Here is a 72,089-nt window from a genome sequence, read left to right as displayed (position 1 = left end):
CTTCTATATAAGCTTTGTAAGACACAATGTCTGTAAGTACAATTGTTTATTAAGACAAGATAAATGTTTATCACATGTCATTTTCATGCTTCTGTTAAAAGATGAAGAATTGAGTTAACGGTTAGCTTCTTTGCATTAGCTTCAGTGCTATTTCTTTCCTGGGACGTCTAGCTGAGTAATATCAAGGATACAGTTGCATTCTAGTAACGTTATTTTATATTTGACTCTAGATTGAGTACTCTTATTCCTTATATTTAGTGCAGAGTTATTGTGGAATACATTCTGTGCTCTATACTACTGTAACTGAAAACATATTTTACTGTTTGTTGCAGTTTCACACTGTGATTCAAGTAAACTTCCAAAACGGCACCCTGCTTCTCACTGAGTTATTTGAATGAGTGTTTAGCTAACTGGATAGCTGGGTAAGGGCTATTTACCGAGTCCAGTATAGTTATCAAATCAAAATATATTGTCTTTTGGCATATGCAGGATGTTCAGCATATGGGGATATGGCGTATTGTACCGTGTACTATGAAGTAACAATTTGTTTCATGTTTTCCCAATGTCGACCTATAATGCACGGGATAGCTTGGACTTGTTGGATGGGGGAAACATAGTCAGCCGTAGATGTGAATATACTAACTCTTCAGCTACACTACATGCGTCGCCATCAGCAGTGTCCATGTGACGTTCTACCTGCTACACCAGAAACCAACCAATCAACATTTCAATTCAAGATAGAAATAAGGTTTGTGTCAGCCATTGAGAATTGACCCTCTGTAGCAGGGCAGTAAGGATGCATTGTGGTTATACCGGCTCTTATGACCTTCTAGTAAGAGATGAAAGGTGGGAACCAGGAACAGCACATAACAGTTTGTGGTCTGGAGGTGAGGGACCTGGCAACAGAGTTGTTATTCTAAGCTGCTGTGTGTGGAAAGTATTGGCCTCCCATGATCCGCTTCAGCAAATTTTAGGCTTTATTCCTGGGAGCTGGTAGCTAGCTGTATATGTCCTGCCATGTGTGTGTGTGTTTCGTTTAAGTTCTACAAGTGTTCAGTTATCATTGTAATTGTCCCATCTCTTATTTGCGGAAGTGTCAATGGCCTTTCCAAACCAAAAATGTCAGAATACAGACAATGTTAGCTAGCTAGCTAAGTATGTGTTAGCTAGCTTGAACACTGAACACACTACGGTTAGCAGCTAATGTAGCTAGCAGGCTAAAAATGCAACCAACACTTACAGTGCAATCGGAAAGTATTCAGACCCCTTGACTTTTCCCACATTTTGTTAAAAGCCTTTGTTACAAACAAGATTCTCTGGTCTGATGAAACCAAGATTGAACTCTTTGGCCTGCATGCCAAGTGTTACGTCTGGAGGAAACGGTGAACGGTACCCTACGGTGAAGCATGGTGGTGGCAGCGTCATACTGTGGGGATGTTTTTCAGTGGCAAGGACTGGGAGACTAGTCAGGATCGAGGGATGAACGGAGCAAAGTAGAGAGTGATCCTTGATGAAAACCTGCTCCAGAGCGCTCAGGACCTCAGACTGGGGCGAAGGTTCACCTTCAAACAGGACAACGACCCTAAGCACACAGCCAAGACAACACGGGAGTGGCTTCGGGACAAGTCTCTGAATGTTCTTGAGTGGCCCAGCCAGAGCCCGGACTTGAACCCGATCGAACATCTCTGGAGACCTGAAAATAGCGCTGCAGCAACCTGACAGAGCTTGAGAGGATCTGCAGGGAAGAATGGGAGAAATTGCCCAAATAAAGGTGTGCCAAGCTTATAGCGTCGTACCCAAGAAGACTCTCGAGGCTGTCATCGCTGCCAAAGGTGCTTCAACAAAGTACTGTGTAAAAGGTCTGAATACTTATGTAAATGTGATATTTCAGGGTTTTTTGCTTTGTCATTATGGGGTATTGTGTATAGATTGATGACAATTTAATACATTTTAGAATAAGGCTGTAATGTAACAAGTGTGGAAAAAGTCAAGGGGTCTGAATATTTGGTTGCCCACACCCTGCGGATTCCTGCTTTAAACATTTTAACTCTCAAATGTGACACAAACCCATTCAATTCTCTATTCCAAAAAAGCTGATTGTAGTTTTGATTAAAATGGCAGCCGTTGGTTAGTCCCAACCAATAATTTTTCTATACTCAGGCTACTAGACTAACTACGTTAGCATAGAAAAGTGATATTTTACAGTAGAAATTCAAACCACTGAGGCCTACATAATGGGATTACACTCACCAGTGATGAGAGTGCGATCAGATCCTTGGGGGACTCCATGCTCTCAGGGTGTAGGAGGAGAGAGTCGCAGGAGTCAGAGGTAGGTGTCAGGGGGCGTGGCTTGTGGTTTGCTGACCTTTGACGCCAGGAGCTCATGCTGACGAGCGCCTCGGCGGCCTCCAGGTCGTGGTACTCAAAGGTGCTGCAGCAGGACTGCTCACTGTCGTGCCTGTTCCTCTCCATCATCATCACCCTGATGTCCGTTAGATCAGCCTGATGGGAGGCCACAGGGAAAATGCACCGCCAATCACCATCTGTGTCCCAAAATGGAACCCTTTTCCCTATATAGTGCACTACCTTTGACCAGAGCCCTATGGGCCATTAGATCAGACGGAGTGTGGGAGAGAATGAGTTCACAACGAGGAGGCACCGTTAATCAGACCAGAAATCAGTTTAGGCAATACTAACATGCACTCTAGTCTATTTATTCCCCCACCCCCCAAATAAAGAAAATTCTTTGCAAAAACTTAAATTGAGACTGGCCCAGTGGGCTGAAGATGGACCAGCCCATCTGGCATTTGCCCAAACTGCCCATTAGCCAGTCCACTCCGTACTGCTGCTCTTTAATTATTTTTTGCCTATATTTTTTTAACTTAACTCTTATTTTTCTAAACTGCATTGTTGGTTAAGGGCTTGTAAGTAAGCATTTCACTGTTGTATTCGGTGCATGTGACAAATACAATTTGATTTGATCACAATTACAGCTCAATCGCTTCTGATGGCTGCAGACTCTTTTCAACACTGACATGATCTCACTAAATATCTCGAGTCCTACTACTGCAATGGTTCCCTCAGATGGTTTCAGCTCAAGTCCTGAACCATATAAGCCTCAAAATGGTGGAAAACACATAGACAGTAGTCAACGAACAAGGGTTGGTTATTCTTCTAGATGTGCATGTAGCCATGTAGTGCGGTTTGTTGTCATACGCTGAATGCTCAGCTGCACGTAGTGAGGCTGCTAGCTGCTTTAGAGGAATGGCGAGAGAGAGAGGGGCCCCACTGCAACGCTAGGTTAACGGCAGCCATTTGAGCGGGTGGCTGGCAGGTGGGTGCATCCAATCCTCCCAGTTCCCAGTAGCTCACATAACATTGGACATGACCAAAAATAGACATGTGAGTAATGTGCTACATCAACAACAAAACCCCAGAATAGTCGATTTGATTAACATGCAAGAACTGTGGAGGGGGTGTGGGCTGCATCAGGAAGTATTGGTTTGAATTGAGAACCCCCTCATCTTATTTAACTGCTTGAGGACACTCTCCAGCAATAACAACCAGCCACTTGTTTTATTGACACACATGGAAGCAGCTCATAATCCATTTCCAATCTTCATGCTTTTATCAATTAGCTAACCTATGAATCAATCGTCAATTTATGTCCAAAATGTTCAACCAAGCAGACTGATAAATGGCACATAGTAATACAGCAAACACAGTAGTCTAGTTGAGCCCCGCTAAAATGCAAAATGAGATGTACAGTTCCATTTGGCTTTTAGGGGCCACAATTACAATGTAACACGATATCAAATAACATTTTATTCGTCACATACACAGTTTACAGCAGGTATATAATGTGCAACGAAATGCTTATGCGCTAGTTCCCGCAACAATGCAGTACATTAATCAATAATAACAATAAAAGTAAAAAACAAAAAACGTAATGGAGTAGGTAGTATGCATATTAATAATGGCTGTATTTACAAATATAAGATGGGCAGGGACTTGGTCACGCAGTAGAATAAATAGTATATAACTGAACAGCAGCGTTGTGTGTGTGAGAGAGTTCTACGCGCGTGTGTGAGTTCTGAGCGCATGTGTGTGTTTGTTTGTGTAACAATGTGTGTGTGTGTGTGTGTACCAATTTCAAATAACAACGTATAATCATATTGACAAAAGTATTATTACAATGTAACAATGCAGTGCTATAAAGCGGATATAATGTAGCAATGTGTGATCACACATTTGATACAGTGGCCGTTGCGCAGGGATACACTAGTTTCATTCTGACTAGTTTCATTCTGAATAAACCAGACTGCCTGGGTTAAAAAACATCACGTCCAACTTGGGCTGCTTGCTTCAATGCATTCAATTGAAGTTATATAATAATGTAATGTGTGTGTATGGAACTTATCGATGGTCTTGAAATACCTGAAGATCACTGATTTAAATTTAAAGTAAAAATCAATCAACTTACCCGACAAGATTGCTATTGAATTCGGGGGTGATGTGAAAGTCACCATATGGAAAGTATGAGTAAAACAATAATAGTAGAGACAGTAGCAATTTAACCACTCAACGAGCCCTGAGCACACAAGTATTCCCGCTGCCAGTTGTTGAGACTGGCCTTAGCTGAGTGAATCAAAAGGGGAGACGAAAAAAACAGAAACAAAATTCAGAGCAGACTGGCGGGTGGTAACATGTTACCAATCAAAAACAAAGGTGTAGCGGACGTCGTCCAATCAGAGCGCAAGCAGCGCGTGATCAGTACGTGTCTGCGTCGCGATTGGAGCAAAGAGGGTGCGTGGCTGTTGGAAGGCGTGACGAAGGAGTCAGTGGTGTCAGAGTAAACCCGGTGAACTCAATGCTCGAGAACTAGGGGAAAGGTTGAAACGGCGAATCGTGAGATACTTGCACGCGTCTGGCTTGCTTTGGAACGAGAGCGCGCGCTAAGCGGGCATGCGCAAAATGGGCACAAAGAAATGAATAGGGAAACTGCAGAATGTAATACGTTGGCTTCGAAAATAAAGAATTAGCTGTTTTTTATTTTATAAATCCGATAATATCTTATAGCGTCTAAATTGTTTTATTATCGATTAGTGTAATTGCATTGTAAAAATCTGGTTTATAAATGCCTGTTACTCTAAGTGTAAATAAATGTTGTGAATCAATCGGGTCATAAAATTCATATTAGAGATTTTACATTTATTTTATATATACAGTAATAAGATTATACAATTAGGCTATTATGATAGTTTTCATTTTCTGATCTATGGGAATATATGTTGAAATATAAATAGAGCTTCATCGTTATGACATTCTGAACAATTACGTCAATACCCATAGTAAACAAAAACAATCCCACAATTTTTTAAAGTAAATAATCAAATTATGTAACATGATCAAATAGGATCACAGAGTAGTGTGTGGAAGAATAGAAAATATCAACAAAGGGCCCACTGAAACACTTCTAAAATGCACAAATTACAGAATGTATAACATACTGAAATGTAATTTATATTTATTTCAATGTATATTTAAATGTTAAATGTACACTCGGTGGTCAGTTTATAAGGTAAACCCATATAGTACCGTGTCGGACCCCTTTGCCTCCAGAACAGCCCGAATTCTTTGGGGCATGGAAACGTTGCTCAATTGGTATCAAGGGACCTAACGTGTGCCAGGAAAACATTCCCCACACAATTACACCACCACCACCAGCCTGTATCGTTGACACCAGACAGGAAAGGGCCATGCTGCTTATGCCAAATCTTGATTCTACCATGAGCATGACACAACAGGAACCGCGATTCGTCAAACCAGGCGTTGTTTTTCCACTCATCAATTGCCCAGTGTTGGTGATCGCGTGCCCGCTGGAGCCGCTTCTTTTTGTGTTTAGCAAATAGGAGTGGAACCCGGTGTGGTCGTCTGCTGTAATAGCCCATCCGTGACAAGGACTGACGAGTTGTGTGTTCCGAGATGCCGTTCTGCACACCACTGTTGTACTGCGATGTTATTTACCGGTTTATGGCCCGCTGTTAGCTTGCACGATTCTTGCCATTCTCCTTCGATCTCTCATCAACAAGCTGTTTTCACCCACAGGACTGCTACTGACTGGATGTTTTTTGTTTTTCTCACTATTCTCAGTAAACCCTAGACACTGTTGTGCGTGAAAAGCCCAGGAGGCTGGTTATGAGATACTACAACAGGCGTGCCTTGCACCGACAATCATACCATGTTCAAAGTCACTTAGATCACTCGCTTTGCCCATTCTAATGTTCAATCAAACAGTAACTGAGTGCCTCGATGCCTGTCTGCCTGCTTTATATAGCAAGCCACGGGCACATGACTCACTGTCTGTAGGAGCGAACCATTTTCGTAAAACGGGGTGAGTGTATATTTCAGTTTAGGTATATACAATCTATGCAGTGGAGGCTGCTGAGGGGTGGATGGCTCATAATAATGGCTGGAATGGAGTCAATGGAATGGTATAAACCAAATGGAAAACACTTATTTGATGTTCTTCATACCATTCCATTGACTCCATTCCAGCCATTATTATGAGCCGTCCTCCCCTCAGCAGCCTCCACTGTTTCTGTGTCTCTTATTGTCTTCCTGTGCGCTGTGCCGTTTTCCTCCTCTCCCGTCTCTTATGACTGAATCCCGAATCTGCACCCCACTCTCCTGCCCCCTTTCCCTCCCTTCCCTCCCTCCCGCCCCCTTTTCCCTCCTTTCCCCCCTCCAGCTGGTGAACCCAAGGACTCCTATGCATTGAGGTTGGTAACAGGCTTCCTATAAATAATTTCAGGGTGGGGCCTGGAAGGGAGCTCGCTTCACCCCTTTTGTTGTGGTTGTACATTACATTAACCCTTAAAAGGACCTTTTTATTTCACTTGGTGCTGCCCAGGCTTGAGCACATCCAGGTCCAATGGGCTTTTCTCCATTTGACAGTGAACTGAACCACAGAAAATGAGCACCACTTGTGTAAATAAGAAATGCAGCAGAAGTCTTCCATGTCGTGCGATCTTGGAGGGTTGAGAGAGAATACATCAGTCATTCAGTCTGAGATAGAGGCAGCAGACAAAGAGCTTTTTCTCATTCCCCACCGGGCTCCCTGGAGGTTGTATTAAGCTCACAGAAAGAACCCTCGTTTCAGTCTACAGTGGGATCCAAATTTATTGACACCCTTGATAAAGATGAGCAAAAATGTCTTTATAGAATAAATACAAATACTGAGCTATATTGTATGCACCAAAACATTTGGAAATTATACTATTTTATACTAATACAATTGCTCAGAGCAAGAGATTTTGTTTAACATGTAATATATATCTTTTTTCAAAAAGGTAGTGGTCAAAAATATTGACTCCTCTGTTTTCAATACCTTTCAATACCTCACCTGGTGAGGATAACATCAGCAAAACCAAGGAGTTGATCGTGGACGACAGGAAACGGGGAGGAGCACAGCCCTATTGTCATCGACAGGGCTGCAGCGGAGAGGGTATAATAAAATGTTCCTCGGTGTGCACATCACAGAGAACCTCACATAGTCCAACCACACCACCACGTGGTAAAAAAAAGTTGCAGCCGCACCACTTCAACCTCAGGCGCCTGAAGAAATTTGGCATGGGCCCTCAAATCCTAAAGAAGCTCTACAGCCGCACCATCGAGAGCATCTTGACCGGCTGCATCACCGCCTGTACGGCAACTGCACCGCCCTCAACCAGGAGGCCCTACAGAGGGTGGTGCCGACGGCCCAACACATCACTGGGTAAGCTACCTGCCCTCCAGGACATCTACAGCAGGCGGTGCCTGAGGAAGGTCCGAAAGATCGTCAAGGAGCCATGGACTGTCGTCTCTGTTACCATCTGGCAAGAGGTATTGGAGTATCGGGTCTTGAACCAACAGTCACCAAGACAGCTTCTACCACCAGACAATCAGACTTCTGAAAAGCTAAACCCAGCTGTTTCTCTTCACAGACCTGCACCAGAGAGACTATTTGCACCAGAGAGACTATATACACCGTATATACACTACCCACACATGCAATCCTTCCACACAAACTTCCACAAACTGTAAATATACAGTCCATTATTACTATGCATACTACTCCTTCTATTACTTCTACTACTTGTTATTTTGACACATTTCATTGTTGTTATTCATGAATGTACTGCATTGTTGAGAGAGCTACCACATAAGCGTTTCACTGCACCTTTTATACCTGTTGTAAACTGTATGTGACGAATGCATTTTGATTTGAGCCTTTTTCTAAAATGTTTTCTGAGTTGGAGAGCACATTGGGAAGGATCTTAGACCATTCCTCCATACAGAATCCTTGATATCCTTTGTGTGCACTTAAGGACTGCTCTGTTCAATTAAAACCACAGGTTTGTCATTGTTCCCCTCGAATCAGGGACTGATTTAGACCTGGAACACAAGGTGGGTGCAATTAATGATCAGGTAGAACAGAATACCAGCATGCTCCGGACATTGTAGGGTCAGAGTTGAGTACCCCTGATCTACACGTTTAAGACAAAGAAAAGCTGTCAAACACCTGAGTGCATGTCCAACAAATGCCAATTTCATTCTCTTTGGTTGCCACAATTATTGACACCCTTGACAAAAATGACTCACCGTGCTATCTTCGATTGCGCAAGGGGAGACATGAAAAGTTACATTGTCTGGCGCACAGGAGACCTGGGTTCGAACCCCGTCAGTCAAACTAACACGTCTTCAGGTCTCAAGCGATAAGGTTGTTCATCACAATGCATGGATCAGAAAACCACTCTTGCACTCTCATTGGGGAGCACAGATCCTTCTGCTTCTGTTTTCCACAGAAGGTGTTGTTGTTGTGCAGTAGGCCAGTCAGTTATATTGGTGCTGTGATCTCTGAGTATGAGGTCAAAGGGGGTTGAGATGTAACCGAGGTCCACGCTCTTTTGCTGAGTAACCTTGCTGGAGACTTGAAGATTTGTGTAAGCTTCCTGAACTCATCCCTTTGGGCTTTAGCTAAGTGGGCTAACACACTCTTGTGACATGCAGGAGACCCGTTTCGAACCCAGCAGCAATATTAAATAGAGAGTGGAAAAGCTACGCTTAGAAGGGCTATTCAAATGTCAGTAAGCAAGTCAGTTAAGAACAAATTCTATGTTCACAATGACAATCTACTGGGGAACAGTGGGTTAACTGCTTTGTTCAGAACAGATTTTTACCTTGTCAGCTCAGAGATTTGATCCAGCAACCTTTTGGTTACTGGCCCAACGCTCTGACCACTAGGCTACCTGCCACCCCAGGTTTATATAGTGTATGTGGAAAAATTACAGGCACAAGGAAGCCAAGCGTATGAAAGAGTCACAGGACTCAAATGAAAGCCATCAATCCAGCAATATTTAAGTGACAAGTGGATCTTGCACCCTTCTAACACAGGAAATAGACGGCTGAAAAAGACAGATTCTCACGTGGGCGGGGCATGCGAGGATGTATCTGCGGGGGTTAGACTTTAGTGGTGCTAAAACAAACACACACACATATCTTTCTCTCATTGTGCAACTTTCTTCTCACTAATTTGCAGAAGAGGCCAGATCAATCCAGTCCCACCTTGTTCACACAGTGAGTTTGTTATCCTTGTTCTATAGATTGTGTTGTTTTAAGGCAACGCGTAGCACCTGTTGAGGCTGTGGGTGTAGAAGGCATTGTAATGTTGTGTGTAGGGCAGGGAGCAGGGAAGCTGTCTGGCTGGGAGTTGCAGGGTGACGCCACACTGCAAGCCAAGGGGCCGCTATGCAGGCAGCTGATAGCCAAGAGACCTAGAGAGAAAGAGAGAGAGAGAGAGAGAGGGTTGGTGGGAGGGGATGTAAACTGAATGAACTTTGATACTATTTCACGCACACACGCTCATGCACACACCCTCATGCACATACACACACAATGCCTCCAGACTCCAGTAGAGGGGCGGTAGTGTAGTGTGGTGCACATATATCACCTCTTTAGCTGACAGCCGCTCCATGCTAAAATACACTGAGGGATAACAGATCTGGCTCGTCCACTAACCTGCTGACCCAGCATATATACACTTCTGGTATTTTCTAACCGCAGAATGTTTAAAGCATTGCCTTGCTTTTAAACAAATTCATTTGGACCTCAATAGGATCACATATGAAATGTAGTGTTTTCCAAGACATCCTTTGGGGGCCAGGAGACGAAAGTCATGCAATTTCTTACGAACAAAGAAGTCATTGTTCAACACAGCCAAATGTCAACCCCAGTTTCTGAGTGTGAGCAACCTACATTTCAATTGTTTTACCTTGTATAGTCATGCTTTTACTATATAGGAGCATGTCATGTTAAGCTAAGTGGATGGTCTTTTCTGTGAATCAAATGAGAATTCTAGAACATGGAGAGATATATGAACCAAAATCCCACTATGACATCAACACATGACATCACCCCAAGCTACAGGAAATTGTAATTGGGTTGCTGTCGTCTTGGAAACGCTGGATTATGGAGTAAACCAACACTTTGCTCGACTCTGCCTAGACTTAATGGGGAGACTTGATTGGTGTTTTGGCATGTGATGGGATAGTAACTTATTATGGCGAGAAAAAAACAGAAAGGAAGGGATGGGATCATAAGCTGCTGTCCACATCAAGGTTTGTTTATTATCTATAATAGATCATTTGCATTAGTTATTGAGCTGACCTGTTGGGTTGTGTGCAAATTAGGACTTTAGTGAGTGGAATGCTCGAGGGGTGCCTAAGGTCACGTCCTGTTGTCCTAGCAGTTGTGCACATTACCCAGAGGTCAGAGGTCGCGCTTTCAAGCCTACTCCCAACCCCACATTTGTACCCTTTAGAACTTCTAAAACCCAGGAACACAGACAGTCAATATCCTTCAACTTTGGTACAGTAATGCTACAGAATATGCACTATATTTTCACAGGTGTGGATCCTCATCCTACTCATCACAAAGGCTTGCATCCCAAATGGCACCTTATTCCCTATATAGTGTGCTAATTTTCACCAGAGCCCTGCTGATCCCCAAATGATTAAGAGACTTCAGAAAATACACTTTTAAGGTTGTCAATCATTTGGTCAGCAGTGAGCCCAGAGGCAATGCAGAGTGGGTGGGTGTGAGAAGAGAGAGGCTGCTGAGAGCTCTGGGCAACAGATGTGATGTCCCCCAGGGACACTGAAGAGTGGTGGGCTCACCAACCAAGGAGGAACTCACACACACACACACACAAACATGCACACAGGAAAATGAACATCACTTCAGCGAGCCTAGCTAACAGAGGTGGTGTTGTGGTGGGTGGGGTTCTGGAATGTTGGTCACCCCACTCCCCCCCAAAAACGGGAGGGCTTGACTCAAGCACGGCGATGTAACATGCTTGCTGTATTGCATACTGTCCACGCTCCCTCTCACCCCAAACTCCCTTAGTGGAAGTGTATGTGGGAGAAGAGAATGCTTCTCTGTTGACCCATGAGGCGAAATATCTCTTTGGTTCATATTTTAACCACACCAAGCAATTACACAGCACTCCAAACATCCCACTGGGCACAGACGTCATTTCAACATCAAGTTTTGATTTGCATTTGGTCGAGTTGTCAACGAATGCAAATTCAACGGGTAATCCACAAAAAAATGCACCATGTCAGTGGATTTAGGTTAAAAGTTGTGTGAAAAATATAGTACATCTACTTAGGCTGATTACTTTTTTCAAATCCAATCAGTTTCCACATTGATTCAGCGTCATCACATTGATTTTTGACATTTTTATGGCCAGGTAACAATGTTGATTCAACCAGTTTTAGCCCAGTGGGATGTCTCTCACACCCTCACATGCGCTTTTGGTTAGCTGAGGCATGCAGGCAGGCAGCACTGTGACTGCCAGTTAGACCATGCAGCTAACAATTCACACAGTCAGGAGAGTTGGGCCCCAGCAGAGACCTACAAGGCCTTGCTAAAACACACTGGGATGAATGTAGCCCACGGCCCTGGGGTGGGGTGAAGAGAGGCCAGAGACTAGCTCAGATTACACAAGGAGAAGGGATGTGTCCCAATTGGCACATTATTCCCTGTGGGCCCTGGTCAAAAGTATTGAACTAAACTAAATAGGAACCATTTGAGACTGCACACAGACAAGGCTACCTTGCTCACCTGTAGTTTGCCACTCTCAGCACATAGGCTAGGCCTACAGTCAGTAGGCCTACAGTCAGCATCCCTAGGCCTACAGTCAGCATCCCGTAGTTGCCTCTTCACTGTTGACGTTGAGACTGGTGTTTTGCGGGTACTATTTAATGACGCTGACAGTTGAGGACTTGTGAGGCGTCTGTTTCTCAAACTAGACATTCTAATGTACTTGTCCTCTTGCTCAGTTGTGCACCGGGGCCTCCCACTCCTCTTTCTATTCTGGTTAGAGACAGTTTGCGCTGCCTAACAACAGACCTACAAGCCCTCAGTCCAGCCTCTCTCAACCTATTGCGGACAGACTGAGCACTGATGGAGGGATTGTGCGTTCCTGGTGTAACTCGGGCAGTTGCTGTTGCCATCCTGTACCTGTCCTGCAAGTGTGATGTTCGGATGTACCGATCCTGTGCAGGTGTTGTTACACGTGGTCTGCCACTGCGAGGACGATCAGCTGTCCGCCCTGTCTCCCTGTAGTGCTGTCTTAGGCGTCTCACAGTACGGACATTGCAATTTATTGCCCTGGCCACATCGGCAGTCCTCATGCCTCCTTGCAGCATGCCTAAGGCACGTTCACGCAGATGAGCAGGGACCCTGGGCATCTTTCTTTTGGTGTTTTTCAGAGTCAGTAGAATGGCCTCTTTAGTGTCTTAAGTTTTCATAACTGTGACCTTAATTGCATACCGTCTGTATGCTGTTAGTGTCTTCACGAGCGTTCCACATGTGTATGTTCATTAATTGTTTATGGTTCATTGAACAGGCATGGGAAACAGTGTTTAAACCCTTTACAATGAAGATCTGTGAAGTTATTTGGATTTTGACGAATTATCTTTGAAAGACAGGGTCCTGAAAAAGGGACGTTTCTTTTTTGCTGAGTTTATATACAGTACCAGTCAGTAGTTTGGATACTCCTACTCATTCAAGAGTTTTTCTTTATTTTTACTATTTTCTACATTGTAGAATGAAAATGAAGACATCAAAACGGTCAAATAACACATATCGAATCATGTAGTAACCAAACAAGTGTTAAACAAATCCAAATATATTTTATATTTTATATTCTTCAAAGTAGCTACCCTTTGCTTTGATGACAGCTTTGCACACTCTTAGCATTCTCTCAACCAGCTTCACCTGGAATGCTTTTCCAACAATCTTGAAGGGCACTTGTTGGCTCCTTTTCCATCACTCTGTGCTCCAACTCATCCCAAACCATCTCAATTGGGTTGAGGTCAGGTGATCGTGGAGGCCAGGTCATCTGATGCAGCACTCCATCATTCTCCTTCTTGGTCAAATAGCCCTTACACAGCCTGGAGGTGTGTTGGGTCATTGTCCTGTTGATAAACAAATGATAGTCCCACTAAGCGCAAACCAGATGGGATGCCGTATCATTGCAGAATGCTGTGGTAGCCAAGCTGGTTAAGTGTGCCTTGAATTCTAAATAAATCACTGACAGTGTCCCCAGCAAAGCACCCCCACACCATCACACCTCCTCCTCCTCCATTCTTCATGGTGGGAACTACACATGCGGAGATCATCCGTTCACCTACTCTGCATCTCACAAAGACACAGAGGTTTGAGCAAAAAATCTCAAATTTGGACCAAAGGAAAGATTTCCGCAAGTCTCTTCTTATTATTGGTGTCTTTTAGTAGGTGTTTCTTTGCAGCAATTCGAACATGAAGGCTTGATTCACGCAGTCTCCTGTGAGCAGTTGATGTTAAGATGTGTCTGTTACTTGAACTCTGTGAAGCATTTATTTGGGCTGCAATCTGAGGTGCAGTTAACTCTAATGAACTTATCAAGAAACACGAGCAATGGACATTAGACCGGTGGACATCTGTCCTTTGGTCTGATGAGTCCAAATTTGAGATTTTTGGTTGCAACCGCCGTGTCTTTGTGAGACGCAGAGTAAGTGAATGGATGATCTCTGCATGTGTGGTTCCCACCATGAAGCATGGAGGAGGTGTGATGGTGTGGGGGTGCTTCGTTGGTGACACTGTCTGTGATTTATTTAGAATTCAAGGCACACTTAACCAGCACGGTTACCACAGCATTCTGCAGTGATATGCCATCCCATCTTGTTTGTGCTTAGTGGGACATTCCAGGTGAAGCTGGTTGAGATAATGCCAAGAGTGTGCAAAGCTGTCATCAAGGCAAAGGGTGGCTACTTTGAAGAATCTGAATTATAAAATATATTTTGATTTGTTTAACACTTTTTTGGTTACTACATGATTCCATATGTGTTATGTCATAGTTTTGATGTCTTCACTATTATTCTACAATGTACAAGATAGTAAAAATAAAGAAAAACCCTTAAATGAGTGGGTGTGTCCATACTTTTGGCTGGTACTGTATATAAACTTTATCTACCTAGTTGAATGCACTGACTGTAAGTCACTCTGGATAAGAGTGTCTGCTAAATGACGAAAATGTAAATGTATAAATGAAAATGAACATATCAAAATGAAATGCAAAGCACGCTGGGTATTATTATTGGCCTTATGTCGGACGGAGCTCATTGGAATAATACTCAGCATTTGTATTTGTATTTATTATGGTTCCCAATTAGCTGCTGCCAAAGCAGTAGCTAATCTTCCTGAGGTCCAGCGAAATTAAGGCAGTTTATACAATTTTAAAAACTACAATACATTCACAGATTAAACAACACACTGTGTGCCCTCAGGCCCCTACTCCACCACTACCACATATCTACAGTACTAAATCTGTGTGTGTGTGTGTGTGTGTGTGTGTGTGTGTGTGTGTTGTGTGTGTGTGTGTGTGTGTGTGTGTGTGTGTGTGTGTGTGTGTGTGTGTGTGTGTGTTGTGTGTGTGTGTGTGTGTGTGTGTGTGTGTGTGTGTGTGTGTGTGTGTGTGTGTGTGTGTGTGTGTGTGTGTGTGTGTGTGTTTGTGTTGCCTCACAGTCCCCGCTGTTCCATAAGGTGTTTTTTAATCTGTTTTTAAAATAAAATTTTACTGCTGGCGTCAGTTACTTGATGTGGAATAGAGTTCCATGTAGTCATGGCTCTATGTAGTACTGTGTGCCTCCCATAGTCTGTTCTGGACTTGGGGACTGTGAAGAGACCTCTTGTGGCATGTCTTGTGGGGTATGCATGGGTGTTCGAGCTGTGTGCCAGTAGTTTAGACAGACAGCTCGGTGCATTCAACAAGTCAATACCTCTCATAAATAAAAGTAACGATGAAGTCATTCTCTCCTCCACTTTCAGCCAGGAGAGATTGACATGCATATTATTAATATTAGCTCTCTGTGTACATCCAAGGGCCAGACGTGCTGCCCTGGTCTGAGCCAATTGCAATTTTCCTAAGTCCTTTATTTTGGCATCTGACCACACGACTGAACAGTAGTCAAGGTGCGACAAAACTAGGGCCTGTAGGACCTGCCTTGTTGATAGACAGACTTCTCCCCATCTTAGCTACTACTGCATCAATATGTTTCGACCATGACAGTTTACAATCTAGTGTTACTCCAAGCAGTTTAGTCATCTCAACTTGCTCAATTTCCACATTATTTATTACAAGATTTAGTTCAGGTTTAGAGTTTAGTGAGTGTTTTGTTCCAAATACAATGCTTTAAGTTTTAGAAATATTTAGGGCTAACATTCCTTGCCACCCACTCAAACTAACTGCAGCTCTTTGTTGAGTGTTGCAGTCATTTCAGTCGATGTAGTAGCTGACGTGTATAGTGTTGAGTTATCCGCATGCATAGAAACTCTGGCTTTACTCATTCAGTGGCATGTCGTTAGTAAAAATTGAAAAAAGCAAGGGGCCTAAACAGCTACCCTGGGAATTCTTGATTTTAACTAAATTATATTTGATAGGCTTCTATTAAAGAACACCCTCTGTGTTCTGTTAGACAAGTAACTCTTTATCCACATTATAGCAACGGGTGTGTAAAGCCATAACACATACGTTTTTCCAGCAGCAGACTGATCGATAATGTCAAAAGCTGCACTGAAGTCTAACAAGACAGCCCCCACAATCATTTTATGATACATTTTTCTCAGCCAATCATCAGTCATTTGTGTAAGTGCTGCGCTTGTTGAGTGTCCTTCCCTATAAGCATGCTGAAATTCTGTTTTCAATTTGTTTACTGTGAAATAGCATTGTATCTGGTCAAACACCATTTTTTCCAGAAGTTTACTAAGGGTTGGTAACAGGCTGATTGGTTGGCTATTTGAGCCAGTAAAGGGGGCTTTACTATCTTGGGTAGCGGAATGACTTTAACTTCCCTCCAGGCCTGAGGGCAAACGCTCTCTAGTAGGCTTAAATTAAAGATGTGGCAAATAGGAGTGGCAATATCATCCGCTATTATCCTCAGTAATTTTCCATCCAGATTGTCAGACTCCGCTGGCTTGTCATTGTTGATAGACAACAATAATTTTTTCACCTCTTCCACACTGACTTTACGGAATTCAAAAGTACAATTCTTGTCTTTCATAATTTGGTCCGATATACTTGGATGTGTAGTGTCAGCGTTTGTTGCTGGCATGTCATCCCTAAGTTTGCTTATCTTGCCAATGAAAAAGTAATTCAAGTAGTTTGCAATATCATTATATCATGAATGAGCCATCTGATTCAAAGAATGAAGGCTTTTTCCCCCAAAATGTCATTTAAGGTGCCCCATTGAATTGCAATTGTCCATTTTTACATGTACAATTATATTTCATTCATTTATAAGATGCTCTAATCACACCATAGTGCCATCAGACTTCTGATACCAATGCAGGGTGAGAGGGGTCCACAAAATTGAACCGCTATAAAAAAAAAAATGGTATTGAAAATATAAATAACAACTCTCAGAAGTATCTTGTCACAAAATAAATTGGACTGTAGTTCAACCCAGTGTAATACAAATGTCAGAATACTCAGAAGTAATTGAAATACTGCCCATCTCTGCTGACAAGTTAGTAAAAGCTCTCTAAGGTCATGACATAAGAGGAAAACTGCCCATTCACTACCATTTTAAGGCACCATGTGCCTACTACTATTACAACTCTTTCACGTTCCTGACCTGTTTTCTGTTATTTTTGTATGTGTTAGTCGGTCAGGGCGTGAGTTTGGGTGGGCAGTCTATGTTATGTGTTTCTATGTTGGTTAATGGGTGACCTGATATGGTTCTCAATTAGAGGCAGGTGGTTTACGTTTCCTCTGATTGAGAGCCATATTAAGGTAGGTGGTTTCACATTGTTTGTGGTGGGTGGTTGTCTCCTGTGTCTGTGTTTGTCGCGCCACACGGGACTGTTTCGGTTTGTTTGTCCGTTCTTTTGTGTAGTCATTTTTCCTGTTCGTGAGTTCTTCGTTGTATGTAAGTTTGCATGTCCAGGTCTGTCTACTCCGTTTTGTTATTTTGTTAGTTATTCAAGTGAAGTTCGTTTTCGTTCCTTGTTTAATAAATATCATGTCATATCACAATGCTGCGTTTTGGTCCAATCCCTTCATCCTCTTCGGATGAAGAGGAGGAGGAAAGCCGTTACAAACTCTCAACATCCGTAAGTTAAAAGCCAGACTGATTTCCCCAAAAATAAATAATATAACAAAAATAAAGTCGGGACCCGTGGTCCATATTGACACGGTTCCGGGTCGAGATCCGCCTGTTAAGTATGGTTGCAATAGACTTCGTCTGTGCAAAAATGATTACACAACCATTCCGATGTGTATCTACAGCACCTTTGTAATGATTTTTGTTCTCGAATATCTCTCTGTTGTATCACAACCATTGTGCCAAAAGTGTACAACTTAATGTGTACGGGCCTAGGTGTTTTTGAAACAAGTAGCATGGGACAGCCTGATGGGACAGCCTGACTGCGTGATGTTCAGGATAGGACTAAAAGAGCTGTGAGAAAGATGGTTCTCAGACTCTGTATTCTTTTTCTAACCCAATTTAAAGGGCAATAAAACGCACTTTCTGATGTGGTTATATTTATATAAAACTCAACTTGCATCCCAAACGGTACCATATTCCCTATATAGTGCACTACTTTTGACCAGAGCCCTATTCCCTATATAGTGCACTACTTTTGACCAGAGCCTAATCCCCAAATCTGCACACATCTCCGCTTCATGCCTCATTGATGCAGTTGAGTTAAGTTCCCTTACAAAAACACAATGTGCAAAGAAATACTTAGTCTGAAGAGTGACTAACACATTTAATAACCACTGTAGGTAAGCATCTGCTAACAGGACTGATTTCAAATCAGTTCTTGCATGACAGACAAGGTTTTGAAAGACTAACGCACACTTCCTGACCCCCACCCCCATTTCCTGTTGCCAAGAAATATTCACATTGTGTCATCACATATGGAGCTGACACCTACTGTATATATCTAGATTCAGATACACACACCACACTTGGCACAACATGTGAATATAAATACATATATTATTGAATTCATATATTACTTTTTCATGATGTAAACATAAAAAATAAAAATAAACACATCACCTCCAAGAATTCTGAAAAATAATTATAAAAGTACATACTCAGATAGAAATAGCCCTAACCGGTCACCGCATCATGTTTTACAAGTCCATTTCTTAAAACTGACCACTGCATATCTTTGAAAATAATACATAATATGAACTTATATGAACACTGACATTCTAAACAACACTCTGCCATCTCGGCTGGAAAATAATTCATTCACAGCGACATATACTGTAAAGTACAAAAGGTCTACATTTAAGCAAGGAAAATATAATTGGCCGTTACACAATATTGTTTCCAAATGTTCCTCAAAAATAATTTCAACTTTTAACATGGATACAGTGAATCAATCACTCATATTTGAAGTGAAAATGCAACAAGAATCTTGCCAGCGAACGAGGTAGCAATGTTGGGCAACCAGAAAATGGCCGTGCAGCAGAAAGGCAGAACTCATGAAAATATCTTGTTTTACTTGTAGAAGTATGTTACAGTTGTGTAAACAGGTGACTAATCTTACTGTTCTGGGTCCCTACTCACGCCCTTGGAGCTCAACATGTGTCCCTCCTCCAAGGTCCTCACCTTGGAGGCACCAAACAGAAATTATAAAACAGAGAGGTCCAATAACTTGTACTGGTCCAATAAGAAATTGTTATTTTCGTTTTCCATTGCGAAACGTTTTGAAACGTTGCTGGCCCTAATGTATACCCCCTTGTCCAGGCTCAGATCTCGGTCAGTGTCAGCAGGACCTTTCCCCCGACCTCCTCCATGCGAATGTGGAAGGCATCCTCGTTGGAGTAATGCTTGATGATGTTGTCGTCCATATGAACTAGGATCCTACAGACAAGAGAGTAGAAGTGATTTACTTATTTTCAAAGTGGAGTTTACTCTATAAACATGTTCTAGATTATTTACTTTCTTCGCGTCCCAAATGGCACCATATTCCCTAGGTAGTGCACTACTTCTGACCAGAGCCTTATGGCCCTGGTCAAAAGTAGTGCACTATATAGGGAATAGGGTGCCATTTGGGACACAAAACATTTCCATTGACCTAGATCATGAGTGGTGACACCGGTCTTACCCTTTTTTGCACCTCTTGTAGACTTTCCCCATTTTTCCAAGCGGCAGCTCATATTTATCAGATACCTAGAGATGTGATGAAAAACATGGGAAACCCCCTATGAGAACTGGGCGCGAACAGTCAGACAATACAATACATTCCACTGAACGCCTGTGTGCCTTCTCTGATGAGTGACTGCTTCCTGACAGACACAAACAGGAAACAAACCTATCTGACTGTGACACTGTGGTTTACATCCAAAATAGCACCTTAAATACTATACAGTGCACTACTTTTGACCAGAACCCTATGGACCCGGGTCAAAAGTAGTTCACTATAAAGGGAATAGGGTGTCATTTAGGACGCATCCAGGGTGGCACACTTCACACAAACAGCTATGTCTGCTTACTATGTATTTAAACCCATGGCGGAAAAAAGGTCACCTATATGGCACACACTCAAAACATACAACACTTATCAGACAAAGTCCGACTCCAGCTATTTTTGAACTTTGCCGGTTGAGAAATGATATCCCTGGTATAAATACAGTAATGTCAAAGAAGACGTTCTGAGCTAAATAGATTCATTTTAGACTCATCTACGAAAATCGAGCCGTTCTGAAAATACGTCTGCAAAAACAAAGGTTCTATGGAACCCAACAACATCTGCTCACAGCCTCCAGTAGTCCTGCCAGAGTGGGCGTCCTCAGCATTAGAGCATCAAACACCTCCTCTGTCTCCTTACGGACGTAGAGCAGCACTAGAGGAACACAGAGAGAGACGAAACCAAGTCAGATACCACACTAAAAGATTGCCTACCACACCAACCCCAAGCAAATGGAGGTAGGAATACACACAAAGTATGTTTTTCGACATGGGGTGTGAGACAGTTTCAAACATTAAAATACTGTGTGGGTTTCTCTCCCAGTCAAGTCACTGAGGTAAGATCTTAGCATCTACTACAGCATTGCCCTAATATCCTGTTGGGTGACATTTCCATGGTTGTGGTGTGTATTCATGCTGGAAAAACTGCCACTCTCACCCCCCATAAAGACAGTGAAACTACGTTTACTTGGACTGTCTCCGAATTGGCACCCTATTCCCTATATAGTGCACTACTTTTGACCATAGCCCAGGATAGGGGACCATTTTGGACACCCCTCTGTTACACAGAGCAGGCTGGACCATAATTGCACTTTGCTCCTTTCTTGCTGGCGTCTTGGGAATTGGCTATGAGCCTGGTCAGCAATAGACTAGTCTGACAGAGACCACACCAAACAGTAAACAGCCCCTAATCATTCTCAGAACCTTTCCCCCGCCACACACGTGAGTGGGTAAAAAGCAATCCCCTTTGGACTTCATTTCAGGAAAATGAGCACGTTCCACTTGGAAAACCAGTTGAGTGTGTTTGTGTTGTTGTGTTTTGTGCATCCAGAGAGAGGGGGGGGGGGCTTTGGAAGCCACGTGGCCTGTGTTTACATGAATTCAGTAAGCTGAACTAGGTGGGAGCAGCCTGAAAAGCAGCCAGAGCAACAAACACAACTACAGTGCAGCCAGGCCAGCCAGAAAGCATTTCTCTCTCTCTCTCACTCTATTTTTAATTCTCTTTCCCTCACTCATCCTCTCTATTTTGCTCCCGCGTTCTATAATTCTCTCTCGCTCTCCGGTTTATGCCTTCTCTTTACTGTCTCTAAACGGTCACCTTTTCACTCTGTCTGTCTGTCTGTCTGTCTGTCTGCATATGTCTCTACTATTTGATGTACCCTTTTCTGGCTCCTCCCTCCTGGCTTTCTTGTGAGTGGCAGAGTCAAATTCCTCATCATAGTGGAGCAGTCTCTTCTGCCCCAAGCTGCAGAAAAACAAACAATACATGTATGACTCATGAGTATGGATGAGTACGGAAAATGCAGTTAATCACTTATTATGGGTATGCAGCATTTCCAATTATTGTATTTTTTACATTTATAGCATCTATACATGTTACCTGATATTACAAGTCTTGTCTAAAAGAAGAACTGTACTCACCCATCCTCACCGTCATCTGATAGGCATGCCTGACAAAGGATAAAGAGCAAGATTAGATACCCGATATCCGTATCTATACTGATATCTATGCAAATAACCACTGCTAAAAAGCAGTGGTAGAAAAAGCACCCAACTGTCATACTTGAGTAAAAGTAAAAATACCTTTATAGAAAATGACTCAAGTAAAATACTACTTGAGTAAGTCTAAAAGTATTTGGTTTTAAATGTACTCAAGTATCAAAAGTAAATGTAATTGCTAAAATATACTTAAGTATCAACAGTAAAAGTATAAATAATTCACAATCCTTTATATTAAGCAAACCAAACAGCACCATTTTCTTGTTTTTCTTATTTTTGGATAGCCAATGGCACACTCCAACACTTAGACATACTTTACTAACAAAGCATGTATGTTTAGCATGTCCTCCAGATCAGAGGCAGTAGGGATGACCAGGGATGTTCTTTTGATAAGTGTTTGAATTGCACCATTTTCCTTTCCTGCTACGCATTCAAAAAGTAATGAGTACTTTTGGGTGTCCGGGAAAAAAAGTACATTATTTCCTTTAGGAATGTAGTGAAGTAAAAGTAGTCAAGAATATAAACGTAAAGTTTAAGTAAAGTATAGATACCCCAAAAAACAACTTAATTAGACTTTAAAGTATTTTTACTTAAGTACTTTACACCACTGCTAATAAATATAACATGCAAATGACCCAGAGCATAGTCCCTGTTCATGTTTTGGATCATTAGTCCTCTAGTTGTTTACAGGGACAACCACCTTGAGAGGGAAACCCGAGCCCCTACAAGGACATCATGTGATGTCACATCTCCAGAATGTTCTATACCTGGGCTATTTGTTCAGCTGCTATTGTCTCAAGCCAACTACACTGAAACTCTCCAGTCAGTGTAGCACAAGCACCCCTCGAGGGCTGCCGTCTCTTAGCTGTGATCGTCCTTTTGTGTTCTTTATGTTGCACAACACACATTTTCTGAAAAGATGTCTCAAAAATGACATTTCCCCTGTCATGTATTTACATGTGATCTCACACAAATGTAAGTAAGTCTTGCTATATGAGCTTTACTCCTCTATTTCAGCTGACTATTGTATTTAAATGAACCAGCAGTATTGTACGCAACCAGGTGTATCTTTTTTTATAACTCATTTGTATTACGAATTATCCAGGAAAATGTTGCTCAGGCCTAGCAAAGGCTAAAAACAAAACGTCCCTAGAGACTGTGGTAAGTTTGACGATATGCTGCAGTGTAACATGGGTAGGGTTGCATTCCAGTTTCTTTCCCAAAGTTCCCAGGTTTTTTCAGAAATCCCAGTTGGACGATTCCCTCCCTGCTTAGTGCCTCGATTCCAGGAATCCTCCAACCGGTATTTCTAAAAAGTCCAGGAACTTTGGGAAAGTTACTAGAATTTTGAAACCCTAAACATGGGTTATGTAAGATTATTTTCTTGGGGGTGGGGTAGATCAGCTTCAGATAGATTGTAGGTTCTATTAATTTAATTGTTTGCATGATTTCGAATCCCCTTTACTTATCCCCCCACCCTACCATCCCTACCCTACTTGGAGTAAACTAACGGACAACCATACTTCTACTGCTACTTACAGTTATTTCGCTCACATATAACGGTACCCGTCGTTAAATAATTGTAAATATCTCCTCTTTCTTCAATTGCTGGATTTTTCACCCACACCGACCCTCCGATGTCCACAGATCAATCCACCTTTCCTAGTATAACGCCATTTAGCTATTTCCTTTAGCAATACATCCCTCCATTTTACTATGATGTCTAACGAGGGTCCTGAACCTCCTTATTTATAACATTTCTACTTAGTATATTGCCCTAAAAATAAATACTTTGATATTTCCCATTGACTGATTCTGGTTTTTCAGATCCCCTAACATTACAGTTTGCAGGTCCACCTGAACCCTGATATTATAACAACCATTCCTGGACCTGACTCCAAAAGCGAGCCACCAATGGACAGTACAAGAAAATATGTTTCCTTGTGGTAGAGTCTGTACAAGGCTGACTGTTCAAATGCCCCATATATTGAGCATTCTTTTAGTAGCAAGTATTTTATATAATCGTTGAAACGAGCGGATTGATGTGTCAATTGTTGTTTTATATGTCAGACCCTATGCCAAGGTATTGGGACATCAAAAACCTGTTCCTAACTGACACGAAATGTATACAGTATCGCTGTCAAACCTTTTGATTTTAAGTGGAACCGATTATTTTTTTTGATTTATACTAATAATTTTAAGCCATTTATGATTTTTAATGGGAGGCAGACAGACTAACTCTTTACTTTCTTGTTTAAGTAATTGTCTCTTCCAATTTCGTGATAGAGTCGTGATGAGTTGGTTATAATTCCGTATTGAGCATACTCCTCGGTACACTGTTATTAGTTGCTTGTGTGACATCATTTTACCATTTCTGTTTATGTAACAGTATTGCTTCCGTCCCTCTCCTCGCCCCTACCTGGGCTCGAACCAGGGACCCTCTGCACACAGACAACAGTCACCCACGAAGCATCGTTACCCATCGCGCCACCAAAGTGGCTACTACTTCAGGTCTCAGAGCGAGTGATGTCACTGATTGAAACGCTATTAGCGCGCACCACCGCTAACTAGCTAGCCATTTCACATCGGTTACACTTACAATGTCCTTCATAAATAGTATGTCCTTTTAGTAAATCCCCTCCCCGCCCAAATGTGTTTTTCATCTCTATATTGGAGTTTAGCCATATTATTTGCTGTAATATTAGATCTGCCTTTTCTGGAGGATGAAATTGAAATTGTAGCCAACTCTGTATGACTTCATTTAAAAAGGAGGATACTTTAAACAGGGTTCCACTGTAAGGTTTTAAGATGCAAAAAGTTCACTCTTAAACATAAGTTGGGCCTCTCTTAGTACCTTTCTAGAAAACCAATTTGGATTTAGATACAATTTATGGACAATGGAGGCTTTAAGAGAGCGCTTTAATATTTAATATTTAAACTTCACATGTAATGTAGGACTTACATGGTGGCGCTGGGTGCTGGGGAAGTAAACCTCAGGGATGAAGAGGACCGGCTGGGAGTCCATATCACTCATGGCTTTGAATGATGTTATGTCCACCTGCTTCAGCTTCAGAGGGTCTTCCACACCTGCGATAGGACAGCAGGGGGAGGTAGAGCGGTTAACATGGGAGCAGGATGGGACAGTAGTCTCGCTCACCAAAATAGGGGCCCTCGGTCTGGGCGCTCCACCATCGGTTGTGAGAAGAGACCAATGGGACTGCTGCAAAGAACATGTGCTTTTCCTTTTCTTCAAGGTGTTTTCATTTTATTGAGGCAGGTCTACTATTGTATGTCAACTCTAGAGACTTAGTTTCGTCACCCTTGACATGCTGTTTCCCTGGCTTGCTTTTTAGGGGTTAGTCGAGGACAGGATTTTGTGAATCACACAAAGAAAAATGTATTCGTTCTAAGCACTGTATATTCATCTCGCTTTAACCCAGAACTAAAGACTTGGGTAATTTGTCAGATGTTCGATTAAGTTCTGGATTCATATGTGTTGAGAAGAGATAGAATGAGGATCGGAAACGGACTGAAGAGCTCCACCCTCTCTCTTTGCAAGTTAAGGGGAAGTCTATGGGCCAAATGTCCCGAACCCTTCCAAAATTCAAAAGAAGCTAACACCTGCGAAATTGTGATTTGTCCAAAGCACCGGAACTAAGAGCAGGGACACACATAAGATTGTCTACTGTTCACCAGCCGAGAGTAATTGCACCTCTGAACAGTGTAGGCAGTCAATCTCTTTTGTGTTCACACAGAAAAGACGTTTAAGTAATCCGCCACAAAGCCTTGTTAAAATACTCCAAACCAAAAGGTGGCAGTAGCCTTGTTTGGCAATGCATGTCCGCGTGTGTTGCTTAGTTTATGGTGTAGATGCCAATGCTAGCTAGCTGAGCTAATGTTGCTATTTTGTAGAAAGCCCTTGATGATACTAGCCAGATGGCCACAGCTAGATAACTATCTAGAAAGATGACAAAGAAACAATTTAATCCACTTTCCATAATCCCATATATATCATGGGCATTAATATGGAGTTAGTCCCTTCTTTGCTGCTATAACAGCCTCTACTCTTCTAGGAAGACATTCCACTAGATGTTGGAACATTGCTGCAGGGACTTGCTTCCATTCAGCAACAAGAGCATTAGTGAGGTCGGGCACTGATGTTGGGCGATTACACCTAACTCGCAGTCGGCATTCCAATTCATCCCAAAGGTGCTCGATGGGGTTGAGGTCAGGGCGCTGTGCAGGCCAGTCAAGTTCTTCCACACTGATCTTGACAAACCATTTCTGTATGGACCTTGCTTTGTGCACTGGGCATTGTCATGCTGAAACAGGAAAGGGCTTTTCCCAAACTATGTTGGAAGCTCAGAATCGTCTACAATGTCATTATATGCTGTAGCGTTAAGATTCCCTTCACTGGAACTAAGGGGTCTAGCCCGAACTATGAAAAACAGCCCCAGACCATTATTCCTCCTCCACCAAACTTTACATTTGGCACTATGCATCCGAGCAGGTAGAGCTGGGTGATATACCGGTATTGATGCATGGACCGGTTTGTTTTTTACTTTACCTTCTATAACGGCATTTGAATGTTTGTTAAATGTGATACGCTGGTTGTAATGTCCATATATATAGTTTATTTGCTACTTGAGTCATCTATCTCCACTCTCTCACTCCATGCCACTTTCCACACAGACCTAGCCCCGCCCCCTTTCACTCAAGAGACATTTATGGTCAATGCAGCAAATTAAACAATATTGATGGCAATGATGGTGTTTTCAATTTTCTTAATATAAATCCACTAGCTTGTTAGCCACTAATGCTAATCGCAAGATAGCTCATAAATGTACTGCGTCTGAGCAAACGTAACTAGCTTTTCAGCCTGATATACCAGTGATGGTGTAGACCTACATCTGCATGTTTTTTGTGCAACAGTATCTTCTACATCAAAGAGGAATACACAACGCAAGAATGTTAACTACATGAAGTAGCTAAGAGAAAATATTAAATGAAGCCAAAGAGTATAGGGTCCCCTAGGAAACACTGGTCAACACTTTGGTTCCTACCCTGTCACAATAAATCCTCCCTGGCATTTTCATTTGTCATCATGTAAAACTGTATTTAAAGTCCTTACTAAAATATTCTAACTTTAGAATTTGAATAATAATTACATTTCCATGATTACAACATTTCACCCAAGTGTTTTGCTCTAAATCACAAGTCAAATCGCAATTGCAACATTTGGTTAAAAATAAGGCCTAGATTGTTTGCCCATATTGTGCAGCCCTACGTGGCAGTGTGGAAATGATCTCAAATGAGTGCAGGAAATGCAGAAATCATCCATCGAACTGCCAAATGGTGAAGTGTGATTCATCACTCCAGAGAACGTGTTTCCACTGCTCCAGAGTCCAAATGTGGTGAGCTTTACACCACTCCAGCCGATGCTTGGCATTGCGCATGGTGATCTTAGGCTTGTGTGTGGCTGCTTGGTCATGGAAACTACTCCCTTCACAGAACAAGTCCTCAACTGGCAGCTTCATTAAATAGTACCCGCAAAACACCAGTCTCAACGTCAACAGTGAAGAGGCGACTCGGGGATGCTGGCCTTCTGGGCAGAGTTCCTCTGTCCAGTGTCCTTTTGCCCATCTTAATATTTTCTTTTTATTGGCCAGTCTGAAATATGGCTTTTTCTTTGTAACTCTGCATAGAAGGCCAGCATCCCGGAGTCACCTCTTCACTGTTGACGTTGAGACTGGTGTTTTATGGGTACTATTTAATGAAGCTGCCAGTTGAGGACTTGTGAGGCGTCTGTTTCTCAAACTAGACACTCTAATGTACTTGTCCACTTGCTCAGTTGTGCACCGGGGCCTCCCACTCCTCTTTCTATTCTGGTTAGGGCCAGTTTGAGCTGTTCTGTGAAGGGAGTAGTACACAACGTTGTACGAGATCTTCAGTTTCTTGGCAATTTCTCACACTGAATAGCCTTCATTTCTCAGAACAAGAATAGATTGACGAGTTTCAGAAGAAAGTTCTTTGTTTCTGGCCATTTTGAGCCTGTAATCGAACCACCAAATGCTGATGCTCCAGATACTCAACTAGTCTAAAGAAGGCCAGTGTTATTGCTTCTTTAATCAGAACAACAGTTTTCAGCTGTGTTAACATAATTGCAAAAGGTTTTTCTAATGATCAATTAGCCTTTTAAAATGATAAACCTGGATTAGCTAACACCAAATGTGCTTTTCTTTCAAAAACAAGAACATTTCGAAGTGACTCCAAACTTTTGAACGGTAGTATATATGTATGTGTGTGTGTGTGACTTAAAGACTGACTGATTGATTGTATCAGGTGTACTGTACTCACAGGCTGCAGTTGTCTCCTGTCCCCTTCCCTTCCTTTGAGTCTGCTTCCTCTCCTCGTCTCGGATCTTCCTCTCGGCACCTTTGTCACAGAACACCTTGATCTGGCAGTAGGCTCTGTGCACTAGCTTGTCACCATGGCCACCACAGCTGTAGGTGTCAATCTGGAGGTTGAGAGGAAGGCCCCGCACTCCCTTTTGAGGGGAGAAGTCTGTACTCAGACAGTTCACTGACACAAACACCTGATGGGGCAAAGATCAAGGTACGTGAGGATTCAAATTCTTAAACACTTTATTGTTCATCCTATTTACACTGGACAGAAAAGTCTATGGCATGAGGCTCACATACAACATTAAATAAACGCACCAGTAATGACATGAAAACATACACGGGTAGAGTAGTAATAGACAGAATGTTTTACATGTAAATGAACAGTTCTGATGCACATTTATGGGTTTATTTCCATTGAGTATGACATTTCGTTCATGCTGGTTCGAAAACCAAGGTAGAAAATTGTAGTCTCTAGAAACTGTAGTCGTGGGTTGTTTCAAAGTGTTGTGTATGATTGGTTTACTTGTGTATGTCTCCCCCAGCTGGAGATTGTTTGTAACTACTTTATTTTTCGGACAAAACATAGACATACATTTTGCGCCAAATTCTGGTGTAGAGTGAAGTTGCCTCTAGACTGGAGTCTCTAGAGTCTAGACGCTGATCTTGCAATTTTTACACTATTAGTTCAGGTTAAGATTGGGGGAGGGCAAGTTGATCCTAGATCTGTACCCAGGGGAAACTTCACCAAAATATTGGCCTCTTTTACCCGTGGCTCGTCCTTAGTGTCCCATGTGAAAGAGATGGCATTGTAGGCAATCTCCTCAATACTGGCAATCGTATTGAAGCTCTCTTTGTAGTCAGCTGGGATGAACAAACAGGGAAGAGATACAACAGGGTGGTTTACACACAAACAATAATGTTTGTTTGAACATAGTGACTGTTTTGGTTGTGTGTGTGTGTGTGTGTGTGTGTGTGTGTGTGTGTGTGTGTGTGTGTGTGTGTTGTGTGTGTGGTGTGTGTGTGTGTGTGTTTGAAGCAGCATCGTTCTTGTTTGGAAACAATCGATTGACTGCATTTGACCTAACACAACAGCATGCAAACTTATAACGAATTTAACAGCGAGGAAGAGGAACTGCGCTGCTCGAGTGACAGAGGGCGTGGCTCGATGTGTGCAGAAAGCGGCCACAAGAGCAGAAACAACAATAGTCAATGATAAAAACAGACATTGCACACGGCTGAGGTGCATTTCAAAACATTGCATGCGATACGGATTTCTTGCGATATGAATATTTGCAACACGTCAATACTGCGATTTCGATGTGAATTAAATTAATTGTGCAGCCTAGTGTGGAGTGAGAGTGTGTGAGTGCTTGTGGTTGTGTGTGCGTTATGATTGCCGTGTGTGTGTGAATGCGTGTGTGTAACCCCTTACCAATATCAATGCAGCGCTGCTTGGCTGTGTGCTGTCTGCTGTGGCATATCTCCAGTGTTTGAGCTGGTCATCTGTGAACTTTTCCTCTCCAAACACCAGCTCAACAACTCTGAAATATTCATCAGTAAGTCATTCCCAAACATCCAAACCTAGAGACACACTAGATACTTGTAGAAATAGAAATATGTACGAGGTGAGAAGAGAGATGAGAGGGAGGGGGGAGAGGAAAAGACACGAGAGGGAGGGGGAGAGAAGACCGAGAGGAGAGAGAAGACCACAGAGAGGGGGGGGAGAGAGGGAGGGAAAAGACACAGGAGGGAGAGGGAGAAGAACAGAGAGGGAGGGGAGAGAAAGACACAGAGAGGGAGAGGGGAGAGAAGACACAGAGAGGAGAGAGGGGAGAGAAAGACACAGAGAGGGAGGGGGAGAGAAAGACCAGAGAGGGAGGGGGAGAGAAAAGACACAGAGAGGGAGAGGGGAGAGAAAGACACAGAAGGGAGAGGGGAGAAGAAAGACACATAGAGAGGAGGGGGGAGAGAAAGACACAGAGAGGGAGGGGGGAGAGAAAGAACAGAGAGGGAGGGGGGAGAAGAAGACCACGAGAGGAGGGAGGGAAAGACACAGAGAGGGAGGGGGGAGAAGAAAGACACAGAGAGGAAGGGGAGAGAGAAAGACACAAGAGACGGGGGAAGGGGGGAGAGAAAGACACAGAGAGGAAGGGGGAGAGAAAGACAGAGAGGGAGGGGGAGAGACAACACAGACGAGGGAGGGGGAGGAGAAAGACCCAGAGAGGGAGGGGGGAGAGAAAGACACAGAGGGGGGGGGAGAGAAAGACACAGAGAGGGAGGGGGGAGAGAAAGAGCGATAAGAATAGGAACAGAAGAGATCCAATAGAGAAGCTCATACCCGGAATGCTCCATTGAGGTGGGGTAGGACCGTGGGGCACCCTAGCTCTCTCAGGGTGATGGGGTAGAACTGGCCCTTGTTCAGGTAACTCATCTGGCCACTGCCGCTCTTGGGCCGGATAGACTGGGGAGCCTCCAGCATGTACTCAAAGTGTTGACTGAGAGAGAGAATATTCTTTGTCATCATACATCCTGATGTCTGGTGACTATGAAAGCATTTTTGAAAACACACAAAGTTCAGTTCATTTATTCTGGCTTTAACATGAATGTGTCTCTCAATGTGTCTCTCAGTCTCTATCCCATGTTTGACTGAGTATATTACCTTGCTGTCAAGCTGTAGTAAGGGTATCCACCGGGAGGGATGGAGGCCATACGTTGCTGGAGCTCCTCCGAGAGAGGGAAGACCTGTGGGTCACAACAAAACATTCCAGGGGAACATTAGCACCATAGACATAGGATGCGACCTAAATGGCACCCTATTCACTTGGCTTTATAGTGCACTATAGGGAATATAGTGCCATTTGGGTGACACCCATAATCATCTGTATAGGTGACCATTACATATTATACTACAAGTTAATAGGGTGTTTCTCACAAGCCTGATACTTTTACAGAGCGTGCGACGCTCTCATTCATTTCAATGGGGCGGCAGGTAGCCTAGTGGTTAGAGCGTTGGGCTGGGCGAAAGGTTAGTGGATCGAATCCCCGAGCTGACAAGGTACAAATCTGTCATTCTGCCCCTGAACAAGGCAGTTCACCCCCTGTTCCTAGGCCGTCATTGTAAATAAGGATTTGTTCTTAACTGACATGCCTAGTTAAATAACGGTTCAATTAAAAATGTAAAAAAAAAAAAAATGAAACCTGGGTGTAAGCAGTACAGCTCCACAAGAGGATTGTGCTGCTCAGTGTAAAATGATGCCCTGGTTCAATCTGGTTCTGGAGTAACAGTTAGAGGACCTACCTCATTGGAGCTGTCCTTGTAGGGCTCTGTGTAGGTGGAATCGGGTGTGAGGCTCTTGGCTCTGGGGCTGTACTGGCTGTGGTTGAGCTGGTGACTGAAGGCCATTCCGTCGGACTGAGAACTGTGGGAGCTGTGGGGACCAGGGGGGAGGCCCACTGGGAAGGAGTGCAGGGCCAGGGCCCGCCCTGTGCTGATGGAGTAGGAGGGAGGGCTGGAGAGGCAGACTATGGAGTCTGAGGCTGGGTAGAGAGCCCGGATCTTGTCCCCCCGGCTGGGTTGGCTGCTGCCCTTGGCCGCAGTGTTGCGAGGGACGGCCCTCAGGGCAGAGTCTTGGAGTGGCATCATGACATTTCTGAGGAGATGATCAGAGTAAATGTCATCTCAGAACGCAACTTTCTTTACTTCAACACACTTTGTCTCGATTTACAGTAAATATAAAGTATTCCAAGCCATAACTGGATAACATCATCATAACTAAGGATATTCATTACATTTTGTTTGGATCAGTATTGCCCAGGAGCACTTCTGTTTTGGGCTGTCCAGTCGTTCTCCTATCTCGTGGCACCTAGAAAAGTAATACAATATATATGATACATTTATGGCGGTGGAGGTACTTATAGAATCGTTATAGTATAGTAGGTATATAGGAGTAGTAATATAAACTCAGCAAAAAAAGAAACATCCTCTAACTGTCAATTGCATTTATTTTCAGCAAACTTAACATGTGTAAATATTTGTATGAACATAACAAGATTCAACAACTGAGACATAAACTGAACAAGTTCCACAGACGTGTGACTAACAGACATTGAATAATGTGTCCCTGAACAAAGGGGGGGTCAGGATGAGTCTGCAGGAAGGGTACCACATGAGAGAATCTTCCCTCTAACGTACAGCGTTGAGATTGCCTGCAATGACTACAAGCTCAGTCCGATAATGCTGTGACACACCGCCCCAGACCAAGACGGACCCTCCACCTCCAAATCGATCCCGCTCCAGAGTACAGGCCTCGGTGTAACGCTCATTTCTATTGGAGATGGGTTCATAAATTGAATCCAGCTTTTATATAGGAACCCCTGTGCGAGAATACTCATTAACCAATCATTGTCGCCCCGATTGAACCTTTACAGAGGGACAAGGCAGGGTTGTGCGCTGTCGCCTATGCTCTTCGCCCTAATTATTAAACCTCTCGCTCAGGCGATCGGATCTCATGCAGCAATACACGGCTATAATACTAAAGATACTCTAAATAAGATTTCCATATACGCAGATGACATTCTCCTCTATGTAACAGAACCCCAAGCTAGTATTCCAGCTATTCTTGATGTGATTCATTTGTTTGGTACCTTCTCGGGATACAGAATAAATTGGAACAAGAGCGAATTAATGCCCATACGGTTGCAAAACACCTCTTGGCTAGAACATCTTCCAGTTAAGTTATCTTCAGAAAAATGTACCTACCTAGGAATTGTAGTTACCAAACAATACTCTTCACTATTTAAAGAGAATTTCCCCTCTCTGATGCAAAAACTCAAGGCAAACATACAATTTTGGAGAACTCTCCCAATTTCTCTGCTCGGAAGAATTAATGCCATTAAAATGGTCTTCCTCCCACAACCGCTCTACCTATACCAGAACATCCCAGTATTCACACCTAAATCCTTTCATAAACAACTGGACTCAATTATCAATCCTTTCATCTGGGATTATAAAACACACAGGATAGGTAAAAAACACCTCTGTAAATCCAAGATGGAAGGAGGATTGTCTCTCCCAAATGTTATATTTTACAATTGGACCGCTAACCTCCGCGCTGTTATGTTTTTGCTGGATGACGCACCTCCATCATCCAGCTGGCTTAGTATGGAGCGTGAGGAGTGTCACCCCTTCTCTATTGGTGCTGTGATTTTGTTGCCTGTCAATCTGGAGATGTCACTTTATCGTAACAATCCTAGTATACATAGCACAGTCCGAATCTGGAAGCAAATTAAAACCCACTTTGAGCTTAGACCAATGTCATTCATGCTCCCTGTTGCCAGGAATCCCTCCTTTGCCCCCTCTAACCTTGATAACACCTTTGAGCGATGGGGAGAGCTAGGGAAAAGTACCATAGGGGATTTATATATAGAAGGGACCTTTGCTTCCTTTGAGTTGCTGAGGGAAACTTATAATCTTCCCAGAAGTAACTTTTTCAGATACCTACAAATTAGAGACTATGTTAGAAAACACCTCCCAACATTTGGGAATGCTAAACCTTCCATGTTTGATGGATGCATAAAAGTATGTCCCACCTCAGACAAACTGATATCTTGTCTATATGACCCTTTTCAATCTGTTAGCACACCTTCTACAGATGCCATTAAGGCAAAATGGGAGGAAGAACTAGGGACTGACATTTCGGTGGCAGCTTGGAGTATATCCACACATGCTCCATTAACATCTACCCTCTTTCTTTCTACCTGTCCTTGTTCTATACGTCGTGTTTTGTATTATTTGTTATGTACTCAGAACTCTGAGTCTTGTTGTTTCTGTCTGCTCTTTTATGTTTAGATAAGAATTGTATACTTGTCTTTTATACCTACACACCATTCTTGTGTGAGTTCAATAAAGAATATTTGAACAAGTAACGCTAATTTCTTCGACGATAAACGTGAATCCGACCATCACCCCTGGTGAGACAAAACCACGACTTGTCAGTGAAGAGCACTTTTTGCTAGTCCTGTCTGGTCCAGCGACGGTGGGTTTGTGCCCATAGGCGACGTTGTTGCCGGTGATGTCTGGTGAAGACCTGCCTTACAACAGGCCTACAAGCCCTCATTCCAGCCTCTCTCAGCCTATTGCGGACAGTCTGAGCACTGATGGAGGGATTGTACGTTCCTGGTGTAACTCGGGCAGTTGTTGTTGCCATTCTGTACCTGTCCCGCAGGCGTGATGTTCGGATGTACCGATCCTGTGCAGGTGTTGTTACACGTGCCACTGCGAGGATGATCAGCTGTCCGTCCTGTCTCCCTGTAGCGCTGTCTTAGGCGTCTCACAGTACGGACATTGCAATTTATTGCCCTGGCCACAACTGCAGTCCTCATGCCTCCTTGCAGCATGCCTAAGGCACATTCACGCAGATGAGCAGGGACCCTGGGCATCTTTCTTTTGATGTTTTTCAGAGTCAGTAGAAAGGCCTCTTTAGTGTCCTAAGTTTTCATAACTGTGACCTTAATTGCCTACCATCTGTAAGCTGTTAGTGTCTTAACGACCGTTCCACAGGTGCATGTTCATTAATTGTTTATGGTTCATTGAACAAGCATGGGAAACAGTGTTTAAACCCTTTACAATGAAGATCTGTGACGTTATTTGGATTTTGACAAATTATCTTTGAAAGACAGGGTCCTGAAAAAGGGCCGTTTCTTTTTTTGCTGAGTTTAGTAGGTATATATAAAGGTACCTTGTAGTAGTCGTAGAGCAGGCCCAGAGCGTTGGCACTGTCCTCATCTCCATTGATGCTCATCATGGCCTTGGAGGCGGCAGTCAGGGGGTTCTCCAGGAAGGCCCTCCATGCCTCGTCATCCTCCGTGAATGCTTGTCGCTGACCGCCGCTGTACGACGGCTCATTCTGGAGCACCAGAACACCCCTCTTTCTGCACAGTGAGTGGGACAGTCCAACATTTAGTTCAGAATGCCCCTTTCTACAGTGGGACAGTCCAACTTTTAGTTTCGAACCCCCCTCTTTCTGCACAGTGGGACAGGTCAACATTAAGTTCAGAATACACCTCTTTCAGCAGTGAAACAGTCCAACATTCAGTTCAGAATCTCCCTAATTATGCCCAATAATAGCCATAACCTCTTAAATGTTACATACTACACGGACAGAAGCAGTCCCATAGAGTGAGCAGCAGGTTTGTAAGTGCTACCTTCAAGCAGTAGCACTCTTGACAGATCTATTATCCTGCTCCACCAGCAAGACAGGTATTCAATTCGTTGTCTGTGTCATGGCAATCAGACTAATCACTGTCTATGAATAGGAGTAAATTAATGTAATCGCTTGGTTTAAATATAAGTTGTCGGGTACAGAAATGGGACGAATGTGTCAGTATTTGAGTACATTGTCGAAGTTCAATGCACAATCAAGTGTATTACACAACTGTCATTAATGTAATAGATTTTTCGAAAGTTTTCCAAATTCTAAAAATATTAAATGAAACCCATTTCAAAATATTTACAGGATCAGCATTAAACAATCTTAAATACATCTGTAAAAATACAAAAAATATATATTTTAAATATTACAATTGTGACCCAGTAACTCACAATAGTTTACCTAGGCTACCTGGATAGTTAGGCTATGGAAGTTCATCAACCGAATTACGGTAAACATTTATCATACCTGTTATTGCACACCCGTAAACAGCCGTATTCTGCTCATATTCATACACCCAACACAACTGGACCTTGTAGGCCTACTTACTTGCCAAGCTCCTGTGTCATTTCGCTCTGCCGGACTGGACTTTCTAGTTGGAACGGTAAATCCGATCCGTTCACTATTTAAAAAAACACGAGATGCTGGTAGGTAACCGTATGTCGACCGTGTCCTCCAGAACTAGTTTATTTGGCTTTTCTCGATCTGTGAGCTGGAGCCGAAGTTTCACCTGCGATAGACCACGCTATTGGCTTCCTGTGACAATGGGCGGGTTTCAGGTAAACGTACGTAGGCCTTGGAAATGGATTATGGAGGCTCACAAAAAACCGATACATACCAGTTTCGTAGAGAGAAGTGCCTGAGACTTGAAACAAAGTATTCCAAAACCACACTAATGGCAGGTAACACCTACTACATGCCCATCACATTAAAAACTTAAGTAACAAGCACATTTGGAATAATAACAGTGCTCTCTCACAGCCTGTACTTAGCCTAAAATGTCAGCCATTCCAAAATGAACAGAGCTACTTATAACATTGTAATAACAGAACAGTTTAATATAATTTTAAAAAGTACATTTTCATGAACTTCATATTGCATTGTAATCATAGGAGCATTGCCATTCATCCATGGCAATACAATGAGGCAATTTGTACAAAAAAAAGGCACAATCAATTTGCATTGATACAAGAAGCACATAAATAATTGACAGTAGTTGTTCCCGATGAAGTCGCTCTCTCTTTAGTCACCTAGAACAAGTTTTTCTGGTTTGTTTGCGTTTGGGTAGTTTTTTGGGCTGTGTCTCTCTGGGCGTAGCTCTTGCCCTGGGCTGGGACTTGCTGCTCCTGAGGAAGCGCCTCTCCACCTTCAGTACCTCCTCATATACACAGCCAGGTTTAACCCCCAGGAGGAAGGAGAAGAGGTCCAACAGCCACACGTACATCCTGGGCAGAGTGGCCTCTACCTCCGCATAGTGGCTCTTACAAAACCTGAGGGGGGGGGAATAAAACATGACAGATAAAACTCAATGGCGTTGTTTTAAAAGAAGGTACATGACCCTGGCTCTGTGTGTGCCTGGTGCAGTGCAATCCCTTTGAGGTGTGCAGTAAAGGCCAATCTGAAACAGTTGAATTTAACTTTTCTGGAGCAATGGAAATTCTGCAAGTAGAACCAAAAAGTTGGCAGATTTGCAAATGGGAGTATGTCTCACGTCCCTGTGCATGCGACTATTAACCACGGCTAATAACTAGTGTAAACAGCATATGACAGACATCCTGGTCCTCTCACCCATATTTAAAACAGAGCGCCCGTCATGGCCTTTTTGTTTCTATATGTATATTCACAAGTCACATCTCTACATTGTCTGCAAAAATTCTGAATGCATGCCGGGAAAACCCATAGCCAGTGCTGTCTCTAGCTGAAACTAGGTTTTAAAAAAGGGACGTTTTAGATACGCCCAAGGAGAGTGGAACCCTTGTGGGACAGGTTCGAAGGGAGTCGGTCTCCACAGCTAAAAGCATAGACCCCAGGTGTAGTTCCCAATCACTGTAGGATTCAGCCTCAACAAACTGAGGAAGGTGGAAAGGAAAGAGTCGCTTGGTAGAGTTGATCAGTGCCGACAGTGAAAACAGGCCCCCATATATATATATAAATATAAGAAAGAGAAAAGAAAGAAAAAGAGAAAGAGAAAGAAAGAAAGAAAAAGAGAGAAAGAAAGAAAGAAAGAAAAAGAGAGAGAAAGAAAGAAAAAGAGAGAGAAAGAAAGAAAAAGAGAGAAAGAAAGAAAAAGAGAGAAAGAGAGAGAACACAGGCCTGCTTTCCCCCTCTCCTCCACCCAGCATATACAACCACCGCAAGCTCTCAGCAGTCTGGGAACTGTGCACTGAATGTTTATGTGAGGGCTATCATAGTTAAAAATATTTAAAAAAGACATCAGTTAGGATGTTTAAGTGAGGTGATTCAGGGTAACCCCAACAAGGGAAATATTAACTTAGACTCAGATGCAAGACGGGTACACTTCCCGCTCCTGCAAGCTGATAGTTGTGGGATCAACAGAGAAGTTAAGTCTTATGCTTGTTGCAGAGGTCTACGCTGACTCTGCGGTTTACTTTGTGCATCACTGACTCTACCTTTAAGGCTGTTGTTTTTTTTGTTGCAGGCATGTTGACTGAGAACACATTCTCATTTACAGCAACAACCTCAGGAATAGTTACATGGGAGAGGAGGCGGATGAATGAGCCAATTGGAAGCTGAGGATTAGGTGGCCAGGATGGTATAAGGGCCAGATTGGGAATTTGCCAGGACACCAGGGTAAACACTCCTGCTCTTTAGTGACCACAGAGTCAGGACAACCGTTTAACATCCCATCCGAAAGACAACACCCTGCAAAGGGCAATGTTACCAATCACTGCCCTTGGGCATTGGAATCTTTTTGACCAGAGGAAAGAGTGCCTCCTACTGGCCCTCCAACACCACTTCCAGCAGCATCTGGTCTCCCATCCAGGGACTGACCAGGACCAACCCGGCTTAGCTTCAGTGGCAAGCCAGCAGCGGGATCCAGGGTGGTATGCTGCTGCAACCGGGTACTGGGCCTTACCTGGGCTTGCAGGCCCTCAGGGCTGGGTGCCAGTATTCTGGGTTGGAGGGCTGGAGGCTTGCCCCGCTCTGCCGGACACTGCTGTCCAGGGTCTGGTGGTGCAGGCTGGGCCCGTCCCAGACCTCCTCCCCCTCACCCCAGCGGAAACAGAAGCTGGAGGGAGGGGAGGATGGTGGGGCCACAGGGGAACCAGACAGTTTCTGGAAACTCAACTGGAGCTGCTCTGCAATACCTGGAGAAGGAGGGGGAAAAGTGAGGGTGCAGGAAATGGTGAGGGAAAAGGGTGTGGTTAGTTGGTGAGGGAAAGAGAAGGGGAGTAGTGAGATTAGGGTGGAGAAAAGGGAGATTAGCAATAGCAGAATGACACAGAGTACCAGTCAAGTTTGGACACACCTCATTCAAGTTTTTATTTTATTTATCTTCACTATTATCTACATTGTAGAATAATAGTGAAGATGTCAAAACTATGAAATAACACATATGAAATCATGTAGTAAGCAAAAAATAGTATCAAAATATATTTGAGATTCTTCAAAGTAGCCACCCTTTGCCTTGATGACAGCTTTGCAAACTCTTGGCATTCTCTCAACCAGCTTCACCTGGAATACATGGAGTTCCCACATATGCTGAAAACTTGTTGGCTCCTTTTCCTTCACTCTGCGGTACAACTTATCCCAAACCATCAATTGGGTTGAGGTCAGGTGATTGTGGAGGCCAGGTCATCTGATGCAGCACTCCATCACTCTCCTTCTTGGTCAAATAGCCCTTACACAGCTTGGAGGTGTGCTGGGTCATTGTCCTGTTAAACTCTGTCTCACAAAGACACGGCGGTTGGAACCAAAAATCTCAAATTTGGACTCATCAGATTTCCACCGGTCTAATGTCCATTGCTTGTGTTTCTTGGCCCAAACAAGTCTCTTCTTCTTATTGGTGTCCTTTAGTAGTGGTTTCTTTGCAGCAATTCGCCATGAAGGCTTGATTCACACAGTCTCCTCTGAACAGTTGATGTTGAGATGTGTCTATTACTTGAGCTCTGTGAAGCATTTATTTGGGCTGCAATTTCTGAGGCTGGTAACTCAAATGAACTTATCCTCTGCAGCAGAGGTAACTCTGGGTCTTCCTTTCCTGTGGCAGTCCTCAGAGCCAGTTTCATCATAGTGCTTGATGTTTTTTGCGACTGCACTTCAAAAAAAATATTAAAACGTTTTTGAAATGTTCCAGATGTACTGACCTTCATGTCTTAAAGTAATGACGGACTGTCTTTTCTCCCTGCTTATTTGAGCTGTTCTTGCCGTAATATGGACTTGGTCTTTTACCAAATAGGGCCATCTTCTGTTTTCCACCTCTACCGTGTCACAACACAACTGATTGCCTCAAACGCATTAAAAAGGAAAGAAATTCCAAAAATTAACAAGGCACACCTGTTAATTGAAATGCATTCCAGGTGACTACCTCATGAAGCTGGTTGAGAGAATGCCAAGAGTGTACAAAGCAGTCATCAAGGCAAAGGGTGGCTACTTTGAAGAATCTCAAATCTATTTTGATTTGTCTAACACTTTTTTGGTTACTACACGATTCCATGTGTTATTTTGATGTCTTCACTATTATTCCACAATGTAGAAAACTATAAAAATTAAGAAAAACCCTTGAATGAGTACGCGTGTCCAAACTTTGACTGGTACTGTATAGGCCAATGAGTGACAGCATGTTTGTGCCAGCTCTTTTTACAGCCCATTTGCCATACACTAAAATAGTGGACATGAGCCAGCTCCGTTTTTTCTCTTTATCTGAACAGACTGATATGAGTGACACCTACGTCTCCTTTTGAGAATGACCGACTTGTCTTTCTTCGAGGTGTATAGAGGTTTCTGGGGCTTCCAATGCTTTCTGTGGAAATAAATGAAGTGGGTAAATACATTTATTCTATTATTCTTTATACTGACATTTGTGAAATGGAGGAGATAGATGAAGGGGGAGACACAGTAACAAGGGTGGACACAGGAATTTAACCCTAGTTTCCGGTGGGGAGCAGTAGATGTGATTGAGCCGGATGTGTTACCACTAGACCACAGTATCTGCACAGCCAACTTTAAAGAGAGCGCCAGTTAAAAGTGAGGCGTCTCACCTGGCTATGTTGTCCTGCTGTCTCCGTGCAGCTGTGGTCAGGGCAGTCTGCATTGCCTTGTACCACCTCCTCAGGTTAAAGCTGTTCCCATCTGTCGCACATAAAGAGAGGGATGAGTGCCAGACAGAATTTAGGACACTTGGCTTTTGGAATGTCCAACCGAGGAGACTTGCCAAAATAAGGGGCCATTTCCTAACTAGTCGCAAAAAAACAGGCTACCACTAGGAACTCATGGACTTCATTAAAGTCTCATAAAGATCGGCTCTACTTCTTAAGAGAAGTCCGAATTTTCCATCTGCCTTTTAATTACAACAGAAAATAGCAAGGGGAAAATAAATATTTCAGCCCAGCCATGTAATCTACTCTCACAAACCCACTCTCACTTATCAGCTGTCAAATGGAAGTGAATGAAAAAAAAGGCAGTCAGAAATCAAAGGAATGCAGACAAACAGTACATGCAACATTCCCCCGTTCCAAAGACAAGACCACACCTCAATGGCCGCTCTTTACGAAAAACGTTTAATTACAATGTGTAGGACAATACAAACTATGATTATCCGTGCTGAAAAAGATAAGATCATGTGAAATGTTTAACAGAACATAAGAATCGAAGAAACGGCATTTACTGCCTTTTAAAGGCCTTCCATTAGCTCAAACCCCTTCAGACACATATGTAAATAACTGTCTAAACACATGTAAATAACTGTTTAATTTATTCCTCTGTATGTACTATGCAACTCCTTATAGCCTTGGGCAAACTTCACACAAGACTCCTGAGAGATTATTCAGATCGATGCCTTCTCAATGACGCAAAATAAAACATTCCACATCCATATCAGCCATCAGGAAGGGCTGGTTATTAACTTATCGCACCAAAGTGAGTGAGGTTTACCTGGGTTTTCCTTGTTCTGGTCACTTGCGTCACTGGATAAATCCCTAAAAACACAAAACAGGAGAACTGCGTTAGATATGAGCAGTAGTAAAACAATCACCAAAAGTGCAACATCTTGCATAGGCATAGTGATCTAAACCCTTTATGACATTTCTGTGCAACTGTTTACATGACCAGGGGCATGCAGACCTGATGTTCCAGTCTACATTGAGCTTCCTAAAGAACATTGTGGTTTCTAGACTGTGGTAAAATGTTGACATGGCTAACAGACTATGTAGTGCCTACTATGATTACGTAGTGTCTCAACACTACCCGAGTGGTCCACAATGTAGTTTTAAAAACCTGTATTATGTACTGTCAATTAATGTTATATGGTGGAGCGAGACAATTTTTACATTGACAATAGCAAAGGTACATTTTCTAGAGGTTCTCAAGAGACAATACTGTTGTGTGAACTTGTGAAATTCTCCCGTCTCGGGTGCTTCCTCTGGAGGTCGCACCCGACAGTTGCCGCCCTCCGAGCACAGCAGTGTAAACAGAATTGTTTCACTGAGCTCAACATTCCTACAGTATATCAATGGTTGAGTCCTGGCTAGTGGTTTCTGTGACATTTACGGTACTTTTGAGCTGGGAAGCAAGAACGTCAACCGACCCCTTGTCGTCTCGTCAACATTCCCGTCGCTAATGTGAATTGTAAAGTGTTTGTACATGTAAATTGAAATTGTACCTATGACTATTTGGTGAGAATAAGCCCTTAAATACATTTCTCTCCCTCTAGTTAACAGACGGCATAGCTACCACTCAGTGTGGTCGTCTAGTTTGAAGAGCAGCTTCATGGCGATGATGATCAGGGCAGCAGCCTGGACATCGTAGTGTGGGAGAGGGGATCTGGACCTCATGGGTTCAAAGGTCACGGACGACTCCATACCAGCCTTCTCCATGATCCTGCACACCCAGTCATGCAGCTCATCTGAAAAAGAAAATAAGTACTGGTTGATTGGAATAACTTGTGTTGAGACTGGAGTTACACTTTGTAAAGTAAAATAAACAAATAATTGAATGTAAAAAGGGGAACACAGGTATAAACAACTACAAAAAAAAAAAACTACTGGTGTCTCCTCTTTAAAGTGACTGACACAAATGAACCAACGGACAACAAAAGAGTTAAGAGTGTGTAGTTGTCTTGGCAGACCCACCGGGCAGGTTGACTTCGGTGAGGTAGCGGAGAGTGAGCAGGGAGGGGTGCAGCAGGCAGTCCAGGGTGATGGGGGGGAAGAGGGGTAGCTCCAGGAACACAGCCAGAGTCTGGGCCTCCTTGTGCAGGTGGCTGTAAGAGGGGATAGACTAGGGAACACACACACACACAGATGATTTAATCTCGTCTTCTATGCAAGGAATTCCTTTGGAGGATCAGGAGAAGAATTCAAGACAATCTATGCAAATGCAGAGCGGGGCAACAGGTGTATTGGCGTGTGAGGACAAGCAGCAGTTTCTGTTGCACCTGAGCCAACATTCGGATGTCTTCATACATGTTTCAATGGGAGTAGCGTGGTACAGTGGTCTGACGACAAGACCACAGAACAAGATTGTGGTTTTGCACAACCACAACGGTCGCCATCAGTTTAATGCCCCCCCCCCAGAACACATGTTGGAACCACACAAATTCCAAGCAGTGGATCTGTTGCCTAGACGAAGCTTATATATATATATATATATATATATATATATAACCACATATATAATACCATTAGTAGTACTGCTCATGACTACTTAGGCTTACACACAGCTGTGTTTCATACTCAACACGGCCACAACACGAGTGTCAGTGTGCCAACAGGAAATAGTACGGCAATGTACTCATTCTTCTACACTGGAATGTTGTTGTGGAATGCCTTTTAAAACGGTCTCAGTCCAGGGGTGTTAAAAACAAAAAAGGGACAGGTCAAAGCTCATTTTTGTTGAGTAGCTGAATGACTGAAAGGCCTTTATGCCTCGGCTACATCAGAAATGGAAAGGCAGAGGTGTGGCCCAGAGGCCAGAGTTGTAACGTTAACGTTACAACTGATAACGGTGTAGATTTATTCATGTATTTAGATTCCAGGAGGACAAATGACGGAATCACGATAGGTTGACTGTACTTTTATTTCCCTGTATCTTTTATTTTTGCGTTATTTATTTGTTCTATGCTGTGATGCAGAGCGATTACAGTTCTTTTATTTTGTTTTTTATTCCGTCAGGGACCACGTTGGACAAAAGTGGAATTGCTTTAACGTGTTCTCGCCTAGGTTGTACTCGGCGCCTCTTTCCCCCAATAAATCAACAACTAAATGTGAGCGCTCACCTCCACTCTGAAGATGAGTGAGTCTCGGCCGTAGAGCCTCATCTCCTCTGGGAAGTCCTCGTAGGCGTTCACATAGGGGATGTGGCCCCCATTCACAAACCTGCCCAGCACAGAGAGAGACGCTGAATAGGCAGGGACGCAAAGCTTGAGACTTAACGTGAACATTTACTTCCTGTTTTTTTTTTTTTGACCTTTAACCTACATTTAATCCCAGTTTGTCTTAATGAAATCAAAATGGTAAAATGTGTATATATTAAATTCAATACAACTTTGTTCATCTTCTCTTCCACCCATGTTTCCGCCATCTCCCCTTGGCCCTGACCTGAGCAGGTCTGCCAGTGTGATGGCCTCTCTGGCCCACAGCAGGGCCAGGTGGCACAGTGCCAGGGTCTTGGGCATGCTCATCAACCCCTGGCTCCTCCTCTGGCGCGGGGTCAGGTACGAGACGGCGTCAATAGAACCGGAACACACCGAGGAGGCTCCGTCACTGGTGTGACCTGGGGAGCACGCACACATATTGGAAAACACACACACAGATGCATGTACACTCATATGTAATGATTGCGTGTGGCCAGTGTGCATAGGTACATTGGCTGTTCAGCATACTTGTGTTGTTTACTGTACCTGAGACAGAGCCTCCTCCACTGGTCCAATCTCCATCCCCGTCTGTCTCAGAGACAGACATCATAGAGTCACTCATCACTGACGACTCCGGTGCACTGTCTGACTCCCCAGAGCCCTGAGAACGCTAGGGAGGGCAACAAGAATTTAAAAAAGAGTGGAAATAAGAAGGGGAGACAGAGACAGACACGCAAAATAAATGACACAGCAACCAAAGGAGGGTGAGGTGTGTGTAGGTGTACTGTTATCATCTGAGCGCTGCAAACGTGCAACTAAACGTATTCAATCTCAAAGCACACATTGAGTGAACGTCTCGTCGACCGTCCGCCACAAGGGGGCGACAGACAGGGAAAGTGTGCCACTTCATCAGAAAGTGCCATTTTGCTTGCAGTGATGAGAATACTGACCAGTCTAAATTTCCCATCATGCACAGGATTCTTGGTGTAGGCCTGTCGGCTCTTCTGTAGGTACATTCTCCAAAACTGACACAGCACGTCATCCTACAAAACACAGACCATACAAGACACCTACAGAACTTGTCGAGTGTCTACATTGACGTAAAATAGCAGTATTTGGTTTTACTTCCCGGTTTCTCGGAGACAGATGAAACATTTCAATAGAGATTCTCTATAGCGCATGCGTTTCAGTCCAGGACTACTAGGCGTAATCTGTGTCCGGGAAACCGCCCTCCTGTGCTCCCTCTGACAGACCTTGAACTGTGGGCAGACTCCCATGGCCAGGAGAGCCTCAGCCTGGTGCTTTAGGATGAACTGAAAGCCCTCACACACCATCCACTCTCGCCCTTGCTCTGAAACACAGTCACAAATAAGTCAGGCACATACAGAACAAACAACAACAAAAAAACTAATCAAAATAATTTGCTTGTAGAAATCATTGACACAGGAGAGTGGAGACCAACCTAGTTTTTTCCTTCTGGTTCCCTTGGAGATGGAGGACACTCTGCTGGTACCAATCATAAGAGTGTTTGAATCAACAACTTCTTTTGTTCTCTGTGTAGAGAATTTGCGGATTAAAAAAAAAATATATAAATAAATGGTTGTCCACGTGCGCCTCCCAAATGGCACCCTATTAACTAGTACACTGCCTTGACCAGGGCCCATAGGGCTACGGTCCCAAAGTAGTGCACCAAATAGGGAATACGGTGCCATATGGGATGTAGCCCATGACTACTTCAACATGAAGCCATCTTGAATAGGAGTGAAAGGCGAGTGCTTACCTCGATGACATTATGACAGGACCTGCAGTAGAACCGACCCTCATCCGACACCCCCCAGTCCACCTCTCCACACTGGCCACAGATATCGCTGTAGCCCCCCTATAATCAAATCCAATTTTTATAATGGCGCATTATGCATAGTATTACATACCCACAGAGACATCAGGTCCATAACAACATATGAGAGCATGTAGCTAGCTGCGGCAACAATTGAAACTGAGGGCCACGCTATAACTCGACTGTAGGACCCATTTTGAACTACTTGTGTGGTTGTTGTGTTGTCTATATACTTTGCCCGTCTTTGTATATTCCACTTCATTTGTACTCTAGAGGGAACTATATGTTTGGTCATGGGTCACTGTTACATGCCTATAGGCACACAGGTGACTAGGAACTGTAATCGGGGATGCTGCAGTATGGAAAGAGCATAGTCACAGAACAATGAGACCAATATTTCAAAAGTAGGCGGTGAGAGAAAGCCCAGTGGCTGGCAGTGGAAGAAAATGCAGCGAGATGGATTCTGGCCGACATTCTACAAATTCTCTCATCGATGAAACATTTAACCTCAATACAGTTCTGTTTCCCAAACTAGAATCTGTTACTAACAGAGTGATCAAAGTTTTGTAGACTTAACCCTTTGCCAAAGTTGTAAAAAGTGCCGTTGTTTAGAAGGAGTGCAAGTGCGAAATTAGTAATTCCACTACACACACACACACACTTCAGAGTAGGCGTTCCCTAAAAGAAATATGCAAATAGAGTGCCTTGCAAAAGTATTCATCCCTCTTGGCGTTTTTCCTATTCTGTTGCAATTACAACCTGCAATTTAAATGGATGTTTATTTGGATTTCATGTAATGGACATACACAAAATAGTCCAAATTGGTGAAGTGAAAGAAATAAAAATGTTTACAAAATTTTTAAACTGAAAAGTTTGCTATGAAGCCCCTAAATAAGATCTGGTGCAACCAATTACCTTCAGAAGTCACATATTTGATTAAATAAAGTCCACCTGTGTGCAATTTAAGTGTCAAATGATCTCAGTTCTGAAAGGCCCCAGATTCTGCAACACCACTAAGCAAGGGCCACCACCAAGACCAAGGAGCTCTCCAAACAGGTCAGGGACAAAGTTGTGGAGAAGCACAGAACAGGGTTGGGTTATAAAAAAAATCATAAACTTTCAACACCCCCGGGGCACCATTAAATCCATTATTAAAAAATGGAAAGAATATGTCACCACAACAAACCTGCCAAGAGGGGGCCACCCACCAAAACTCAGACCAGGCTAGGAGGTCATTAATCAGAGAGGCAACAAAGAGACCAAAGATAACCCTGAAGGAGCTGCAAAGCTCCACAGCGGCGATTGGAGTATCTGTCCATAGGACCACGTTAAGCTGTACACTCCACAAAGCTGGGATTTACAGAAGAGTGGCCAGAAAAAAAAGCCATTGCTTAAAGAAAAATAAGCCAAAAGGCACGTGGGAGACTCGCCAAACATATGGAAGAAGGGACTCTGGTCAGATGAGAATAAAATTTGGCTTTTTGGCCATTAGGGAAAACGCTATGTCTGGCGCAAACCCAACACCTCTCATCACCCCGAGAACAACATCCCCACAGTGATGCGTGGTGGCAGCATCATGCTGTAGTATGTTTTTCCTCAGCAGGGACTGGGAAACTGGTCAGAAGTGAAGGAATGGTGGATGGTGCTAAATACAGGGAAATTCTTGAGGGAAACCTGTTTCAGTCTTCCAGAGATTTGAGAATGGGACTGCGGGTCACCTTCCAGCAGGACAATGACCCTAAGCATACTGCTAATGCAACACTCAAGTGGTTTAAAGGGGAAACATTTAAATGTATTGGAATGGCCTAGTCAAAGCCCAGACCTCAATCCAATTGAGAATCTGGTATTTTTTATTTTACCTTTATTTAACCAGGTAGGCTAATTGACAACAAGTACTCATTTACAACTGCGACCTGGCCAAAATAAAGCAAAGCAATTCGACACACATAACAACACAGAGTTACACATGGAATAAACAAACAGTCAATAATACAGTAGAAAAAGTATATATACAGTGTGTGCAAATGAGGAAAGATAAGGGAGGTAAGGCAATAAATAGGCCATGGTGGCGAAGTAATTACAATATAGCAATTAAACACTGGAATGGTATATGTGCAGAAGATGAATGTGCAAGTAGAGATACTGGGGTGCAAAGGAGCAAGATAAATACAGTATGAGGTAGTTGGATGGGCTATGTACAGGTGCAGTGATCTGTCAGCTGGTGCTTATAGCTAGTGGAGGGAGATATGCGTCTCCAGCTTCAGTGATTTTTGCAGTTCGTTCCAGTCATTGGCAGCAGAGAACTGGAAGGAAAGGCGGCCAAAGGAGGAATTGGCTTTGGGGGTGACCAGTGAGATATAACTGCTGGAGCGCGTGCTGCTATGGTGACCAGAGCTGAGAAGGCGGGGCTTTACCTAGCAAAGACTTGTAGATGACCTGGAGTCAGTGGGTTTGGCGACGAGTACGATGCGAGGGCCAGCCAACAAGAGCGTACAGGTCGCAGTGGTGGGTAGTATATGGGGCTTTGGTAACAAAACGGATGGCACTGTGATAGACTGCATCCAATTTGCTGAGTAGAGTGTTGGAGGCTATTTTGTAAATGACATCGACCGAAGTCGAGGATCAGTAGGATGGTCAGTTTTACGAGGGTATGTTTGGCAGCATGAGTGAAGGATGCTTTGTTGCAAAATAGGAAGCCGATACTAGATTTAATTTTGGATTGGAGATGTTTAATGCGAGTCTGGAAGGAGAGTTTACAGTCTAACCAGACACCTAGGTATTTGTAGTTGTCCACATATTCTAAGTCAGAACCGTCCAGAGTAGTGATGCTGGACGGGCGGGCAGCGATTGGTTGAAGAGCATGCATTTTACCTGCATTTAAGAGCAGTTGGAGGCCACGGAAGGAGAGTTGTATGGCATTGAAGCTCGTCTGGAGGTTAGTTAACACAGTGTCCAAAGAAGGGCCAGAAGTATAAAGAAATGGTGTAGTCTGTGTAGAGGTGGATCAGAGAATCACCAGCAGCAAGAGCGACATCATTGATGTATACAGAGAAGAGAGTCGGCCCGAGAATTGAACCCTGTGGCACCCCATAGAGACTGGCAGAGGTCCAGACAACAGGCCCTCCGATTTGACACACTGAACTCTGAGAAGTAGTTAGTGAACCAGGCGAGGCAATCATTTGAGAAACCAAGGCTGTTGAGTCTGCCGATAAGAATGTGGCGATTGACAGAGTCGAAAGCCTTGGCCAGGTCGATGAACACGGCTGCACAGTAATGTCTCTTATCGATGGCGGTTATGATATCGTTTAGGACCTTGAGCGTGGCTGAGGTGCACCCATGAACAGCTCTGAAACCAGATTGCATTGCGGAGAAGGTACGGTGGGATTCGAAATGGTCGGTAATCTGTTTGTTAACTTGGCTTTCGAAGACCTTAGAAAGGCAGTGTAGGATAGATATAGGATTACTTAAAGACTGCTGTACACAAGCGGAACCCATCCTACTGGAAATGGCTGGTGCAGTTTTGCCTTGAAGAATGGGTCAAAATCCCAGTGGCTAGATTGACCAAGCGTAGAGACATACCCCAAGAGACTTGCAGCTGCAATTGCTGCAAAAGGTGGCTCTACAAAGTATTGACTTTGGGGGGGGGGTGAATAGTTATGCACACCCAAGTTCTGATCTTGTTTGTTTCACAAAAAATATTTTGCATCTTCAAAGTGGTAGGCATGTTGTGTAAAACAAACGATACAACCCCCCCAAAAAATATTTTTAATTCCAGGTTGTAAGGCAACAAAATAGGAAAAATGCCAAGAGGGGGGTGAATACTTTCGCAAGCCGCTATACATGCTAGAACGCGCCAATAGGCTCTCGCTAGCTCGTGCTTGGCTCTGCCAACCTCCTTCCTTGTTCTGTTATGATTAATTCGCTCCCATTGGAAACGGCAGGCTGTGGTATGCGGTGAGATCCTATGTACAGAAGCCGCTGCAGTGTTACAATTGTAAAAAGTTTAGACACGTGGCAAGTGTTTGTCGAAAGCAATAAATGTGTTGTAGTTGAAGTGTCAGATAAAGCATATTGCTGTAATTGTGATGGGAATCATGTTCCCGGAGTGCCCTGTAAGGACGAAGGAGGTCACAGTAGCTAGGATCAGGGCTACAGTTGAAGTCGGAGAGTTTACATACACTTACTTAGGTTGGAGTCATTAAAACTCTTTTTTCTCAAACACTCCACAAATGTATTCTTAACAAACTATAGTTTTGGCAAGTCAGTTAGGACCTCTACCTTGTGCATGACGCAAGTAATTTTTCCAACAATTGTTTACAGACATATTATTTCACTTATAATCCACTGCATCACAATTCCAATGGGTCAGAAGTTTAGATACACTACGTTGACTGTGCCTTAAAACAGCTTGGGAAATTCCAGAAAATGATGTCATGGCTTTAGAAGCTTCTGGTAGACTAATTGACATCATTTGGGTCAATTGGAGGTTTTAACTGTGGATGTATTTCAAACTCAGTGCCTCTTTGCTTGGCATCATGGGAAAATCAAAAGAAATCAGCCAAGACTTCAGAAAAAATATTGTAGACCTCCACAAGTTCTGGTTCATCCTTGGGAGCAATTTCCAAACGCCTGAAGGTACCACGTTCATCTATACAACAATATTACGCAAGCATAAACACCATGGGACCATATAGCCGTCATGCCGCTCAGGAAGGAGACGTGCTCTGTCTCCTAGAGATGAACGTACTTTGGTGCGAAATGTGAGTAATAATCCTAGAACAGCAAAGGACCTTGTGAAGATGCTGGAGGAAACAGGTACAAAAAGTATCATATCCACAGTAAAACGAGTCCAATATCGACATAACCTGAAAGGCCGCTCAGCAAGGAAGAAGCCATTGCTCCAAAACCGCCATAAAAAAGCCAGACTACGGTTTGCAACTGTACATGGGGACAAAAATTTTACTATTTGGAGAAATGTCCTCTGGTCTGATTAAACAAAAATAGAACTGTTTGTCCATAATGACCATCGTTATGTTTGGAGGAAAAAGGGTGATGCTTGCAAGCCGAAGAACACCATCCCAACCGTGAAGCACAGGGGTGGCAGCATCATGTTGTGGGGGTGCTTTGCTGCAGGAGGGACTGGTGCACTTCACAAAATAGATGGCATCATGAGGAACGGAAAATGATGTGGATATATTGAAGCAACATCTCAAGACATCAGTATGGAAGTTAAAGCTTGGTCGCAAATGGGTCTTTCAAATGGACAATGACCCCAAGCATACTTCCAAAGTTGTGGAAAAATGGCTTAAGGACAACAAAGTGAAGGTATTGGAGTGGCCATCAAAGCCCTGACCTCAATCCTATAGAAAATGTGTGGGCAGAACTGAAAAAGCGTGTGTGAGCAAGGAGGCCTACAAACCTGACTCCGTTACACCAGCTCTGTCAGGAGGAATGGGCCAAAATTCCCCCAATTTATCGTGGGAAGCTTATGGAAGGCTACCTGAAACATTTGACCCAAGTTAAACTATTTAAAGGCAATGCTACCAAATACTAATTGAGTATGTAAACTTCTGACCCACTGGGAATGTGATGAAATAAATAAAAGCTGAAATAATTCTCTACTATTATTCTGACATTTCACAATCTTAAAATAACGTGGTGATCCTAACTGACCTAAGACAGGGAATTTTTACTAGGATTAAACGGCAGGAATTGTGAAAAACTGTATTTGGCTAAGGTGTATGTAAACTTACAACTTCAACTGTATCTAGCAGGTCTATGTGGAGGCAGTGAAAACAGCTGAAAGAGTAAGTAGAGGTGAGATGGTAGAGGATGTCCCAGTCTGCAGTGAATGCCATGCAGGGGAAGGATCCCAACGCACTAACAACAAAGGTGGACTTTGTTGCGTTTATAGCGCAAGCGATAAATTGCACTAGTCAAACTAATAAAAATGTAAGAAGCTAGATATCATTGTGAAGGAGGCAAATAGATCTCCAGGACTTTACAACCAAAATGTTACAGGGAATACTGAATGAAGAGGTTCCACGTCCCAGTGGGATTGTTAGAAATTCAGGGTTCACTATAGACAGGTCGTGACCAGCCTCACATTCCAGTACAGTAGGTGGCGGTGTAAACACCCGTCAGTTGTTTGCGGTCTGCGAATACAAACTCGAAGAAAATGACAGGCCGTTGTCTATCTTAGGTTAGTTATTAAAAATAAATCGTTGACACAGTTCTTACCACAGAAGGTTGGTACCACCTTAATTGTGGAGGACGTACTCATGGTAATGGCTGGAGCGGAATGGTATCAAATACGTCAAACATATGGTTTCCGTGAGTTTGATGACATGCTATTTGCTCCGTTTCAGCCATTATGAGCCGTTCTTACCGTCAATATATTTCTACCTGCTATACGCCTATGGTAAAATCTTCCATTAAGGGGTTCTTAAATGTTTGACCTTACCTGCTAATACATGGGAATAAGAAAGATCTGCGTTTAAAAAGCGTTTTGTTTTGCACGCTCTTTAAACATTTTCAATCCCAACTGTGTTTGCTTGTGGCTAAAAAATTCACATTTTGCTAGGTTAGGCACTAACGTTACAACAAGAAAATGTTTTTCAGATCAATCTGACAGGTATAAAAGTTTAAATTAGCATAAAGACTTTAACACTTGTTGCTTGTACAACCCACCGTTTGTTCTTCGTCCATTTTCACACACTTTAGTTTGTTTCACATTGGTGAACTCTCACGTGTTGGTTTATTGTGGTGGAATAGGAACTTCCTGTGTGTTACCAATAAATCCACCCGACAGGAATCAACATGATTTTACTGTGCATCACAAGCACATGTGCAAAAACGTGTTGCCAAGGGGTATACATTCAAAATAATAATAAATACATGTTTTTTTTTTTACTATATCTGAACTACAGAGAATAAAACAATTACAGATATTTAATATCTGAAAAGTATTTTAGCCTGCTCATTCAGGTGGGTTGCAAGTCCAATGTCTGATGTCTCCCTATAGAGGGCAACATTGACTGCAGGAGAATGAGAGCGTACTGTTTGTTGTAGCTTGTAGTTATCACCTGAGTCATCCATTACAGTAATTGTTGTGATTTTCCATACCCGAGGCCTCTGCTCTATAATTGCCCTGCTTTACTTGATTATGTCATGAGTTGGTGTATGTGTGTGAGTGGCGTTGGTGCTGATTGTGCTGTGTGGTGTGACAGGATTGGAGCTAGCACCATGGAAACAACAAGAAAGAAGAAGAGGGTGTGTAGATGGATTCATTGTTTGGTAAATCCATTTGTAAGTATAAGTATAGCTTGAGTCATATATTCAGACATCAGAATTCTTCTTATATTACTCCAGTTAATCATGCCAAGGTCTATACATACGGTCATCTGTCCCTGAATACTCATCAGTGGAGGCTGCTGAAGGGAGGAAGGCTCATAATAATGGCTGGAATAGAGTGTAATGGATGAAAACCATGCTGTTGATACCATTCCATTGAGTCCATTCCAGCCATTATTATGAGCCGTTCTCCCCTCAGCAGCCTCCACTGATACTCATTCACTACTTCCCACAAATCTGAAAGCATTGGATTGGTGGCGGGCTCGAGAGAGTTTCCAACATATTTCTTACACCAGCCATTTCCTTTCAAATCAGTTAAGGGAAATGAACAAGTGCACCCTTTGGGAGAAAGGAGATATAACTGGGACGAAGACACAGACGTGCCCGATTGCTCTGTTGTTTCTGTTGACAGAACAACAGAGCCATCTGGAGAGCGTTTATGGGGGCTTTGTTATGTTTTTGCAGATACAGATACTGCGTCCCAAATGGCTCCATATCCCCTATATCACTCAAACTCAACTCTGGACCTCGAAGGAAATTCCACTGCATGTTTTCATTGTTTCCCTCTAATCTGATTTAGACCTGGGAAACCAGATGTGTGCAATTAATTATCAGCTAGAACAGAAAGCCAGCAGGCTCCGGACCTCATAGGGTAAGAGTTTAATACCCCTGCACTATATAGTGTACTACTTTTGACTAGAGCCCTATGGGTCCTGGACAAAAGTACTGTACTTGATAGGGAATACGGTGCTATATGGGAATGCAGACAAAGTGGTTTGAGTCAGAGCTCACTGTTGCCGGCTGGCTGAATTGAATCTTCCATCCCTAAGAGCAACATTAAACATTAACACCACTTTTCCTTGTAATGACACAGGAGTCACTTTTGACCGGGACCCATAGGGCACCCTATTCCCAAATGGCACCGGCCCGTTCCAAAGGGCACCCTATTACCTATATAGTGCCTGTTGTTAGTACAATGGTGTGATGGCTGGTGGTGGTGTGTTTTAAGTTAAACCAAGCCTACCGTTTTCCCCACAGAAGAGCTACCTGAACGTGAGATGCCTGCCTGCCTTAGCCTCCAAAGGAACCAATTTTATGATTTGCTGCCCCTCAGGCTGACTACAGCGTTATTTATGCAAAGCAAAACCCTGTTGCCTATGGAAATTAGTAACAGTCAGTAACTGCCTGTCTGTGTACTTGCCTGCCTGTCTTCCTGCCTGCCACAAACACAGGACAGTTTGAAATGCACTGCTGCTGCTCTTGCTTTGTGATTCCTTTTGTGTTTCACAAATGGTGGAGGAGGAGGAGGAGATGGGCGTAGGTTGTCAGGTGATGTAGGCTTTGTGATAAGTCTGTTGGAAAATCCCACAGAAAAGGCGCATGCGGAGTCTGCTAGCCTAGCGTTGCATGCCACAGTCATAAATATTTCAGTCTTTTTTATTCCCTCTCTCTATCTCTCTATCACCACCCTCTCCCACTCCGCACAATGATAATGGCTCTACAGCTGCAGCATTGGGTAAAAACTGTGCTTTTTATTTTGTACTCTCTTCACTTCAGGCTGTGGAAATGTGTCATCCTAGTCTCTCAATTGAACATATAATAAAATAAAAAAACAACAGCAAACATTCTCTGAATCGCTTTACATATGTGAACAATACATTCTTTCCACACACGCACACACACACACACGCAGTTGTGGTAGGGTGATTTGAGTCACACATTCCAGGGCCCCGAGGTTAGGGTCTGTGTGGCATGTTTCCGGGGTGAGGTAATGTGAGAACGCAACACAACATGGACATCTGTGGCTACGTCCCAGTTATCCCTCCCTTTTCCCAAAGTGTGCACTTGTTCACTTCCCCTTAACTGATTTGAAAGGAAATGGCTGGTATAAGAAATAGAGTGGAAAATCCCTCTAGCTCATGCCTCCAGCAATCCAATGCTTTCAGATTTGTGGGAAGTAGTGAACGAGTGCACACTTCAGAAGAAAGCAGATATTATTGGGACTCTGCAGGAACAGGAAGGGAACCATCCCCGGGGAGTCTGCACTGTCTGAAAGAGTAACTCTACTGGAGACTAAAATAGACGTTCAGACTTACAGACTCAACAACCCAAAGAAGTATTATTGTTCCATCTCTTTCATTTACAGTAAATCACCTAGGAGCAGCTCCAAAACCCACAACATGTACTGTTATTGTTATAATCGGGTTATTATAATAACCCACCTAATTCATCTCATTAGTCTTATGTTACAGGGCCTTGATGTCGGCTCATGTAATATATACATTGACAAGCACCCTCAGATGTGGTAATGAAAGAGGAAGATCGGCTGGCTGATAAAAGAGGGCGAGGGGTTTTTGTGTGTCGGTTTTCCATGTGTGTGTGTTTCCCCATTCAGCACTGGGTATAGCTCCAGCCTGCAGCCCACCACTCTGCTGCTGCGGTCGGGCTGGTCTCCATAGCAACCAGGGCTGGGGAGCTCAGCCTCAGCAGGGGAGGGTCTCTTTCTCTAATGCATAATCAAAACTGATCAGATTCAGGATGATAAAAACATACCAAATATGTTATACTGTATGTATGTCACAAGTTAGAATTGTTCATTGTAGCTTATTGCAGTAATTGTATCCAAAACATCAGTGTTTGTAACATGTGTGCGGCAGTGAGAACAACATGAACAAAAAGAGCCCGTAGTGTCCATCCATACTGATTACGTATGGTAGATTTTAGAGTTATGAAACCTAGCTGTTGTACAGTGGGATTGCAGGATCACTACAATGGTTTCAGGTCATATTTTGAGTGGCAGTTATTTGTGGCACTGTCCTCTACTCTACTGCATAGAAAGCGAATGAGAGTCCACCATATTTAGAAATCAACAATTTCAGACATTTCAGAGGTAGCTAGTTAGTAATGCCAGTTACTGTCTGAAGAGGGAGTTGTCTATAAGGGATACCACCAGTCACACTCACAATCCTTCTGTTCTCTCTCCAACCCCCCCACCTCTCTCTCGCTCTCTCGCTCTCGCTCTCTCTCTCCCAGTCTCTCTCTCTCTCAGTCTCTCTCTCTCTCTTCCCCTGCCAGACCTGTTCCTTAAAGACAAGACAGGCACATTCCCGTCCTGGAGTTCCGGAACAACACAGGAGAAGAAAGTTCTAGAACATTCCTGCAGTCAGGTCTGGACAGGATTCAGCCCCCCTTTAGTGGAAACATTAGCACTGTGCTAGTGTCATCACCAGTAAGTAACACCTCCTCCTGTGACTTCCGATGGCCGACAGAAACCTGTCTTTTTGGTACTATAACTCAACTGTATATACAAACACAAACAACAATTCCAAATGGAATTGGGTACAAAAAGCGAAGTAGCCATGTTAGGTTGACACCATATCATCCTCCCCCCTAAAGGAATCTCTCTGCCCCCCCCCCCTCAATTTTTAGGAAATTGTTTGTGTTACGACATTGTGAATCATACAAAGTGCTGATATTCTCATAGTCTACATTAAATATCAACTGGAGGAATGGGTGGGGGAATTTCCCTGCATGGCTGCACTCAAGAGCTCCTCCACACATCTGGCCCCTGGGCCAAAGGCTCTCCTCAGCAGGCACAGCTTGTTGGACTGGTAGAGTAGACCTGAACCCTTCCCTAACTGAGCTCCATGGGGCTCTGGTCAAAAGTAGGCCTGATAGTAGAAAACCCTTCACAGCCACCTCGCCCCCTCTTTCATGAACATTTCACCCTACTTGAGAACATATAGAACATATGAGTGGACGTGTAGTGGCACAGTGCAGTGACCCCATCCCTGTCACTCTGGAACAAATGAACTCACCTCAGAGGGGCCATTAGTCACTATGGCAGCCAGGCTGTCAGGCTGTTTGCCCAGGCCTCTACGTACAGTATCAATCGACACCACAATGACTGACTGCATTTTCCTCTCTGTCTCTCCCTCTCTCTCCCCGGTATTTCCCCGGTCTCTCCCCGGTCTCTCTCTCTCTCTCTGTCTCTCTCTCTCTCTGTCGCGCTCTCTTTCATTCATACACCGGGGAAGACCACAACTATGATCAATAGCAGTCATATAATTGAGCGAGATATTTTAGGTCTTTTATTGATCAATTGCACAACAATGTCCACGGTCACCACACAGTTGATTGTGTGTTTTATGAAAAGCCATACATTATGAAAAGTGCCATACTCAGTCCAAACATCCCCTCAGTCTGCACACTAAAAGTATTTTGCCTAATGCCTCAGCTAATGAAAGGCTGAATCAAGAAGGGACCCAAATCCCCCTCAACAAGCAATATTTTGGAGCGTGTAGCCGCTGAGCGATATGGGGTAATTCAATGACAACAGGACCAGCCAACACTATTACCATAAATTGTTGTCAGCACAATGGAGTGAATGGGCCTTTCCTTCTCTGTCCCGATCTGACCTCTGAGGCTCTGCCAGAGGCAGGGTGGTTATTTACAGATGTGGGAAAACCCCATGTACTCACTCTACTTCTTTAGACTTGTACTGTATTTAGCTTCTACTTAGCTCGGCTTTCATTTGAGTGGATGGCTTTTGTGGCATTACATGTTGGTGTTTGGAGAGTGCCTTGTAATGTAAACTCAGCAAAACAGAAACGTCCTCTCACTGTCAACTGCTTTTATTTTCAGCAAACTTAACATGTGTAAATATTTATATGAACATAACAAGATTCAGCAACTGAGACATAAACTGAACAAGTTCCACAGACATGTGACTAACAGAAATGGAATAATGTGTCCCTGAACAAAGTGGGGTTCAAAATCAAAAGTAACAGTCAGTATCTGGTGTGGCCACCGGCTGCATTAAGTACTGCACTGCATCTCCTCCTCATGGACTGCACCAGATTTGCCAATTATTGCTGTGAGATGTTACCCCACTCATCCACCAAGGCACCTGCAAGTTCCCGGATATTTCTGGGGGGAAATGGCCCTAGCCCTCACCCTCCGATCCAACAGGTCCCAGACGTGCTCAATGGGATTGATAGCCATGGCAGAACACTGACATTCCTGTCTTGCAGGAAATCACACACAGAATGAGCAGTATGGCTGGTGGCATTGTCATGCTGGAGGGTCATGTCAGGATGAGCCTACAGGAAGGGTACCACATGAGGGAGGAGGATGTCTTCCCTGTAACGCACAGCGTTGAGATTGCCTGCAATGACAACAAGCTCAGTCTGATGATGCTGTGAATGAGGGAGGAGGATGTCTTCCCTGTAACGCACAGCGTTGAGATTGCCTGCAATGACAACAAGCTCAGTCTGATGATGCTGTGACACACCGCCCCAGACCATGACGGACTCTCCACTTCCAAATCGATCCCGCTCCAGAGTACAGGCTTCGGTGTAAAGCTCATTCCTTCGACGATAAACGCGAATCTGACCGTCACCCTGGTGAGACAAAATCGCAACTCGTTAGTGAAGAGCACTTTTTGACAGTCCTGTCTAGTCCAGCGACGGTGGGTTTGTGCCCATAGGCGATGTTGTTTCCGGTGATGTCTGGTAAGGACCTGCCTTACAACAGACCTACAACCCCTGAGTCCAGCCTCTCTCAGCCTATTGCGGACAGTCTGAGCACTGATGAAGGGATTGTGCGTTCCTGGTGTAACTCGGGCAGTTGTTGTTGCCATCCTGTACCTGTCCCGCAGTTGTGATGTTCGGATGTACCGATCCTGTGCAGGTGTTGTTACACGTGGTCTTCCACTGCGAGGACGATCAGCTGTCCGTCCTGTCTCCCTGTAGCGCTGTCTTAGGCGTCTCACAGTACGGACATTGAAATTTATTGCCCTGGCCACATCTGCAGTCCCTCATGCCTCCTTGCAGCATGCCTAAGGCACGTTCACGCAGATGAGCAGGATCCCTGGGCATCTTTCTTTTGGTGTTTTTCAGAGTCAGTAGGTAGGCTTCTTTAGTGTCCTAAGTTTTCATAACTGTGACCTTATGCCTACCGTCTGTAAGCTGTTAAAATCAAATCAAATCAAATTTTATTAGTCACATACACATGGTTAGCAGATGTTAATGCGAGTGTAGCGAAATGCTTGTGCTTCTAGTTCCGACAATGCAGTAATAACCAACAGTAATCTAACCTAACAATTCCACACTACTACCTTACACACACACACAAGTGTAAAGGGATAAAGAATATGTACATAAAGATATATGAATGAGTGGTGGTACAGAACGGCATGGCAGATGCAGTAGATGGTATAGAGTACGGTATATACGTATGAGATGAGTACTGTAGGGTATGTTAAACATAAGTGGCATAGTTTAAAGTGGCTAGTGGTACATGTATTGCATAAAGATGGCAAGATGCAGTAGATGATATAGAGTACAGTTATATACATATGAGATGGGTAATGTAGGGTATGTAAACATTGTATTAAGTGGCATTGCTTAAAGTGCCTAGTGGTACATTTTTACATAATTTCCATCAATTCCCATTTTTAAAGTGGCTGGAGTTGAGTCAGTATGTTGGCAGCGGCCGCTAAATGTTAGTGGTGGCTGTTTAACAGTCTGATGGCCTTGAGATAGAAGCTGTTTTTCAGTCTCTCGGTCCCTGCTTTGATGCACCTGTACTGACCTCGCCTTCTGGATGATAGCGGGGTGAACAGGCAGTGGCTTGGGTGGTTGTTGTCCTTGATGATCTTTATGGCCTTCCTGTGACATCGGGTGGTGTAGGTGTCCTGGAGGGCAGGTAGTTTGCCCTGGTGATGCGTTCTGCAGACCTCACTACCCTCTGGAGAGCCCTACGGTTGTGGGCGGAGCAGTTGCCGTACCAGGGGTGATACAGCCCGACAGGATGCTCTCGATTGTGCATCTGTAGAAGTTTGTGAGTGCTTTTGGTGACAAGCCGAATTTCTTCAGCCTCCTGAGGTTGAAGAGGCGCTGCTGCGCCTTCTTCACAACGCTGTCTGTGTGGGTGGACCAATTCAGTTTGTCCGTGATGTGTACACCGAGGAACTTAAAACTTTCCACCTTCTCCACTACTGACCGTCGATGTGGATAGGGGGGTGCCTCCTCTGCTGTTTCCTGAAGTCCACAATCATCTCCTTTGTTTTGTTGACGTTGAGTATGGTTATTTTCCTGACACCACACTCCGAGGGCCCTCACCTCCTCCCTGTAGGCCGTCTCGTCGTTGTTGGTAATCAAGCCTACCACTGTAGTGTCATCCGCAAACTTGATGATTGAGTTGGAGGCGTGCATGGCCACGCAGTCGTGGGTGAACAGGGAGTACAGGGAGGGCTCAGAACGCACCTTTTGTGGGGCCCCAGTGTTGAGGATCAGCGGGGTGGAGATGTTGTTACCTACCCTCACCACCTGGGGGCGGCCCGTCAGGAAGTCCAGGACCCAGTTGCACAGGGCGGGGTCGAGACCCAGGGTCTCGAGCTTGATGACGAGTTTGGAGGGTACTATGGTGTTAAATGCTGAGCTGTAATCGATGAACAGCATTCTCACATGGGTATTCCTCTTGTCCAGATGGGTTAGGGCAGTGTGCAGTGTGGTTGCGATTGCGTCGTCTGTGGACCTATTGGGTCGGTAAGCAAATTGGAGTGGGTCTAGGGTGTCCGGTAGGGTGGAGGTGATATGGTCCTTGACTAGTCTCTCAAAGCACTTCATGATGACGGAGGTGAGTGCTACGGGGCGGTAGTCGTTTAGCTCAGTTACCTTAGCTTTCTTGGGAACAGGAACAATGGTGGCCCTCTTGAAGCATGTGGGAACAGCAGACTGGGATAAGGATTGATTGAATATGTCCGTAAACACACCAGCCAGCTGGTCTGCGCATGCTCTGAGGACGCGGCTGGGAATGCCGTCTGGGCCTGCAGCCTTGCGAGGGTTAACACGTTTAAATGTTTTACTCACCTCGGCTGCAGTGAAGGAGAGCCGCAGGTTTTGGTAGGGGGCGTGTCAGTGGCACTGTATTGTCCTCAAAGCGGCCAAAAAAGTTGTTTAGCCTGTCTGGGAGCAAGACATCCTGGTCCTCGACGGGGCTGGTTTTCTTTTTGTAATCCGTGATTGACTGTAGACCTGCCACATACCTCTTGGTCTGAGCTGTTGAATTCACTCGATTTTGTCTCGTAGCTAAGCTGATAGCCTGTTTATGACTTGCCTTGCGGAGAGATAGCTACACTGTTTGTATTCGGTCATGCTTCCGGTCACCTTGCCCTGGTTAAAAGCAGTGGTTCGCGCTTTCAGTTTCACGCGAATGCTGCCGTCAATCCACGGTTTCTGGTTTGGGAATGTTTTTATCGTTGCTGTGGGTACGACATCGTCAATGCACTTCCTAATGAACTCGCTCACCGAATCAGCATATTCGTCAATATTGTTGTTGGACGCGATGCGGAACATATTCCAATCGCGTGATCGAAGCATTCTTGAAGCGTGGATTCAGATTGGTCGGCAGCGTTGAACAGACCTGAGCGCGGGAGCTTGTTGTTTGAGTTTCTGTTTGTAGGCTGGAATCAACAAAATGGAGTCGTGGTCAGCTTTCCGAAAGGGGGGCGGGGGAGGGCCTTATAAGCGTCGCGGAAATTAGTATAACAATGGTCTAGTGTTTTTCCAGCCCTGGTAGCACAATCGATATGCTGATAGAATTTAGGGAGTTTTGTTTTTAGATTAGCCTTGTTAAAATCCCCAGCTACGATGAATGCAGCCTCAGGGTGTGTGGTTCCAGTTTACAAAGAGTCAGATAAAGTTCGTTAGGGCCATCGATGTGTCTGCTTGGGGGGGAATGTATAACGCTGTGATTATGATTGACGAGAATTCCCTTGGTAGATAATGCGGTCGACATTTGATTGTGAGGAGTTCTAGATCAGGTGAACAGAACGACTTGGTTCTTGTGTGTTGTTATGATGATCACACCACTTCTCGTTAATCATAAGGCATACCCCCGCCCCTCCTTCTTACCGGAAAGATGTTTGTTTCTGTCGGCGCGATGCATGAAAGAAACCAGCTGGCTGCACCGACTCCGTTAGCTGTCCCTTGAGTTAGCCATGTTTCCGTGAAGCAGAGCACGTTGCAATCCCTGATGTCTCTCTGGAATGCTACCCGTGCTCGGATTTCATCAAACCTTATTGTCAAGAGACTGGACATTGGCGAGTAGTATGCTAGGGAGTGGAGCGCGATGTGCCCGTCTCCGAAGCCTGACCACGAGACCGCCACGTTTTCCCCTTTTTCGGCGTCGCACAGGGTCGCCGGCTGGGATCAGATCCATTGTATTGTGTGGAAGGCAAAACACTGGATCCGTTTCGGGAAAGTCATATTCCTGGTAGGAACGATGACTGAGTTGACGTTAATCGTATATTCAGTAGTTCCTCCGACTGTATGTAATGAAACCTAAGATTACCCGGGGTACCGAATGTAAGAAATAACACGTAAAAAACAAAATACTCGCATATTTTCCAAGGAACACGAAGCGTGGCGGCCATCTCTTTTTCGGCGCCGGAAGTGTTAGTGTCTTAACGACCGTTCACAGGTGCATGTACATTAATTGTTTATGGTTCATGAACAAGAGCATGGAAACAGTGTTTAAACCCTTAACAATAAAGATCTGTGAAGTTATTTGGATTTTTACGAATTACCTATGAAGACAGGGTCCTGAAAAAGGGATGTTTAGTTGATAACTTAGGTTCAATCAGTAAGGCTGGTTTTGAATAGATAGCTTCACTTTACTTCATTTAACTCTCCACCTCTCCCACCGCCACCAGCTGAATCAATCAAAATCAAACTTTACTTATCACATGCGCCGAATACAAGTACCTTAGCTGCCTCTGATTGAGAACCATATCAGGCCAAACACAGAAATAGAAAATCATAGAAACACTAACATTAGACAACCACCCAACTCACGCCCTGACCATACTAAAACAAAAGACAAAACAAAGAAACTAAGGTCAGAACGTGACAGTGCCTTGATGACAGCTTTGCACATTCTTGGCTTTCTCTCAATCAGCTTCATGAGGAAGGATTTTCCAACAGTCTTGAAGGAGTTCCCACATATGCTGAGCACTTGTCGGCTGCTTTTTCTTCACTTTGCGGCCCAACTCGTCCCAAAGCATCTCAATTGGGTTGAGGTCGGGTGATTGTGGAGGCCAGGTCATCTGAGCAGGCACTCCATCACTCTCCTTCTTGGTCAATATAGCCCTTACACAGCCTGGAGGTGTGTTGGGTCATTGTCCTGTTGAAAAACAAATGATAGTCCCACTATGCGCAAACCAGATGGGATGGCGTATCACTGCAGAATGCTGTGGTAGCCATGCTGGTTAAGTGTGCCTTGAATTCTAAATAAGTCACAGACAGTGTCACCAGCAAAGCTCCCCCACACCATCACACCTCCTCCTCCATGCTCCATGGTGGGAATTCTCTTCTTCTTACTGGTGTCCTTTAGTAGTGGTTTCTTTGCAGCAATTCCACCATGAAGGCCTGATTCACGCGGTATCCTCCGAACAGTTGATGTTGAGATGTATCTGTTACATGAACTCTATGTAGCATTTATTTGGGCTGCAATCTGAGGTGCAGTTAACTCTAATGAACTTATCCTCTGCAGCAGAGGTAACTCTGGGTCTTCCTTTCCTTTGGCGGTCCTCATGAGAGCCAGTTCCATCATAGAGCTTTATGTATTTTTGCGACCGCACTTTTTCCGCATTGACTAACCTTCATTTCTTAAGGTAATGATGGACTGTCGTTTCTCTCTGCTTATTTGAGCTGTTCTTGCCATAATATGGACTTGGTCTTTTACCAAATAGGGCTATTTTCTGTATACCATCCCTACCTCGGGCTCCTGAGTGGCGCAGTGGTCTAAGACACTGCATCTCAGTGCAAGAGGCGTCACTGCAGTACCTGGTTTGAATCCAGGCTGGATCACATCCGGCCGTGATTGGAAGTCCTATAGGGCGGCGCACAATTGGCCCAGCGTCATCCGGGTTAGGCTGGGGTAGGGCGTCATTGTAAATAAGAATTTGCTCTTAAATGACTTGCCTAGTTAAAGAAAGGTTCAATTAAAAAAATTAAAAATAATACCTTGTCACAACACAATTGATTGGGTCAAATGCATTAAGAAGGAAAGAAATTCCACAAATTAACAAGGCACACCTGTTAATTGAAATGCAGTACCTCATGAAGCTGGTTGAGCGAATGCAAAGAGTGTGCAAAGCTGTCATCAAGGAAAAGGGTCTTTGAAAAATCTCAAATATATTTTGATTTGTGCAACACTTTTTTGGTTACTACATGATTCCATAGGTGTTATTTCATAGTTTTGATGTCTTCACTATTATTCTACAATGTAGAAAACAGCAACAATTAAGTAAAACCCTTGAATGAGTAGGTGTGTACAAAATGTTGACTGGTACCGTAAGTGTTAGCATTGAAATAGATCAACTATAGATAATAATAAAAAACAGATACTCTCAGTACTAATGATTGTTGACCCCAAACAGACTCAAGATAGAGCCCCATTGTTCTGAGTGAGTCCTTTACTTGCACAGAGGAAGGTAGACTGTTTGATGCAGGAAGTGAATACACCGGACTTGTGGACCATACTCATTTGAGGGGCTTAGCGTTGAGCCGGACTGTGGACATGAAGCTAGGAATAAGGTTATGGGTAGTGTTAGGGTTGAGCTGGACTGTGGACATGAAGCTAGGAATAAGGTTATGGGTAGTGTTAGGGTTGAACCGGACTGTGGACATGAAGCTAAGGTTAGGGTTATGGGTAGTGTTAGGGTTGAGCTGGACTGTGGACATGAAGCTAGGATTAGGGTTATGGGTAGTGTTAGGGTTGAGCTGGACTGTAGACATGAAGTTAGGGTTATGGGTACAGTTAGGGTTGAGCCAGGGTGTGGACATGAAGCTAGGATTAGGGTTATGGGTAGTGTTAGGGTTGAGCTGGGGTGTGGACATGAAGCTAGGATTAGGGTTATGGGTAGTGTTAGGGTTGAGCTGGGGTGTGGACATGAAGCTACGGTTAGGGTTATGGGTAGTGTTAGGGTTGAACCGGACTGTGGACATGAAGCTAAGGTTAGGGATATGGGTAATGTTAGGGTTGAACCGAGGCGTGGACATAAAGCTAGGATTAGGGTCACACTCCTTCACAACGAACTGTGAGCTTCATTTTACATTTGTTTTTTGTTGTCAAGCAGCTAACAATGCATATTCTCAGTACAATTATCTCTAAAACACAATGAAGTCATTCACTTGAATTGAAAACGAAAGAGGTGCTATAGCATTTAACATGTAGCAACTGCACCCACCCACCCACCCACCCACCCACCTACTATTACCTTCATATCTGATCTACATTCAGCCCTGCACCTGACTGCGGTGGAGGTCGTGGTGGTGCAACAAAGGGAGGCGTGGGCAATCTGATGGTGATGGGTCTCCATGGTAACCAAACACTACTGCATGCAGCACAGAGGAGTGGAGTGGCCAGCCTTCAAGAGAGGGGGATTTTGAATTGAAGCAATTCATTCAAAGCAGTTCAACCTAATTCAACTGAGACATGAAACGTGAAAGTCTTATTCATTTGACAAATATTTTATCAAAAGGATATGCTACTTATTAATGCAAAGAATACATATACCACTTCAAATAGATACCACTTTAGTTTGATTATAACAAAAAAAATGTCAAACAGTATTTTTCATTGTCATAAGTTGTTGGATCAGGGATGGGCAACTTCCGTCCTTGGGGGCCTGATTGTTGTCACACTTTTCCCTAGCCCTTTAGCTATCACACCTGATTAGACTAATTGCATTCTAAATTGAAGACCAAGGGTGTGTTCGAGAGGATCACTTTTGTCAGATGGTCACCAACTTTCAAAATGTGTTGCATTATGGGGATAAAAATGGTCAGACTTGCGCCACATGTCAACTGCATGAACTTGACAAAAATCGTGTAATCAAAGGCCATGAAATTTTGACTGCAGTTGCTCTTCACCAACTTCATCCTGCAGCCATTGCCTTCATTGTGGTAGGACGTATTGTCAACCAATCATTAGGGTGGTTTTTGTTTGACCCACGTGAACATGACCAAAGACATGACTGAAAAAGGAACCAACTTTGCCGCAATTCATGCACTGTATATAGTGTATATGTACAAATGAATGTGATATTTGAGGCTCTCTCTTTCTCACCAATTGATTGTACATTGCACACACATATTTTTAGTTTGTGAGTGTGTGATATGGGGGTTGGAGGCATTATAAAGAACAGCTTTTATAAACAATGGCAACACTGCCATGTTGCACTGAGCCTTGCTGTTGGAAAACCACGTCAGTGTCCAACTTTCAGCTGTCGCAGATGCACCTTCCACAATTTCCCTCTAATTTCATCGACAGTCAATTGCTTTCGCCTTACCACGCAACCGAGCCCCATGTTAAGTTGATTATTGAAGTCAGGTATGTAGGCTGGGGCAAAGGTGTGTCACCAATCAAGCCACAAGGAATGGAGTTACCCATATATGAGGTCAAAAATATGTTTGTAAAGTGATTTCATTTCTAGAATAAATAGTCATTTGAATTTCATTTAATTGACTTCCTTTAACTCAAATTAAATTCAAATTCTGCTTCCTGTGAGGTGTGGTCAATTCAAATTCAATTAAAATTATGCTTCCTGTGAGGTGTGGTCAATTCAATTAAAATTATGCTTCCTGTGAGGTGTGGCCAATTCAAATTCAATTCAAATTATGCTTCCTGTGAGGTGTGGCCAATTCAAATTCAGTTCAAATTCTGCTTCCTGTGAGGTGTGGTCAAATTCAATTAAAATTATGCTTCCTGTGAGGTGTGGCCAATTCAAATTAACTTCAAATTCAAGAATTTAAATTAAAGAGCAATTTGCAACTAAATTCAGAATTGACCCCAACCCTGCTGCAGAGCCAGAATGGCAAGTCTCTCTGAAGATGGGATATAGCAAAAGAGAGAGAGAGACAGAGAGAGAGAGAGAGAGAGAGACACAATAATAATAATAATAATAATATTGACACAATGTTTTTCATGCCAATAAAGCAGCTTGAATTTGAATTTGAATTTGAATTTGAGAGAGCGAGAGAGAATGAACATGTTTGATGTGTTTGACACCATTCCATTTATTCCATTCCAGGCATTGCAATGAGCCCGCCCTCCAATTTAAAGTGACACCAGTCACCACTGTGGCAGATTGCCATCTCTTTAGTACCATTACCACCATCCACAGAGTGAGATCATTGGCTGAAGACCAAACCATGAGATATGCTGCTGGTCAGATTAAACACTATAATAGAGAGTTTATAATGAATATTAAAAGTAAATATCATTCTTTCCCATTCACCCTGATAAACCACTCACACATATCAAAAATGTGTATAAAAAATATATACACTACCGTTCAAAAGTTTGGGGTCACTTAGAAATGTCCTTGTTTTTGAAAGAACAGCAATTTTGTCGTCCATTATAATAACATCAAATTGATCAGAAATATAGTGTAGACATTGTTAATGTTGTAAATGACTATTGTAGCTGGAAACGGCAGATTTTTTTATTGAATATGTACATAGGCGTACAGAGGCCCATTATCAGCAACCATCACTCTTGTGTTCCTATGGCACGTTGTGTTAGCTAATCCAAGTTTATAATTTTAAAAGGCTAATTGATAATTAAAAAACCCTTTTGCAATTATGTTAGCACAGCTGAAAACTGTTATGCCGATTAAAGAAGCAATAAAACTGTCATTCTTTAGACTAGCTGAGTATCTGGAGCATCAGCATTTGTGAGTTTGATTACAGGCTCAAAATGGCCAGAAACAAAGGACTTTCTTCTGAAACACGTCAGTCTATTCTTGTTCTGAGAAATGAAGGCTATTCCATGCGAGAAATTGCCAAGAAACTGAATATCTCGTACAGTGCTGATGCTGATGCTCCAGATACTCAACTAGTCTAAAGAAGGCCAGTTTTATTTCTTCTTTAATCAGCACAACAGTTTTTTATCTGTGCTAACATAATTGCAAAGGGTTTTCTAATGATCAATTAGCCTTTTAAAATGATAAACTTGGATTAGCTAACACAACGTGCCATTGGAACACAGGAGTGATGGTTGCTGATAATGGGCCTCTGTACGCCTATGTAGATATTCCATAAAAGAATCAGCCGTTTCCAGCTACAATAGTCATTTACAACATTAACAATGTCTACACTGTATTTCTGATCAAATTTGACGTTATTTTAATGGGCAAAACATTTGCTTTATTTTCAAAAACAAGGACATTTCTAAGGGACCCCAAACTTTTGAACGGTAGTGTATATTCAGTAATGACAGTAATTGCTGGATGATTGCTCTACACAGAATGAGAACAATTTTGTGTGGGTGGAATTAACAGCTCTCTGAACCCATTCAATAGCCATAATACTGGCTAGGATAATTTGAACAGAATCCAAATGGATGAGAAGATCCAAAATGGTTTCCCTGTGAAATTTGCCTTCAGACATTCATGTAAAAATCCTGTTCATTCTGAGGGTAGACTGATACTTCTAAGACGCCAGTGATATTTTTGCTCTGTTGGACAGCAGGGATGCATCCCAAATACCACCTTATTCCCTTAATAGAGCACTACTTACAACCAGGGCTCTGGTCAAAAGTAGTGCACTATAAAGGGAATAGGGTGCCATTTGGAATACACACCAGAAGTGAGGTCCACTAGGTGACTCCTGCAGTGCTTCCTACCCCTGACCATCTGTCTGATCTTACATGTAATCACTGAAGGTTTTGGTAATCTAGCATGACTGATACAAATCCTCTGCCCCTCACCTTTCTTTATCTCAAAACAGTCAAATTAAACTCAGCAAAAAAAGAAACGTCCCTTTTTCAGAACCCTGTCTTTCAAAGATAATTCATAAAAATCCAAATAACTTCACAGATCTTCATTGTAAAGGGTTTAAACACTGTGTCCCACGCTTGTTCAATGAACCATAAACAATTAATGAACATGCACCTGTGGAACGCTCGTGAAGACACTAACAGCTTACAGACAGTAGGCAATTAAGGTCACAGTTATGAAAACCTAGGACACTAAAGAGGCCTTTCTACTGACTCTGAAAAACACCAAAAGAAAGATGCCCAGGGACCCTGCTCATCTGCGTGAACGTAAGAAGGCTGCAAGGAGGCATGAGGACTGCAGATGTGGCCAGGGAAATACATTGCAATGTTCGTACTGTTTTTGTATTTTTTTATTTCACCTTTATTTAACCAGGTAGGCTAGTTGAGAACAAGTTCTCATTTGCAACTGCGACCTGGCCAAGATAAAGCACAGCAGTTCGACACATACAACAACACAGAGTTACACATGGAATAAACAAACATACAGTCAATAATACAGTAGAAAAACAAGTATATATACATTGTGTGCAAATGAGGTAAGATAAGGGAGGTAAGGCAATAAATAGGCCATGGTGGCGAAGTAATTACAATATAGCAATTAAACATTGGAATGATAGATGTGCAGAAGATGAATGTGCAAGTAGAGATACTGGGGTGCAAAGGAGCAAGATAAATAAATAAATACAGTATGGGGATGAGGTAGTTGGATGGGCTATTTACAGGTGGGCTATGTACAGGTGCAGTGATCTGTGAGCTCCTCTGACAGCTGGTGCTTAAAGCTAGTGAGGGAGATATGTGTCTCCAGCTTCAGTTATTTTTGCAGTTCGTTCCAGTCATTGGCAGCAGAGAACTGGAAGGAAAGGCGGCCAAAGGAGGAATTGACTTTGGGGGTGACCAGTGAGATATACCTGCTGGAGTGCATGCTACGGGTGGGTGCTGCTATGGTGACCAGTGAGCTGAGATAAGGCGGGGCTTTACCTAGCAAAGACTTGTAGATGACCTGGAGCCAGTTGGTTTGGCGACGAGTATGAAGCGAGGGCCAGCCAACGAGAGCGTACAGGTCGCAGTGGTGGGTAGTATATGGGGCTTTGGTGACAAAACGGATGAGTCTGGAAAGAGAGTTTACAGTCTAACCAGACACCTAGGTATTTGTACTTGCATTTAAGAGCAGTTGGAGGCCACGGAAGGAAAGTTGTATGGCATTGAAGCTCGTCTGGAGGTTAGTTAACACAGTGTCCAAAGAAGGGCCAGAAGTATACAGAATGGTGTCGTCTGCGTAGAGGTGGATCAGAGAATCACCAGCAGCAAGAGCTACATTATTGATGTATACAGAGAAGAGAGTCGGCCCGAGAATTGAACCCTGTGGCACCACAAACTTAAGGAAGAGGCTTCTAATGTTAACATGCATGAAACCAAGGCTTTTACGGTTACAGAAGTCAACAAATGAGAGCACCTGGGGAATAGAAGTGGAGCTAGGCACTGCAGGGCCTGGATAAACCTCTACATCACCAGAGAAACAGAGGAGGAGTGGGATAAGGATACGGCTAAAGGCTATAAGAACTGGTCATCTAGTACGTCTGGAACAGAGAGTAAAAGGAGCAGGTTTCTGGTCGCGATAGAATAGATTCAAGGCATAATGTACAGACAAAGGTATGGTAGGATGTGAATACAGTAGAGGTAAACCTAGGCATTGAGTGATGATGAAAGAGATATTGTCTCTAGAAACATCATTTAAACCAGGTGATGTCATCGCATGTGTGGGAGGTGGAACTAAGGGTTGGATAAGGTATATTGAGCAGGGCTAGAGGCTCTGCAGTGAAATAAGACAATAATCACTAACCAGAACAGCAATGGACAAGGCATATTGACATTAAGGAGAGGCATGCGTAGCCGAGTGATCATAAGGGTCCAGTGAGTAGTGAGGCTGGTTGGAGACACGGCGATTCAGACAGCTAGGGGCTAGCAAGCTAGCAGAAGGGCCTCAGAGGGACGTCGCGACGGAGGAAGTCTGTTTATAGTCTCCTCATGCAGAGCCTCCTCGTGCGTTTACGTCGGTAGACCAGTTGTGATGGATTAGTAGGGTTCCGTGTGGTAAAGGGGACCAGTCCAGTTGGCAAAATAGGTATAGTGGCCCAAGAAATTGTCCCATGGACCTATTCAGCTAACAGACGATATGCTCTAGATAGCTAGCGGGCCGCGGCTAGCAGGCTAGCAGATGGGCATTCAGGGGACGTCGCGACGGAGGGGCCAGTTGAATAACCCAGGAATGTGGTACCTTTCCTGCAGGCTCATCCTGACGTGACCCTCCAGCATGACAATGCCACCAGCCATACTGCTCGTTCTGTGCGTGATTTCCTGCAAGACAGGAATGTCAGTGTTCTGCCATGGCCAGTGAAGATCTCGGATCTTAATCCCATTGAGCACATCTGGGACCTGTTGGATCGGAGGGTGAGGGCTAGGACCACTGAAATGTCCGGGAACTTGCAGGTGCTTTGGTGGAAGAGTGGGGTAACATCTCACAGCAAGAACAGGCAAATCTGGTGCAGTCCATGAGGAGGAGATGCACTGCAGTACTTAATGCAGCTGGTGGCCACACCAGATACTGACTGGTACTTTTGATTTTGATCCCCCTTTGTTCAGGGACACATTATTCAATTTCTGTTAGTCACATGTCTGTGGAACTTGTTCAGTTTATGTCTGTTGTTGAATCTTGTTATGTTCATACAAATATTTACACATGTTAAGTTTGCTGAAAATAAACGCAGTTGACAGTGAGAGGAATTTCATGTTGCTCAATATCAATCTACCGTTCCATAATATGGTGTGTGTGTGTGTGGGCAGCTAGTCGCCTAACTGTTGTGTAATGGCAGCTAGCGTTCCCTCCTCCGCGCTAGGCCGTAGTGTACTGTGGGAGGACGACTACTTACTTGGGGCTTTATCCTCTCACATTGCTGCTGCTCTCAATGTTTCTAATGTCTATCACACTTTGTTTTCTTCCACTTGTAAATAAATATTGTCTTCGTTTGTTGTGATTTTTCTGCATATGTATCTGACTTACTAGAGTGATCCCTGGGCCATTTCTAGAGCAATTTACCAGAGGAAAAATTATCTAAG

The 72,089-nt window shown here is 43.5% G+C and overlaps 2 protein-coding genes, 1 long non-coding RNA gene and 1 pseudogene across 4 annotated transcripts in view; 1 reads left to right on the top strand and 3 right to left on the bottom strand.

The window, feature by feature from the left end:
• klf11a (Kruppel like factor 11a) overlaps positions 1-4,698 on the bottom strand; it is a 12,782-nt gene extending 8,084 nt beyond the window's left edge. Inside the window, exons 1-2 of one of the 2 annotated variants that reach the window (XM_023999598.2) lie at positions 4,484-4,698; positions 2,251-2,502 (exon numbers count right to left, since the gene is read on the bottom strand). In XM_023999598.2, coding sequence (XP_023855366.1) covers positions 2,251-2,478 — 228 coding nt within the window. In that variant the 5' untranslated portion in view covers positions 2,479-2,502; positions 4,484-4,698. The remainder of the gene's footprint in view (positions 1-2,250; positions 2,503-4,483) is intronic. The other variant, XM_023999599.2, reaches the window with a different exon arrangement.
• A 13,642-nt stretch (positions 4,699-18,340) lies between these two features.
• On the bottom strand, positions 18,341-36,158 carry LOC111972951 (grainyhead-like protein 1 homolog; annotated as a pseudogene).
• Positions 36,159-36,435: 277 nt separating this feature from the next.
• Positions 36,436-52,568, bottom strand: taf1b (TATA box binding protein (Tbp)-associated factor, RNA polymerase I, B). Its single transcript, XM_023999597.2, has 15 exons — positions 52,464-52,568; positions 45,717-45,815; positions 45,399-45,489; positions 45,190-45,287; positions 44,887-44,979; positions 44,483-44,606; positions 44,181-44,355; positions 43,859-43,958; positions 42,714-42,861; positions 42,316-42,487; positions 41,518-41,561; positions 40,626-40,716; positions 40,317-40,387; positions 38,501-38,732; positions 36,436-36,893 (listed from the first exon to the last, which is right to left on the bottom strand). The coding sequence occupies exons 1-15, from the start codon at positions 52,479-52,481 to the stop codon at positions 36,650-36,652; spliced, it is 1,800 nt and encodes a 599-aa protein (XP_023855365.1). The 5' UTR covers positions 52,482-52,568; the 3' UTR covers positions 36,436-36,649.
• LOC111972588 (uncharacterized) lies at positions 51,910-54,740 on the top strand. The gene is made up of 4 exons (XR_002878485.2): positions 51,910-52,021; positions 53,003-53,081; positions 53,707-53,778; positions 54,165-54,740. It is a non-coding gene; the product is annotated as an uncharacterized lncRNA (long non-coding RNA).
• Positions 54,741-72,089: the final 17,349 nt, after the last annotated feature.

Source organism: Salvelinus sp. IW2-2015, linkage group LG14 (assembly GCF_002910315.2).
Source record: "Salvelinus sp. IW2-2015 linkage group LG14, ASM291031v2, whole genome shotgun sequence".
Classification (NCBI taxonomy): Eukaryota; Metazoa; Chordata; class Actinopteri; order Salmoniformes; family Salmonidae; genus Salvelinus; species Salvelinus sp. IW2-2015.
The sequence above is the reverse complement of the archived record's forward strand: the minus strand, read 5'-3'. Positions and strand labels throughout refer to the sequence as shown.

Bases quoted from the DNA above. Each gene is read 5' to 3' on its own strand.
- taf1b (XM_023999597.2), bottom strand. The intron at 45,288-45,398 runs GTTGGTCTCCAC...ACTGTGTTTCAG, and splicing joins AACCAGAAGGAAAAAACTAG to AGCAAGGGCGAGAGTGGATG. The intron at 36,894-38,500 runs GTAAGGCCCAGT...CCCCCCCCTCAG, and splicing joins CTGAGGGCCTGCAAGCCCAG to GTTTTGTAAGAGCCACTATG.